General features: G+C 40.3%; 3 protein-coding genes and 1 pseudogene across 9 annotated transcripts in view; 2 read left to right on the top strand and 2 right to left on the bottom strand.

The window, feature by feature from the left end:
• Positions 1 to 1,053, bottom strand: part of LOC136831444 (zinc finger protein 624-like) — a 378,392-nt pseudogene extending 377,339 nt beyond the window's left edge.
• Positions 1,054 to 18,076: 17,023 nt separating this feature from the next.
• LOC136831445 (F-box only protein 5-like) lies at positions 18,077 to 40,876 on the top strand. Of its 3 annotated transcripts, none has more exons than XM_067091923.1 (6): positions 18,097 to 18,251; positions 23,880 to 24,101; positions 26,310 to 26,787; positions 35,379 to 35,543; positions 37,879 to 38,080; positions 39,570 to 40,876. In XM_067091923.1, exons 2-6 carry the CDS (start codon positions 23,890 to 23,892, stop codon positions 39,686 to 39,688), a joined length of 1,176 nt encoding a protein of 391 aa, XP_066948024.1. In that variant the 5' UTR covers positions 18,097 to 18,251; positions 23,880 to 23,889; the 3' UTR covers positions 39,689 to 40,876. The 3 variants fall into 3 exon arrangements, with proteins under 3 accessions (XP_066948026.1, XP_066948024.1, XP_066948025.1); XM_067091924.1 differs by lacking the exon at positions 18,097 to 18,251 and adding an exon at positions 18,301 to 18,418; XM_067091925.1 differs by having other exon boundaries at positions 18,077 to 18,251; positions 37,879 to 40,876.
• A 7,771-nt stretch (positions 40,877 to 48,647) lies between these two features.
• Positions 48,648 to 49,277, bottom strand: LOC136831110 (uncharacterized). Its single transcript, XM_067091062.1, has one exon. It carries the CDS (start codon positions 49,275 to 49,277, stop codon positions 48,648 to 48,650), a length of 630 nt encoding a protein of 209 aa, XP_066947163.1.
• Positions 49,278 to 55,846: 6,569 nt separating this feature from the next.
• The window catches only part of hpo (serine/threonine-protein kinase hippo), a 153,406-nt gene continuing 138,240 nt past the window's right edge, over positions 55,847 to 71,012 (top strand). For 4 of the 5 annotated variants that reach the window (XM_067091908.1, XM_067091912.1, XM_067091916.1 and 1 more), the window contains exon 1: positions 55,847 to 56,044. In XM_067091908.1, the coding sequence (XP_066948009.1) occupies positions 56,001 to 56,044 (44 nt within the window). In that variant the 5' untranslated portion in view covers positions 55,847 to 56,000. The remainder of the gene's footprint in view (positions 56,045 to 71,012) is intronic. The other variant, XM_067091917.1, reaches the window with a different exon arrangement.

Raw genomic sequence — 71,012 nt, 5'->3', positions numbered from 1 at the left:
GCGCATGCGTGACATGGCCTGGAATCAGCAGTAGTAGTGATATGTGAAAAGTGCCTTTGTAACGGCTCGCGCCGTCCATTTATTCCCCCTTATTTTTACGCTTGTTTTTCGTGTTCCAAATGACATATATAACTGGAAATACAACAATAAGTTGCCCAAACCTTTTCCCAAGTTATTTACCCTACCCAGAACCCCGGATTCCCAACGGGTCCCCCTCACCGTGAGCTATTCTCGAAAGTGTTTTACCCACCCAGGACCCAGGTTCCCAACCGGTCCCCACTTACCGTCGGCTACAGTTCTAAGGTAATTTACAGCTTAATTACAGCCGACCGACAAAATATTACTTTAAATTCTTGTTCAGCAAGTAAAGTTCTATAGAAAAATGTCAACTGCCATAACGGAAGACGGGGCTGGTACTAGACATGGAGGAAGTTCAACTGGGAGCCTTGATAGCCTGCCGTATATTTCTTAAATTACTTCCTCTGTATTGCACTGTATACACCCTTTTCCATATGGTGCAGTTAAGAAATTGTATTAATAGACGAGAGCCTAGGCCTAAGAAATTGTGCTAATAGACGAGAGCCTAGGCCTACCTTTGTGCGTCCGCCTCATTCACATTTACAAATTTTACTAATAATAAATGTACTTAGCTATCAAACTACTTCTGGCTATCACAGTTTCAAAAAAGTGTTACGACAAGTGTATACCACAGGTTAGCCTATTCTGGACTTGCCTAGTCTAGGCTACGTAGCCTGACGGCATGGAGCCTAGTTTGCCTAACTTCTTCAGGATAAAACCACGCCATGTCAACTCACCCAGCTTCTTCATCTCTTGGTAATTCCGAAGTATGTTGACATATCGCTTCTTCTCTATTTGAGACATCTCCTCCAGCGCCTCCTTGGAAAAGTATGCATCTAGAGAGTCCACCGTTACTGGGTCATCCGCGTCCATGTCGAATTTTAGCCTTCCGGCGACAGCGGGAAGTTGTCGAGGTGAGAATCAATTGCGTCTTCAAGGAAGGAATCGGGACATCCCGCTCAAATGCTGATGACGTCACCTTGAAGGGATGATTAGTGCAAATTGGGAAGCATTTGTCTTTTTCTTATCTTTCTCGGGGAAATTAATGTAATTTGGGATTTATGAATGATCAGGTATTTAATACCATTGGATAACCATTTTTATTTTTATTTTATTTATTTTTATTTTGAAAGCTTATATTTATTTCAACAAAGATTTATTTTTTTTATTTATTTATCATCCAGCAGATTTATTTATTTTTTACAATTTACCTGAATTTCATCTATTTCTTACTCATTTTTGTATACAAGCAAATCTTCAAATTTCATAAATATTTCCGCTTTTACGTCGTTCCATTTACTTTCGAGCCTGGTGAAGTCTCGCAGGTGCTTTTAACTTATTCACTTGAGATCATTTTGGCAGGCCATGATTGATGCAGTTACAGTAGTTATATTTCATTATTTCGTATTGCAATTGGCATTTCTTAATTGGCGACGTCATCATTCACTGAACTACATAACAGGGCTTTTAATACGACTAGGATTCTCATTGTCTGCTTTACGTCTACTGGAGCATTCATTTTCACTAATTTGATCAATCTTTCTAGTTTTTATCCTGTTGATAGACATTCTGTTTCATCACCTTTAGTCGCAGTCTCTTTTTTACCTATGCAATTGTATATGTGCTTTCTTGTGACATCTCCGTGTTGATACACGATGCTTTCAGTATTATGTATCATTGTCTTAAAATGTGTGTAACATCTCATATATATTATTTTTATATATATATATTTTATATATATATATATATATATATTTATATATATATATATATATATATATATATATATTTATATATATATTTATTTATTATAATTACACGTGTGTGTGTGTGTGTACTCACATATGCGCGTATGTGCATACTCAGACTCAGTGTATTCATTTTTTGGCTGAAAAACCTAAGCGCTACAGGAAGACAAGGCTGTAAAGTCACCAATTCGGCGCCAGGATAGTGTTTCGGCGGCGCCATTAATCAAGTCTCCGCTGAGCTTGTTTTTCTTTGGTGACTTCCGTTTTCTTCAAGCTCAATTAGTCACGCCTAAAACGTGCCAAGTCACGCATTTTAATCATTTTTACTTTATGGTATTTATACGAATGTCACACATTGTGTATCACATGTTTCTTCATTCACAGGCATCAAGACTGTATCTATATTGTAAGCTCTGTATGTTTTGTATTGTAATTTGTACTCGTTCACTGCATATTATTGTTTATTGTTTCGACCTCAGGTCACAGTCAATTCCATTGTCTCTCACGACCCGGCGTCAGTCGGCCGCAATATAAACTGCCTGGATCTGTAATAAAGTAGCAGTAACCTTTACCTGCTCGTTTCTTTGACACCTTACAGTTTATTGACCCCGGAGTATCCCGGAGCCATTAGCGGACTCATTTACACGGCGACTCAGTCTTGGCTCCAGGATTTCTCAAAACGCTCTTAGCGGCCTAAATATTTTTATTTATTTAACCAGCGTTTGAGCGTGCTGACTCGTTTATTTTGCCCCACCAGCGTCACTAGCGGATTTACACGGCGCATTTTAGTTTTTTTTTTTTATTTACCCCACTTCCAAAGGGGTCAAAGGAGCGAGCATGGACGCGGATATCCCCTCCTTCATGCAGTTAAACGCGGACCCCGCGGACTTTTTTTTACCTACCCCAGAAGATGGTGTAGAGCATAAAATCATAGACTATATAAAAGACAAGGAGCCGCGGCTCAAGTATTTGCTGAAAGATGAAATGATGTCTAGAAGGTATCAGCGCTGACGTTGCTTACCAGCAATCTGGACACAAGCTGGAAATATGGACAGAGAAAGTGGAAGCCAAAATATGGAGAAGGCCGTAAGTTAAAAGTCTGTAACTCAGCTGAGATAAACTGTTTATTTAAAAAAAAACAGTCGAGATACAAAGATCAAGTTAGGTTACCAATTCAAGTAGACTATAAACAGTAACTAACAAATAAATGGGGCCCCTTGATGGACCAAATGAAGGCCAAAAGCAACGACTTCCTGGTGATGATGCTTTATAATTCATAAACATTGGGCCTACCTTGTGGGACTCATCTGAAAAGTTTCTTCTGCTAATATTCTTAACTTAAGTTAAATAACCCAAAAGCCATTTCAAGTCTTGCATCATGAAATCATTTGTTTTTATTGCACACGAATGCATGTGAATATTATGTACCGAAGTTGTAAAGTCACCAAATCGGCGCCAGGATAGTGTTTCGGCGGCGCCATTAATTAAGTCTCCGCTGAGCTTGTTTTCTTTGGTGACTTCCCGTTTTCTTCAAGCTCAATTAGTCACGCCTAAAACGTGCCAGGTCACGCATTTTTTAATCATTTTTACTTTATGGTATTTATACGAATGTCACATTGTGTATCACATGTTTCTTCATTCACAGGCATCAAGACTGTATCTATGTTGTAGCTCTGTATGTTTTGTATTGTAATTTATACTCGTTCACTGCATATTATTGTTTATTGTTTCGACCTCAGGTCACAGTCAATTCCATTGTCTCTCACGGCCCGGCGTCAGTCGGCCGCAATATAATTGCCTGGATCTGTAATAAAGTAGCAGTAACTTTTACCTGCTCGTTTCTTTGACACCTTACAGTGGTGATTTTTATTTTATCCCGGAGCCATTAGCGGACTCACTGCGGCGACTCAGTCTTGGCTCCAGGATTTCCCAAAACGCTCTTAGCGGCCTAAACACGGCGCTGTAACCAGCGTTTGAGCGTGCTGACTCGTCGGCGTACCCCACCAGCGTCACTAGCGGAACCACACGCGCATTTAAAAGTTTGTTTATTGATTTAGTACCCCACTCCAGTAAGGGGTCAAAGGAGCGAGCATGGACGCGGATATCCCCTCCTTCATGCAGTTAAACGTGGACCCCGCGGACTCGAGGTTTACCTACCTCCCATCACAGCCGCGCCGCCTTATTTTCGAGGCCCTCCGCAACTCACACCAGCGCCCGAACACACGACGGCGGGCAACATTTATTCGCGGGCCGCCCTCATTTAAAGCTGCCGCCGTTTATTTAGGGGAACCCATCGATGTGGCTGCGCGGGGTGGAGAGCCACTTCAGAATCGCGGACCTCACGGACGAAATCCTACAGGCCGACACAGTGCTCAACGCCCTTCCAGAGGATTTATGTACAGAAAACTCATCTACGGTATTTATTTTTAAACACACACCCTCACATACAGCACCACAAAAAGTTCCTCCTCGAAGCTTGCTCCCATGCCCATTATTTGCCCGTTTTATCGCCCTTGCCAATAATCCACGCCATTTTTCAATCCAAGAGATTTTATTGGGGCATGGTTATTTAGATCTCCTGTCAATACCAGTCTTGGGTGGCACAAACAAGCGGCAGGAGATAAGCTTCATACGGGAAATCTTCCTTCGCCAACTCCTCCCGATTTATTTACGCAACCAGATTTATTCACCCCTACACCATGCCTGTCGAGGACCTCATATTTTATTAACACCTCACAGACTCCGTCAAGGCTTTACAGTTTATTTAAAACCGGCCACACAGCCGGTCAGCTATTTCCAGCCTGAAGAGGACGTATTTTTTTTATTTATTCAACGCCATCGCCAACAGACGTCCACCGAACCACAGCAGACGGAGGTCCCGGGCTTCTGTCGCTACCACAAGTGGTTCGGAAAGGATTCGAAATTTGCCTGCCGCCCTGCTCGTTCAACCGTTCAAAAAACGGGGGTGGCGGCAGCCAGCAGGACAGGCCGCCATGGCAGCCGAAGAACCCAGGGCCTCAAAAACAGTAGGTTTTACGTTTTGCGACACCGTCTCCGGCAGGATGATGCTGGTCGACACAGGAGCCTTTAAGTCGGGTCTTCCCAGCATCCAGAGAGGATTTTTATTTAGACACCAGATTTTATTTATTTATTTGGACGGCCGCCAACGGAACCCCATCCTCTTTACGGCACCAGGCTCCTGTCGATCTCCATCCTTGGCCAGAGTTACTCCTGGGACTTCATCGTTTATTTAGGAACCCCACTCCTGGGGGCCGATTTTCTGGCGCACTTCGGCCTGCTAGTCGACGTGGGCGCAAGCGCCTCCTCGATCCCGACTCCTATTTCTTTATTAACGGCGGGACCCAGACCCACCATCAGCGCCGTCGCCCCACCAGTATGCACACCTTCTGTCGGAGTTCCCTGAGGTGTTTAAGCATTTAGCCGCCAAGTCCCCGGGCCCCAGCCAAGCACGGCATATACCACCATATAGTGACTAAAATTTTTTTACACATGCGAAGTTCCGAGGCTTCCCCTCAGCGCCTTCAGGAGGCGAAAAAAGCATTCGCGGAGATGGAACAGATGGGCATCTGCAGAAAGCCTCCAGTCCATGGGCCTCCCCCTCCACATGGTGCAGAAAACCGGACGGCTCCTGGAGACCCTGCGGCGACTACATTGGCTCAACATTTTTTAGCCCGACCACTACCCTCTACCCATTTATGCAAGATTTTACGGCCTCCTTTCACGGGGGCCAAAATATTTATTTAAATTGGACCTTTTTAAATCTTATTTCCAGGTACCTGTTTTGCCAGAGGACATACCAAAGACAGCCATCATCATTTATTTTCGGGTTTATGTGTTTATTTTCTCCACCTATCGGGCTGAGGATTTATTTTTACCTTCCAGCGGCTCATGGACAGCATCCTAGGGGACCTAAATTTTCGTCTGCTATTACGACATTCTCATATTTTCCAGGTCTCACAGCGAACACCAGAGGCACATCAAAGCAGTCCTCCAGCGCCTCCAAGAAAAACGGCCTTTCGTCCGTTTCGACAAGTGTTTATTCGGCGTCCAGAAAGCAGAATTCCTGTTTACGAGGTGTCTCCGACAGGCGTCCGCCCTCTTACATCGAAAGTGGCAGCCGTAGCCAAGTTCCCGACACCCACCTCCATCAAGGCCGTCCAGGAGTTCCTTGGGATGGTAAACTTCTACAGGCGGTTCATCCCCGGGATTTTAGACACCACGGCCCCTGACGGAAGTCCTAAAAGGTCAACCGAAGTCCCTTTCTTGGGGACCCAGCCAGCAGCAGGCCTTTTCCCTGATTTTAGGCCGCCCTCACCAAGGCAACATTTATTGGCACACCAGGATCCCAAGGCTCCCCTCCAGCTGACGACAGACGCCAGTAACGTTGCCTGCGGTGCTGTTCTGGAGCAAATCATCAATGGCGCCCCAGCCCATCGCCTTCTTCAGCAAGAAGTTCAGTCCCGCAGAGTCCCGCTACAGCACCTTCGACAGGGAACTCTGCGCGATGTACCATTATTTAGTTCGGCACTTCAAGTTCCTCCTGGGAGGGACGCCCTTCACAATCTTCACAGACCACCAGCCACTGGTTCACGCCTTCACGAAGCAGGGGACGCATGGTCTTCCAGACAGCAGCGCCACCTCTCAGCCATAGCCGAATTTACCTGTTCCGTCAGGTACCTCCCGGCAAGAAAAATCCCGTAGCAGACGCCCTCTCCAGAGTTTATTTAGTTGAACAGTGCAGCTTGGTGTAGATTACCAGGACCTTGCCAGAGAACAGGCCGCTGACCCAGAAACCCCAGCATACCGCACCGCCATCACATCCCTCAAGTGGCGGGACGTGACCCTCGCCCCGGAGGCCCCAGCCTGCTCTGTGACATCAGCACAGGCCAGCCCCGCCCTTTGGTTCCAGCCTCACGCCGCCGCCAGGTATTCGACATCATTCACGGCCTCTCACACCCCTCCGGCAGGACCACGGCCAAGCTGCTTTCAAAAAAGTTCGTCTGGCACGGGTGCAAAAGGACGCCACAGCCTGGGCAAAACAGTGCCTGCAGTGCCAGACCAGTAAAGTGGGTCGTCTGCACGCAGTCGGGGGTAGGCGAGTTCCCACAGCCAGGCGCCGCTTTTACCACATCCATTTCGGCGTCGTCGGGCCCTTCCCCATCAGGCAGATCCAGATACCTCCTCACGGTGGTAGACCGTTGATTGAGGTATTTAAGCCACACCCATGCAAGAAGCCACCGCCAGCACGTGCGCGCGCTGAGGCCCTGCTCTCCAGTTGGGTTAGCCGCCGGCGTCCCGACCACATCACAACCGACAGGGGCGCTTTCCTTTTAGTTGTGGTCTGCCTGGCTCAACTGCTGGGAACCACGCACCACACCACCATTTTTCATACAACCCAGCGGCCAACGGCCTGGTTGAACGGTTCCACAGGTTTTAAAGTCATCCTCATGGCCCGCTGCACCGCCGAGGACTGGGAAACATCAGCTGCCGTGGGTCCTCCGTCCGGGTTGAGGACCGCCCCAGAGCCGACGGCACCCCATCCGCAGCTGAACAAATTTATGGGGAACCCCTTTGGTGCCGGGAGAGCTCGTGACGGATGATCGCCACTCCCCATCTCTGCAGAGGCTCCGCGACGTGGCGGCAAGTTCGCCTTGCAGGCGCTCATACATCGACAAAGCAACCACCTTCATGCCGCCACAGCTGTCATATTTTTTTAATTTCGTCAGAGTCGGCGCCGTCCGTCCACCACTAACTGAGCCCTTAGGGGACCCTTCCGGCGTGCTGGAGCGGAACAGCAAGGCGTTCGGCTGGCACTCCCAGGCAAGGACGACTGGGTTTCCATAGACCGGCTAAAGCCCGCCTTCCTGTCAGAGAGTCCCGGCAGCGACGCAGCACCCCTTCCGCCCAATTTACTCCAGCACGCCTCACCCCCGCAGGCGCCGGGCCGCCCCAGGAAGGGACCGCCCAAACAGCAGCCTCACAGGCGGGAGGCCCCTCAGTTATCTTCAAGGAGCCGCGGCACCCTTCAGCGTCCCAGCAGATACAGGGATTAATCAGACGCGTTATGCGTCTTGGGAGTATTTGTAAAGTCACCAAATCGGCGCCAGGATAGTGTTTCGGCGGCGCCATTAATTAAGTCTCCGCTGAGCTTTTTTCTTTGGTGACTTCCCGTTTTCTTCAAGCTCAATTAGTCACGCCTAAAACGTGCCAGGTCACGCATTTTAATCATTTTTACTTTATGGTATTTATACAGAATGTCACACATTGTGTATCACATGTTTCTTCATTCACAGGCATCAAGACTGTATCTATGTTGTAGCTCTGTATGTTTTGTATTGTAATTTGTACTCGTTCACTGCATATTATTGTTTATTGTTTCGACCTCAGGTCACAGTCAATTCCATTGTCTCTCATTTATTTATTTCAGTCGGCCGCAATTATAAGCTGCCTGGATCTGTAATAAAGTAGCAGTAATTTTTTACCTGCTCGTTTCTTTGATTATTTTTTATTACAAAGTAACGAGCGTCTTTTTTTCTTGATTTGGCAATATATTAGGCAGGAAACATAAGATTTATGACTTGAAATTTATTGGCGAGTGAATGAAATACCTTTCATGATACTCTTGTACCATTAGCGTTGGTTCCGGTGTATATTCACTCGCTTGTTTGGTTCTTCCCACAGCCAGTTCCAAGATCTGCCCCCCAAAAGTGGCGAGAAACGCGAGAAAGAGATCCAGTCATGTCCCAACTCTTGCCAACCCAAATGGAATTACAAAGTACTCCAAGAAGTTCACCGACTTCTTGTAGGATTAGAAATCAGATAGTAATACTGAACACGAGAGAATTTTTTTTTTTTTTTGGATAAAATAGTTATCTTGTAGTAGAATTATCAGAGACTTTATAAGCACCACCTCTTTCAACATAACCACAAATACATCAGACAGGTATAAACAAATTATCTTTCGATATAAAAGAGAGAATCGATCCATTTATTAAAGTTTGTAGAGGACTAAGCACACGATTTTTGAAGCATTAAAACAAAGGTTAAGGCTATTTGCAATCCGATCAGCGTCAGCAGATTCATGAACTGGTTGTTAGTTTTTATACAAAGGTAAACACCATGTATAAATCGCGATGAGGTAAGATCAGGACATACATTTTAGTGGAACATTTACAATACGTAAAGCTAGAATTTGCAACGGCACCGTTGTAGGGGATCCAATAAACAGACAACGAATTGAAAACTTTCAAAATGTTGAAAATTCTTATTACCCGAAGAGTGGTGTAGTGTGCCCGCAGGCCGCAACTGTGTTTGTGGAGTGAGCGCTTATGAACCAGAAACTATAATAGTATACTCGGGACTCGGCAGCTGATATGGGATAAACCGTATAAGTCTTCGAATTTCTCTGCTTACATGTATCTGACGAATATCGGTGTCTGTCCTGAATGACAGTTTCTTAAAAAAAATAATTATACAGTATTAAACAGGGTGAAAATAAGACGAAAGTTTTTCTTCCAAACCTCCCATGGACAAACTAAGAAACTTTGGAAAGAATTAATGAGAGGAAATCATTAAACCTGTAAAACCATGCAGATAACACTTGAACATTTTCATGAAGATGTTTTGTTGTGTCAAAATATAACATTTGTAACAAGACAGTGAAAAAAGTAGCACAGGTAAAACAAACCTATGAGTAGATAAGAATGATCTGAAGGATTATTATTATTATTATTATTATTATTATTATTATTATTATTAATTAGTTTAACACAGACCACTGAGGGATTGGTTTTTAATAGGAAAGTCGAGAACTTAGTCAAGGTAAAGTTAAAGAAGTTTGACCGCAAGATGGAAAGAAAGAGAAACAAACAAAAAAATAAATAAGAGGTTGATTAAAAGTAAAGCCTTGGGGCTAAAGGAGATTGCAAAAAATTAATTAAATAATTAATAAGTACACATGGAGCTTTTACAAAAATTAATCAATATTACTATTACTATTACTGCTACTGTGCTGCCTTCAGCACCACAAATACGCATCCCATTCAACTCAGTTTACATATAGACTCGAGTATTGTGATGGATGTCATTTCAGCAAAAGATTGTTGGAACAGCAGTACGCAAGCATCCCGTGAAGCTTCTTGTAAGGAGACCTTACCTGAAACAAATCACTCCAGCCAAACAACATTGGTTCTCTGTTAAGACAAAAGAATCAGGTTATTTATATATATTTTTTCGTGGGCCTAGGCAGACAATGAGCAGTTCTACCTGGTTATAAACATTAATGAATAGCCTACACCGTGTCCAAAGTGAAACCATAATGAAGGCTATAAGGATAAGGAGATGAACGAAGAGAAGTTTGAATCCACACGAGGGCAAAACAGACGGAATTTAATTGAAAGCCTTTTTGGATATAGCTGATCAGCAGTGAAAACAGGAAAGAACCACCTATGGAAATCCTTCAGTATGATGCGTTAAATGCTTGCAGTTGCACAAATAATGTAATGGTTCAACTACTTAGTGAATGACGTCACAAGGCTTAATCATCAAGGCGGCCAAATAAGTAACGACTGTATCCCCGAGTGAATAGGGTCACGCCCATCCCAATTCAACTTAACTAGCAATGTAATAAAGCAGGATCTCAATGTAAAACAAGTATTTCTGTGTAAAGTGACTCGTAGAATCATTTTACAAAACAAAACAAAGTATTCAAGAGGCCCACTAGATAAATATACTACTTTATGTACAGTAATTGTAATTACGCTTCGCAGTGTGGATGACTTAAGCAGTAGCATAAAAAATAAAGTAGCAAAGATATTCGAAGAAGGACTTTTGGGCGTTCAGAACACAAACTGTTCAAGAATTTGCCTTGGCTCTAAAACAACAACGAAGACTTAGTAATAGGAAAAATGCGCCGAAGTTCCTTCGGGGCAATCGAGTTTTCTGTACATATTATAATTAAGGCCACCGAAAATAGATATGTCTTTCGGTGATCTCGGTATAATGGTGTATGAGCCGCGGCCCATGAAACTTTAACCACGGCCCGTGGTGGCCTGTCCTATATGGTTGCCAGATGCATGACCATGGCTAATTTTAGCCTTAAATAAAATAAAAACTACTGAGGCTAGAGGGCTGCAATTTGGTCTTTTTGATGATTGGAGGGGGGATGGTCAACATACCAATTTGCCGCCCTCTAGCCTTAGTAGTTTTTAGGATCTGAGGGCGGACAGAAAAAAGTGCGGACGGACAGACAAATCCGGCACAATAGTTTTCTTTTCAGTAAACTAAAAATGATATTGTCATGTTAAGTGATGGTTTTGCGGGAACTGCTGGTTCCCCGCTCGTTCCCTTTTGTGGATTGCTGCCTCCTTACCTTCAAGTTTTTTTTGTTTTGATGTTTTCGTCGGTGAGCTGCCGTTTTTCTTTCCTTAGTCGGGTCTGGTAGGGCAGCGAAGGTAGCGGCAGTGGCAGCGGCAGCAGGCAGTTTTAGGAGTCGACGTTGGTCGAGTTTTTGAGCAGCAAATTGGAGCACGCATGCGAAATGGAGCACGACCTAGAGGTGGAGTGTGACCATGAGTAGTCGTGTGACCACGAGCTGCTCATCTTTGATGACAGCGTGAGGCTGTCCTGACGTCTCCATCGGGGTATTCTGGTTGGTGGGTTCTTGTCCCTGTCGTGCAGCTGAGGGCTGTCTTGGTGCCCCGATGGAGGACGTATGTTTGGTTTTTTTTCTGCCTGCTGTTGTTTTTTTTTTTGCCTTTTTCTTAAATTTTAAGCTACTTTTTGTTTATGAAGTTAATCGTTTATTTAACTTTATTTTGTTTAGTGCTGCCTTTTGGTTTTTTTTATACTTATGGTTTTATCTTTTTACCAGACCTGACTCACTTGTAAATATTTGTAAAAATAAATTAATATTAAGCTCATTTTATTGTTTTTGTTGTTTTCTCCTCCTTCGTTTGTTGCATCTGCCGTCAGTCATGACAGCCCCATCCTGAGTATGTTAAAGAACCTGCATAACGGCCCACCCGGGTCGTTACAATGGCGACCGTGACAGGATGGCTCTGTTTTTGGCTGGCGGGGTTGTTCTGGCATTGGAGGAGCATGAGTGTAAAAAAATATTTTTTTTTTCTTTTAGGTGGGGAGGTGTCATGTTAAGTGATGGTTTTGCGGGAACTGCTGGTTCCCCGCTCGTTCCCTTTTGTGGATTGCTGCCTCCTTACCTTCAAGTTTTTTTTGTTCTGATGTTTTCGTCGGTGAGCTGCCGTTTTTCTTTCCTCAGTCGGGTCTGGTAGGGCAGCGAAGGTAGCGGCAGTGGCAGCGGCAGCAGGCAGTTTTTGGAGTCGACGTTGGTCGAGTTTTTGAGCAGCAAATTTGAGCACGCATACGAAATGGAGCACGACCTAGAGGTGGAGTGTGACCATGAGTAGTCGTGTGACCACGAGCTGCTCATCTCTGATGACAGCGTGAGGCTGTCCTGACGTCTCCATCGGGGTATTCTGGTTGGTGGGTTCTTGTCCCTGTCGTGCAGCTGAGGGCTGTCTTGGTGCCCCGATGGAGGACGTATGTTTGGTTTTTTTTTCTGCCTGCTGTTTTTTTTTTTTGCCTTTTTCTTAAATTTTAAGCTACTTTTTGTTTATGAAGTTAATCGTTTATTTAACTTTATTTTGTTTAGTGCTGCCTTTTGGTTTTTTTATACTTATGGTTTTATCTTTTACCAGACCTGACTCACTTGTAAATATTTGTAAAAATAAATTAATATTAAGCTCATTTTATTGTTTTGTTGTTTTCTCCTCCCTCGTTTGTTGCATCTGCCGTCAGTCATGACAGCCCCATCCTGAGTATGTTAAAGAACCTGCATAATTGGCCCACCGGGTCGTTACAATGGCGACCGTGACAGGATGGCTCTGTTTTTGGCTGGCGGGTTGTTCTGGCATTTGGAGGAGCATGAGTGTAAAAAAAAATAATTTTTTTTTTTTTTCTTGGCGTATGGTGTCACGTTAAGTGATGGTTTTAGATGGGAACTGCTGGTTCCCCGCTCGTTCCCTTTGTGGATTGCTGCCTCCTTACCTTCAAGTTTTTTTGTTCTGATGTTTTCGTCGGTGAGCTGCCGTTTTTCTTTCCTCAGTCGGGTCTGGTAGGGCAGCGAAGGTAGCGGCAGTGGCAGCGGCAGCAGGCAGTTTTTGAGTCGACGTTGGTCGAGTTTTTTGAGCAGCAAATTGGAGCATGCATACGAAATGGAGCACGACCTAGAGGTGGAGTGTGACCATGAGTAGTCGTGTGACCACGAGCTGCTCATCTTTGATGACAGCGTGAGGCTGTCCTGACGTCTCCATCGGGTATTCTGGTTGGTGGGTTCTTGTCCCTGTCGTTGCAGCTGAGGGCTGTCTTGGTGCCCCGATGGAGGACGTATGTTTGTTTTTTTTTTTCTGCCTGCTGTTGTTTTTTTTTTGCCTTTTCTTAAAATTTTAAGCTACTTTTTGTTTATGAAGTTAATCGTTTATTTAACTTTATTTTGTTTAGTGCTGCCTTTTGGTTTTTTTATACTTATGGTTTTATCTTTTACCAGACCTGACTCACTTGTAAATATTTGTAAAAATAAATTAATATTAAGCTCATTTTATTGTTTTTGTTGTTTTCTCCTCCTTTGTTTGTTGCATCTGCCGTCAGTCATGACAGCCCCATCCTGAGTATGTTAAAGAACCTGCATAACGGCCCACCCGGGTCGTTACAGATATACTCAGGGACCGTTACTACCTAGAGGAAAACATTACAGAGCTGTGCATTTGATCTTGACATTAGAACTAATCAAGGCTCAATGATAATGCAGAAGATAGACTGATAATAAAACTTCCAGTCAAGAAGAGAAAATTACCATTAATACAATTCTTTGCTCAGTCTCTTAAAACATATGAGGCTATAAATATTCCACCTGGAAGAGGACAGAATAGTCAGTGGTACTACACATACCCGTCTCTGGAGAACTTGACTTCGGTACTCACCGAAGGTGTCAGTGAGGTCACGGGTTTGGGAGCGGGATAATAAAAGCCACTCTAAATTCTTGGTGTGATTAAACTGTATGCAAACCACGAGCATCAGTGCTCAAGGGAGCATATGTTAGCTTTCGTGGAACATTTACGTCAGCATGCAAAAGATAGTCTTGTTGTTGCAACAGACCGTGACCATGACTCAGATACCGAATTGGGGCAACTCACAAATTTCTGAACCCGTTTCCATACTCAGGGGATTTTGTCAATCAAATACCCTCCCCTGCCATCTAACACCTAGCGGAGTTCTTCTAAATCACAGAAATACTAACAACTATACACAGCATATTCTATGACTGACTTTACAAAACTCAAACTTTCACTATACAAATTGTACGTTTTATAACTAATTGTCCTCCGGATTTTCTGCAAACTTAAGTCTGCTGTTGCGAGTAGGACAGGAAATTCTACGCAACAGATAAAGTTAAATTTCGCAGGCGTTTGGAAGGTTAATTGTTAAAGAAGAAAATGTAGAAACGGGAAAAAGTGTGGCATAGGTATCGAAATGTCACACATATCAAAGATATTGCATTGGCTATTGGCCATCAGGATACAGGTCGGAAAGATTTCGAAACAAGCTTCTTGCGGCTGTTGACGGACTGTTTGAAAGAAAGAGATGCTGTTGGCAACAAGCCAGCTTAATCTAATAACAACTCGAGATCCTCTGTGTCAAAATATTGAAATCATAGACTAGGAACGTTCACTGTAGTAAATCACGGGCACAGAAAAAAAAAACAGACATAATTTTATGGTATCCCTTTGTGCAAAATGGTACTCAAACATCCCTCATGCATATTTAAGTTCAGTTTTTCTAGTTTCTAAAAATGTTTATCTCTGACGTCATTTCAAGTTCTATTGTCTTCCGGTGATGTTTGGGTCATCTCTGTTGCAAAAACCTTTTGTGTTCCTTTCACTGCCATCCTCCGTACTTTATCTATATCCCCTTATGTGTCTTCATTTCCCTCGATAGATATCTATTGGCACATAGAGGCACACATTCTTTTTTATCATTAAGCTTCTTCCTCTAAAAGCCGGTGGCTCTCGAGAAATCAAGACAAGGATTGATGCCACGTTTGCACTTGAACTGTGGAATCGTGGATGAATTCCTACTCTGAAAACTTCTGCGCAATGCTAACTCTTTCATATATCTATACAAGAGGCTCATTAACAGTATGCAGAAACTCTTCACACACTGCGCCACTTACCTCTGTCTTGCCTGCACACTCTCGCTTTCTGGATGTTGAAGCCACTCCTTTCCAATAGGCTGCCTCTTTTGCACTATCTACATATCTCTATCTCTTTCTCTTTTTCTTGGTCTTTCTCTCCTCCTTCATCTACTAAACTACCTCAAAACACTGGTCCTTCCTTTCACCTGACCTAACACTTTTGCCACTTCTATGAATCTCCACAGTTCGTACAATTCTAGTTCTTATTGTACCATATACACTACATATGAACATTTTACCTCTCCAGCTTCTACATTTCCTCCATTCACATTGTGCATCCTCAATTCATTTCCATAGAGAAGAGTTGGTTCAACAATCCCTTCATACATTCTAACCTTGGTTTCCACTGACATCCAAAGTTTCCTCCTAAATACTTGCACACATCGCACTGCCTTCCTTGCTTCTCCTATTTTGAGACTCACCATCATCAGTTGTTATTGTGCCATCATTCACATTATTTACTTCAGGGGCGTCATTTGTGGAGGGCTGGTGGTGGCAATTGCCCCCCCCCCCTCAAGACACTGATGGCGCCCCAAGACTTGGTTTGCCTCCTAGCCTTTGAAATAATAATAATAATAATAATTTTATATAATAATATATATATATAATAATAATATATATATATATATATATATATATATACATACATATATATATATATATATATATATATATATATATATATATATATATATATATATATATATATATATATATATATATATATATATATATACTTGGGTGAGTGTGGCACACCCGTTTGCTGTTTTATTTATTCAATACAGCTCTTATATGGCTTCAAAATGCTCCAAAAGGCGTACAAATGTCCAAAAATTTCACAGTATCAAAATATCAATTTTTTCTTGTTTTTACAAGATTTGCGCATTGTTAGGTCCCAGTATTTGGATCAAGAAATCTCATACATAAGGAAAATAGGGACAGATTTACGTTATCCTTCACATAAACTAGATATTTGTTATGATAAAGCCCACAAAAAGTTTTATAGTGAAAACAACATAGAGAAAGAAATCCCTGAGAACATTCTTATCTTGCTTTATTTTAGTGGTTTTGAAAACATAAAATCCTTGTTAAAATCTTTTAATGTAAACCTCGTTTTTTCCTATAATAACACACTAAAAGGAGTGTTAATAAAAAATAGCACTAAAGAAAACAACAACATAATATATAAAATTTCATGCTTGGACTGCCCATCATTTTATATTGGCCAATCTAGCAAGGGTTTAGATGTACGTAATAAACAACATAAGTATTCTTCCAAAACTGGGTAAACGTCCAATGCTATATTCATTCAAGTGGAAACTCTCACAGGATATATTGGACTGAAAGTGCAGTGATTGCCAAATCGAAAGATTTCTCTTCACGAAATCATTTAGAATCCGCTATTTTGCAGCTTACTTCTAGTTGTAATTTTAACCTTAGCCCTGGCATGTACTATTTGGACCCCTGTATTTGTAAAATGTTCAAGAATTACCTAAAAGATAAAATCACTAACAATTACAAATTAGTTACCTTATATATATTTTCTATGTATTCGCATGTTTAATAAGTTTTTTGGTAAAAGTGTTCATTTTGCAAAAATTGTCATTGTTTACCAAAAAAAGGAGAAAATTATTGAGTTGTACTTTATAAGTTTTTGGTGGTCAGTCACCTTCTTTGTATAATCTTTTAATTGACCTGTCCCTGCTTCTGAACAGTTGAGCCTCCTCCTTTGTAAAGCCTCTTAAATAATTAACCGTGGTTTGGCAGTTCTACTAATTCTTCAATTATGTTGGATCCCAGGTATACATATTTTTTCCTTTGTAATCCCCATCTGTCATTTACATGAGCTTTCTTTGTAAACTAATTTTTATATTTCTTCAGTCAGCTAAGCAAAGGACTAGAAGTCAAAAGACCTTGCAGCATTCCATTGTTTCTCTTCCTTCGTGGATTGTATATATATATATATATATATATATATATATATATATATATATATATATATATTATATATATATATATATTATACATATGTATATATATACATATATATAAATATATATACATATATATATGAAGATAAAAGGCCCATAAAACACTATTTGAATGTTTGCAACCATATATTTCGGGCACTTCCTTCTGTGCCCCTGTTCACAGAAGAAGTGGAAGTTGCAACGTTCAAATATGTTTTATGGTTTTTATCTTCATATTATGCTGTAGTATTATAGTAAAGACATTTTATATATATATATTATGCTATATATATTACAGTAAATATATATATATATATATATATATATATATATATATATATATATATATATATATATATATATATATATATATATATATATATATATATATATATATATATATATATATATATATATATATATATACATACATATGTGGGTGGGTATTGTGAAATACCAGACAGCGTTGCGCCGTTGTTCCACGCCTGCTGTTGCATCATTGCTTAGCTAGAACATCGCCTTGCTTTCCAACAAGAAACTAGCTTCAACATAAATAAGCAGGGCAATGCATGGTTTTAAATATACTGGCAGTTTGCTGCATTTACTGAAACTCTCGATAACTACTAATAATACATCATAAAATGATAATTTGGCCACGATATCTTACCAATATTTTAAAATCAAATTTCAAAATTAAAACCTCAAGGCTGGTAGCTGTCTCAGCACAGATGATCGCACGGGGCAGCTGGCGTAAACGCTCGCCGCTCGGGCTCTCTGGTAATTGTACTTTTGGTCATGAGATTTAGTTTTTCTATATCCTTGCTACCATAATGCGCTGTCTAACATTCGCAAACTGGATTTCAACCTTAAAGGATACAATAAATAAGTAACTGAAAATGAGAAATATTTTTGTATTCCATTTAAAGTTTAAAGAGTAAAATGAATCATTATTTGCGCGGGCTCTGTAATGTCACAGGATTTGTTTACGTTGTGACGTCACGAACACCGCGAAGGGTTCAAATCGGAATCGGTTGGAGGCGGTGACGGCCGTTCTTGATCTCACGACTGGGAAAGACATGGGTCTTTAGTATACGTTTTCCTCGTGTGGATGGTCTTTCGTCTGCTAAAGTTAAACAAACTTTTGCCGTAACGATCTGCCGTGAAAAAGTGAGTGAATCTGAGTACAATTTGTATGAGTGGAAATAGGTAGGAGATGATCTTGCAAGGCGGTCTTCCGTTATTGATGTTCCAGTTTGATCTTCTCCACGGCGTTATTAAGCTCTTTTCATTGGTGATCTTTGACGCCGCGCTGGCATGATTTGTACGCATATTAGGTTGGTTTAGTTTCATATGCGTCATTTGCGATGTTTTCTCTTAGATATGATGTAAAGGGGTCCTAAAACTTTGTCATTAGCTAACGGTAATGTAGGATAAAGCTCAAGTCAGGAATACCGTCTTTCGCCAGTCAGTGTCGAAGATTTAAATCCTTTTATCCGTTTCTCGTCCAACTTTCGATCAGTTTAGTCCTCAGCCACAATATGGGAGATGGCAGGTTAAGCTTACTATACTGTAGACGATTAGGCCAGTGCTGTGTATGGTGAGTGACAGGCAGGCAGGTTTTGCTAAAGTAGCTTAGTCTAAGCAATTGCAATTACGGAATTGATTAGCAGCTTCGAGGTGGTTAGTGTAGAGAGGCTAAAGTTGTTTCTAGCTATCCTGTGTGTGTATCCTAAGCCTACCAATAGGCTACCTGATAAATTAATCTAGTCAAAGCTTTGCTGTGGTTGGCCTCTACAGAATGCAATTGGTAGAAAAGTTAAGTATATCTTAGTTTAACTAGACCACTGAGCTGATTAACAGCTCTCCTAGGGCTGGCCCGAAGGATTAGATTTACTCTTGCGTGGCTAAGAACCAATTGGTTACCTAGCAACAGGACCTACAGCTTATTGTGGAATCCAAACCACATTATAACGAGAAATGAATTTCTATCACCAGAAACAAATTCCTCTGGTAGAACCCTGAAATAGGCTTTAACTAACTTTGTTCATGAAAGTACTTTGTCAAGTTATTTTCATAAACTTTACAAATGCTTTATTCAATCTGTGCCCGTAACAACACATTATCCGCTTAATTTTTTGCCATAGGCTATGCTTGAGTAGCCTATGTATAGGCTATGAGGCTATTTGAGTTTTGCTTGTCTTGTACATTCAGTCTAGAGTCCATCTCCATACAGCCAACATTATCTGTGTAGGCTATGGGATGTCTTTTTGCTTTAGCCTAGTGTACCAAAATCATCATAGGGCAGACATGGTTAAACAGACTGAATATTTCAATATTTCTCCATACTTGTCAATACATAATTAATTAGAGTATTAAATTAGATATCTTAACCTACCCAATGATGAACTGTATTTGGTGTACCCCGGAGGCGGGTAGTGGCGTCAGTGTACCTCATGCGGTGCACTGTAGGCATTACTTAAGGTTCTTTGTAGCATCCCTTTGGCCCTTTAGCTGCAACCCCTTTCATTCCTTTTCTGGTACCTCCTTTAATATTCTCTTTCTTCCATCTTACTTTTCACCTCTCCTAACAATTGTTTCATAGTACAGCTGCAAGGTTTTCCTTCTGTTATACTTCTCAAACTATTTTACTGTTAATTTCTGTTTCAGGGCTGAATGACCTCATAGGTCCCAGCGCTTGGCCTTTGGTTTAAATTCTGTATTCAGTTCTTTGTTCTGTATTTGTGTGGTTGACCATAGTTGTGACATAAATTAATCAGGCAGTTTGTACTATTTCGTTGTTTCATTTTGACAAAAATAGCCTCTACATAATTAGGCTAAGTAACCTACTGAAAACAACCTAGTTGAAGAATAAAAGTACTTCAATAGGGTGGTATTTAATGCACAGCTACTTCAAGATCTCTTGCGGGTGTTTCCATTAGACTTTGTATTCTTTTGTTGGACATTCTGACAACAAACAACTGATTATTAATATTCAGAAGATGAACCCTATTCATAAGGAACAAGCCCACAGGGGCCATTGACTTGAAAGTGAAGCTTCCAAAGAATATGGTGTTCATTTGCAGGAAGTAACAGAAGGTAAAGGGAAGTACAGAAGGAAAAGATCACTTATTAAAAGAGAAAAAATAAAATAACAGCTGCTGTGAATGGAAACAAGTCCTGCCATCTCTTCCTCTTTCAATTTTGGAGGTGAGCCTTCTTCCTTTCTAGTTGTAGACCTAGTGTGGACTACTGTGGGTTCATCCAAACCTTTTCGAAATGCCCAGAAGTCTGATGATTGAACATCTCTCTTGTTCAATAGATCAGAGGTATGGTCTACTTCATTTGCTCTTTCTTGACCAAGAGGAGTACCCAGGTGAGCTGAACTACCAGTCAGTTCAGAGATTTACACGGAATCCTCCCTCCAAAAGTAGTCTCCCATATGTAAAGACCGAGGGTTTGTATTCGTATGGGAACAAATGACAAATTTTTTAGGTAATTTGTATTTTTCCTAACATACAAACCTAAGGTCTTTACATAAAGGACCCACCTCTTACCACCCCTCAATCTCTTACCTGGGCCAAAAGGTGAATTGTGTAGAATTGAATGCTCACAGACTTGGTGGGTGGTACTTCCGCCCCTACCATCAATTACCATAATCACCTTGCAAAAGTTTATTGGCCAGATTTCCAGCTCGCTAAAAGTTAATCCCATATGTAAAGACCTCAGGTTTGTATGATAAGAAAAACACAAATTACTTGAAAAATTTCTCATATTTGATTATGTAATAGTAACACCTTGACTAGTGGACTTCCATGCTTATCAGCTACATTATCATGATTAATTTTTGCTATATTATTACCATTATAGGTGAAATTAAAAAATAAAATCTTGAATTGAATGCCGAGTCTTAAGTACAGATTAGTTTAGGTTAGGAACTATATGGAATAGTTGTTAGGGTAAGATATCCAGAAAATAAGTGCAGTCCATAATTTAGAGACTTTGTTACTTAACAGAAAGCCAGATCCCACTTTAAAGGAATTTATTTTTACTCACTGCTGTAATTAGGAGAGGACTGGTACTAAATAGTATTAGATTACCTAAAACTATCCTATTTTCAGTTATTACTTTACTTAAGAAAATGGGATGAGAAAGTTACCAATTCAGTATGCACATTGTAAATGATATATATATATGAAGTTTTTATCACATCACCGTGATTCATATACAAGCATTAAGCTACAAACGTCCTTTAATATCCAATTCGCTCTACCTCGGAAATAATATATTTTCATATATGTTACCAAGGGGAATTTTTAGTTGATAATAAGTACGCCGTCCCGTGGGCTCGAACCAACGAAGGACAGAAACTCAGGACTACAGGGCACTCCAAGGCCACAAGAAAGGTGGATATATTATTTCCGAGGTAGATTGATTGGATAATTAAAGAATTTATAGTGTAATGCTTTTTATATATATATATATATAATATATATATATATATATATATGTATATATATTATCAAACAATATATATATATATATATATATATATATATATATATATATATATATATATATCCAGCTGATAGTCAACTGCCAATTTACAACACCTCTTCCCTCTCAGGGTTGCTGCTAAACAAAAGATGTAATCTAAGCGAAGATAAAGCTGTCCATTTAAGGTTAAAAGAAACTGTTAATCGATATTAACACTAAAAAGGTTGGTTGCATATATTAAAAACAATGAAGAACTTGAAAGTGGTAAATGATTGACATCTAAGTAAAACATGTCAGACCAATATTGTAGTTAAAATAAGACTATCAGCTAAGAAATAGACCAATCATGTTTTTAGTTTTTATGGATATGTGCACAGCTATATAATGATAATGATTTACCAAATGATCTGCTGAAGACACAACAGCCACACAAAAAAAAAAAAAATGACAAGCCTAGTGAGGTTTAATGTGTTCTCAATACATATATATCTATTATATATATATATATATTTATATTATATATATATATATATATACACATATACACACACAGGCAGTCCCCGGTTAATGGGTGGGGGTTCCATCCCCTCCCAAGTGCCGCTAACCAAAAATAGGCATTTAACTCCTAAAACTCCCCTTAATGGTGCCATTGGTGGATATCAGTGCTTGTAAACTGCTTACAGATGCCAATAAACTGCTTAACGGCACCAAAAATCTGGTTAACAACGTTGCTAGCCAAGTGCCATAACAACAAAAACTGTTGACCGATACCGCCGTTAAGCGGGGACTTCCTATATATATATAAATATTTTTTTTCCCTCAATTTATGAAGAATAGATGTCTTGCTGTGCTCTGTCATCCTCCTGTTTAATGTAGATTAGTAACTGGATTAATTTCTTTTACTTTATTAAGATTTTGGCTAACACTCTTTATCCTTTGCAGTGGAGAAAAACAGAAGCCGTGCCATTGTGCTGGGCATTTGTGTCATTGTGGGCACTTTGTGTCTCCCATTTTGCTTTTCTTGACCCTGAACACTATTTCAGTTTCTGTCCACTTCCTATCTTTTAAGACTTCCACCTGCCCAGTAAACACATATGCTCATTGATCTTTCATTTCCCACACATGCACCCACTGCCTATTACTTTTGTTCCACTAACTGCCAAGGCATCCTGATTTTTATCCTTAAAAAATCCATTAGTTTACATTTCTCTTTAGCAACACATTCATGCACATTCAGAGCCCCATATTATTTTATTCTTTGTCTCTCAGCATATATATATATATATATATATATATATATATATATATATATATATATTATATATATATATACATATATATATATATATATATATATATATATATATATATATATATATATATATATATATATATATATATATATATATATATATATATATATATATATATATATATATATATATATATATATATATATATATATAGTCGTCCCCAGTGTACCACAACCCCCCATGAATACCTAAAATCCACAAATACTTAACACCCCTTTAAAAATGCTTATAACTGCCCATTTTGATAGCTCAAACACCAAAAAATAAAAAATAATGCTTATACCTGAGTATTTTAGTAGTTTGATCACAAGAAATGCATTTAGTCACAAAAATGACATGAAAATACAGTAAGCAGATATTTCTCTATAAAAATACTGCGAATATTCCGTGAATAATGTGTATACATTATACGTTCCACAGTAGAATCCACAAATCCGGAACCGCATATAGGCAGGGTCCACTGTATATATATATTTGTGTGTGTAGCACAGTTTTCAAGCCTGTCACTGACTGACTTAAATTAAGGACAAAGAAACTATGAGTGTCTTAACAGAGAGGACTGTTCCCGCAGGTATTCTTGTCCATGTGTTTTCATGGATATGCATTTGACATTACACTTTATAATTTTAAATGAAATTTAAAAGCCTGTGACTGAAAGAATGTCTGTCTAACTGCAGGTTGTTGTTAATATGCCATATGTTAAAATGTAGAATAGAATGACAAGACCAAAGGTATAACGTTGGAATTCACCGAATGAAACTTAAAAATTATCTATCTGAAATAGTGTTTTCACAGAAATTAATTGGTTCAGATTCGTATTACTTGTTGAAAGCAGTCTTGTTGAGCTCTGATAGGAGTGTACAATTGTAAAAACATTTTGTCAAGACTGATTTTCAATAGTATTTGTAGTTACATAAAGAACTTTGGAAATAATTGAAGAACTATACAGGTTATCTTATAAAGTCATGTACAGTATTTTATTTTTCAGGTGATCAAATATGGAATCTGTTAAAGGTCCTTGTAGTAGGCCTGAGGGCAGGAGAAGCCAGCGGTTGAAATCGGTTTCAGAGAGTTCAACAAATGACTCAGGATACAGTTCAGAGGTGTTTACATCTCCTGAGTCTTCAAGGGGTTCATCGAATCTTGGTGTCCCTGCTGACACCTCTGTTAAAGGGCCTTTATCATTTGATGGCCCTGCAACAAGAGCGAGGTAAGTGACACTCACAGAAGTTTTAGGATATGGTAATTGAATGCTGTTGATCGGTTACAGGTCTTTAATCATGTATTTATTTTTTTAATGTTTATTTGGTATCTTGGGTTTAAAGACTATAATTACTTGATTTTGGAATTTACCATAAGACCTTGAATTGCTCTGCTGATGTGCATGAGTGTATGCAGTGTTGAAATTATGTACTTTTTTATCATTTAGGTTCATTTTATAAAATGGTGGTTCTAGATATTGAGACAGTGTCTTGTAATGTCAAGCATTTAAGGACTTAGGGATACTTAACAGGATCTAAATTCTTTTGCTACTGATTTTCCTTGTTGATCATTCTTGTAAGGGGTTTAGTTTTGTCAGTGCACCTCATGCAGCGCACTGTAGGCTTTACTTGAGGTTCTATGCAGCATCCCTTTGGCCTCTGGCTGCAACCCCTTTCATTCCAATTTACTACATTGCTATTCATATTCTCTTCCTTCCATCTTTTCCCAATCTCTCCTAACAGTTTTTTCATAGTGAAACTGCAAGGGTTTCCTCCTGTTATACCTTTTAAACCTTTTTACTCACAATTTTCCTTTCAGTGCTGAATAACCTCATAGGTCCCAATGCTTGACCTTGGGGCTAATTTTTTTTTTATTTCATTCCATACCATGTTGATCATATAGATTTTGCTAGGAATATAGACATTGTGAAAATTGCTATTCAAATCTTGAAGCAACCTATGGAAGTGAATACAAAATTAATTATAGCTGTGATTCTACTGTTATAAAGTTTCAAGACAAAACCGTCAAGTTAGTGGTCAATGAATGAGGGAAAATTTGTTTTTATGAGTTTGTTTTTCAGTAGTGGTATACTTTGCCTTTGTTCCTAGTAATTTAATATATCTGAGCATGTTGAAGGATGTCTGGCCTTCCTGATGCCAAGTGGCAGAAAAAATCTTGTATAGTTAAAGTTTATAATCAGTTGAGTATCTTTCCAAATATGCTAGAATACAATCACTTTGGTAAGCTTTGTGAACGAGGCTGGAATAATGAACATAAATTTCAGGCACATGAGTTGCTTCCAAAATGCTTGCACAACATAGATGTGTCAGTAGGTGAACAGGTCTTGAGAAATATCCCAATGGCCTGAAAGAAGACCCTGACCCACATTATGAATGGTTTTCACTGTCAAAGGGATAGGGGAAAGAACAGAAAAGTTCAAGATAAATGTACTGTATTCAGAATTATGCTCTCTTTGTGCTGGAATATGTGAAACTTCATAAAGTTGCAAGCATTGCAATGATTTATTGTTTGTTGAAGTTTTTTCTTGATATTCCCTTGACACCTTATAGGTTGTGAATGGCTGGGTCCAGTCTAACTCAACTGCTGGTGGAGTTAAGATTGTTGCTAGGTGTGTTATTAAGCTGTTTTAAATCTTCCCCATTACCAGCATGCACATTAAATATTTGTGAATCAAAGGAAGAGGTTGTAAGAAGGCAGTAGAGATATGAATTTGATCATTAGAGGAGGTACATAGTCCTTGCCTTGGGGGATGCCACACTTTGGCCAGACCAATCTCATGTGTAATGTACTTTAGGCTTCCTCAGAAGTTGCATAAAGTGCTAAAAGTAGGAGAGGGTAATGGGTCATCGTCTAAGAGTGGGTGATTCTCAGCCTTCTTCATGGCATCACAGGAATAATAGAAGTTCATAATTTCTAAATACACTACCAGCCATTCTGTAGGGGATACCTGAACTGATCTCTGTTTTGGGTGCTGGTCTGTAGTGTTTCTCTCCTCCGTTGTCGTTGTGGTCTTGCAAATTTATCATTTATTATCAACACCCACTGTATTTGGTGATATTTTGTTGCAAAGAAGGGATATACAGTACCATTTTGGAAAACTGAAAGTGTAAAGGCTAATGGTTATTAACTGTTTATGGACTAAGTTGTTTGCCTATTTGAGTCAGCCCTATTTAACTAGTGCAGTTAAGTGTTTAGAGTAAGAGGACTTGTAATAAATTGCAGTATTTTACTGCTCTAGCTGAAAGGAAGCATTTCAGCAAGGGGCTACAACATTAACATCAAAGCGTTTTGCTGCTGTAATTATAAGCTGATTTTTGTCATTTGTCCAGTAATCCTACAGTGCAGCTAAGTGTTCGTTGTTTGCGCAGTTACTGTGGTTGGGATAAGTTTTATATCTCAATTCATTCATTTCCAGATTGGCCAGTACCCCCTGTGAGAGCAGCATTAGGAAGAAGAGCCAAAACATATTTCCCTCACCCAGTTTAGATGCCATAAAGAAATCATGTTTATCTATGGACTCATTAGTGAGTGCAACCTCCACAGCTGAGAGTGAAGTTGAGATAACCTCTACAAAGATTACTGACAGTTCACTGAATGCTGTTAAGGGTCAGCAGTCACTTAAATCTCAAAGAACAAAATTTAGTCCTAAGGCTAGTGTCACAGAACTGCCATTGTTGAAGCCAATATTGCGAGCAAAGAAACCTGTGAATATATTGTTAAGGATTCTCAAAGAAGCTGATTATCTTCTGTATGAAGTGCTAAAACACCTCTGCCCCCAAGATCTCATTAGTGTTAGCCATGTCAATCGTCAACTGAGGAATTTTATTCTTGGTCACAAGGAATTGAGTATCATTATTACAAAAAGAAGAAAGGAATGTGAGCGCATTGGAAAGGTAAGGCTTTTTCTATTTGTAAAATTCATACTATTTATTATTTTCCAATTTTAGATGTTTCATCACCTGAAAGTTAATGTTTTTAGGCTGTGGTACTTTGTATCTTTAAGATTGTTATATATTAAAGAATATATAACTACAGTATTGTCTAAATAGATTTTTGATTTTGCGTTTTTAGGCAGTTGTCTCATTCAAGAGTTTAGATTACCAGACTAAATTTTGATTTTTATTTATGAAGTGGAATGATCATTGAATATTAATAAATGTTACTTAAGTAGCTTACCCAGTAATTACATAGCTATTAGTTTCTTTTAACCGCCAGCTCAAAATTTTGAAATTGCGGGTCACACTACAGTAGTTTGTTTTGGTTATGGCGACTTGCCCCACCCACTTTTGGGTGTAAGAGAAGGTACAACATGGCAAAGAGCTTCAATTTGTTTCTGCCAGCTGTGGTTGGCAGCAGCTTGAATTTTGGAATTTATACTTTGCTGGTTGTTTGCCTTATCTTCAATTGGTGAAGTATTTATTTTCGTAGCCTTTTGGCATAATTCAGATAGTGTTAGGCGAGGTTTGATCATTGGTTGATGACTCTTTGCCTGTTTTTTGGACTTGTATTAGACTTTTCTAGGATGTCTGACACTAGTAGTTCTAGTATTAGGTATTGCAGCAAAGGCTGCAATACTACACTAACTAAAGAATCTTATGACTCGCAATCTGTTTGTATTCCATGTAGGGGACAAACAAGTTCAGTAGATTTATGTAGTGAGGAGTGTAATGACTGGGATATTGAGAAGTGGAAGACTTTGGATGCACATCTCAAGAAACTAGCTAGAGGTAGGAAGAGGAAAGCTATGGCTAGGGAATCTAGTAAAGCTTTAGCTAGTCAGGATTCATCCACTGAGTCGGATGCAATTGCTCCTGTAATTTCTTCCGTTCCCATTCCATCTCCTCCACCTGTGCAACCCTCTCCTTTACCTGGCTCTCATGTTTCCGACCCCAACACTATCACCAGTCTGGAGTCGAAAATCGACACTTGTTTTGAGTTGATTGTTCAATCGATCGCTAAATTAGCGTCGTCACTGAGAGTGCTAATGGACAAAAGTGAGTCAGAGTGCCCCGTGGTGCCAAGTGCAAGTGCAGTGATAGTGGAGGAGGTGGCTGTTCGGCCCACTGATTCTCCTAGGCCAAGGTCCCTGACATACTCCCCAATACCTGGGAGGAGCCAAACTGGCAGCCTAAGGGAGGTCGGTGGGGTCTGCCCCCAAGCAGTCACCCCCTCAGTTCAGTCTTGACGAATCCCAGACTGCAACCAAAGGCTGTTGGAAAGGCCTTCAAGTGAGCGCTCATTGTATGTCCTTCAGCTCCAAAGATTTTAGTCCCAGGCGCTATGTGGACAAGTCACGCCCACTGAAAAGGCATGCAGTGGAGTTTGAGATTTCTTCCCTGTTCCTTGTAAGAAGAGCAAGGATTCAGCGCGCCCATCGTGTAGTCATTGGGACACCCCGAAACAATTCTCTTCATCTTCTTCGAATGACAATCATAATCTGGCACCGAAGCGCCTTGTAGCGCAGGGATGTTCTTTGTTGAATAAAGAAGTGACTACTTCAGGAGTTGCACACCCAGTGCCTTCATCTCTACAATCAGCGCCCAAGCTCCTGTTTACGGTTGAGCACCTGCTGGCGCCTGTTCTCCAACAGGTTTCGTCTCTGACTCCTGTCTCGACAGCGCCCCCCGAGTGCCCATTGGCGCCCGCTCCTCCACCACTTCCTAGTAGTGTCATCTCTGACGCTGTTCCTCCGCTAGTTGACCCGATTCAGAGCAAACTGGATAATATTCTCAGTTTGCTTTAGAAGGCACCTCCTACAGCTCAGATGACAGCGGACTTATCACTTTCTCCTGTCTCTTCTGAGGAAAAAGTTGTTCCAGAACAAGATATTCCTTTGTCGGCGTACTCTGTGCTGTTGAGATTCCTGCTAGCAAATTATCCTAGCTTCTTTTCACCAGCTACTCCCTCAGTTCCTGCTTCAACCTTCTTTATGGAAGCCCCCTCAGTCGGCCCTTCGAAATTACTGAAATAAGTTCTTTCCTCTACAGCAAGAAGGCACTGGATGAAGTAGAAGGGTGGTTTTCTGAGAAGAGGGAACAAGTCAAAGCAGTTTTTTGTTTCCCTCCTTCCAAATTGTCCAGATTGAGCTACAGGTTTTATGCGACTGGAGAAGCTCCTTCCCTTGGAGTCTCTGCCTCCTCTCAGGGAGACTTCTCCGGCCTTATCGACTTGGCTAGGAGATCAGCTTTCTCCTCAGCCAAAATTATGTTGTGGCCTCGGAACTTGCGCACCTTCTTAAAAATATTTTTAAGGTGTTTGAAGTGATGAGCTTCCTTGACTGGGCGGTGGGCACTCTGGTGCGCAAACTTAGAGAGTGCTCTTTGCTACTTCAAGAAATCTCGTCGGATCTCTTGGGAGTACTTTCCTGTATTGACAGGGGCGATAGTACGCAGGAGTTAGCCAGTCTGTACACCATGGGTATTCTTAAGAAGAGGGAGCTTTGGTGCTCCGTCTCAGAGATCGGCCCTCCTATTCTCCCCCTTGGACAAGACGTATCTTTTTCCACAGGCTACAGTACTGAACATCGCCTCTGACCTGCAGAAAAAAACACTCAGGACCTGCTCTCCCAGTCTACGAGACGCCCCAAGGATTCTTCAACTCTTCCTCCCAGATCTTCATCTCTGCTGCAACCTACTCCCTTTCGGAGCTCCCGTTTTAGATCCCAGACTAGAACAAGAACTTATACCAGTTTCCCACAGCGTTCCATGAAGAAGTCCTCTTCCAAATGTAGTCCTCCTTAGTCAGGTAGGAGCGCGGCTCCTTCACTTTTGGGAACGGTAGGAACAAAAGGGAACGGAATCTTGGATAGTATCTGTCTTGAAGGAGGGCTGCACTGCTACACTATCCCCTTTTTGAACAGATTGCCTCTAATCTGCAAGCCTGTCGAATTGACAGCTTACTCTCCAGGCTCAGAGAGATTTGCTGCTCTCTTGCTAGAGGTGGGAGTCCTTGTTCGGAAAGAGGCTATAGAGCTAGTAGAGGACATTCATTCTCCGGGATTCCACAACCGTCTCTTTTTGGTCTCTTTGTGGTGCCCAAGTCATCGGGGAGGCTGGAGACCCGATTTGGACATAAGTTCCCTATGTTTTTGTCAAAAAGACAACATTCAAGATGGAAACAAACCATTTGGTCCTTGCATCCATTCGCCAGGGAGAATGGATGGCGTCCATCGACATGCAGGACGCGTACTTTCACATTCCAGTACATCCGACTTCGAGAAAGTACCTCAGGTTTGTGTTTCAGGGCAAGGTGTTCCAATTTCAGGCTCTTTGCTTCGGCCCCTCAGCAGCGCCGCAATTGTTCACCAGGGTATTGGCTCCCGTAGTGAAATGGCTTCATTTGATGGGGATAAAGATCTCCCTATATCTAGATGTTTGGCTACTACGTTCCTGCTTGGAAGCTCAATGTATGGAGGACATTCACACAACTCTTCTCTTGGCTCAAGAATTGGGCCTTCTCATCAATCGGGACAAGTCTTTCCTGACTCCTTCTCAGGAGATTCCTTATTTAGGGATGACGATCAACTCTCGGGATTTTTGGGTTTTTCCAGTCCCGAAGAGAATAGAAAAGTGTGTCCAGACAGTGGAAGAATTTCTGAATCTAAACTTTTGCTTGGCCAATCAGTGGATGAGTCTCTAGGTACCCTCTTATCCTTGGAACAATTCATCACTGGGAAGACTTCACCTGAGACCTCTCCAGTTTCTCCTCAGAGCCAGCTGGAACAGGAAAAAGTTTCAGGACTCGTTTGTGTTCCTGATAACGATGGAAATCAAGGAGGATCTTCGTTGGTGGAATTCCAGGAAGAGACTATCAGAAGGGAAATCTCTTCATCCTCTGAACCCCAGCCTAGAGTTCTTTTCAGATGCATCAAACCTAGGTTGGGGAGCTCTTTTGGGATTAAAGGAAGTATCAGGGACCTGGTCTTAGGAACAGCAAAACTGGCACATCAACATAAAAGAATTACAGGCAATATTTCTGGGCCTACAGTGCTTCGCTTCAGAAATTCGGGGAGGACAGTAGCAGTGCATTCAGACAACATGACGGCACTGGCGCACATCAAGAAACGAGGAAGCCAATCTTTCTCCTTGTATGAAGTGGCAAGGGACCTTCTTTGGTTACATCAGAATGACACTCAAGTGACAACATATTTTATCCAGGGGAAACTCAACATTCTCGTGGACGAATTGAGCTGTCAAAGACAGATCCTTCCCACAGAATGGACATTTGACCCGTGGTTTGTCTGGGTCTGTGAAAGCTCTGTGGGAAACCCATGATAGATTTCTTCATGTCCTACAGAAATCACCGACTTCTTCTCTTCTGCTCACCAGTTCCAGATCCCTTGGCATGGGCAACTGATGCAATGTTACAGGATTGGTCCAACAAAGATCTGTATGCCTTTCCCCCATTCAGTTTAGTGAGGCAAGTCATCAACAAATTCTGGTCTCATCAAAACCTATCCATGATCTTGATAGACCCCTTCTGGTCAGCAAAAGAGTGGTTCCCGGATCTACTAGAACTTCTTGCGGACTTCCCGAGACCGCTACCACAGAAGCAACAACTTCTCAGGCAACCTCACTTCTGTTGGTTCCACCAAAACCTTCTTCTCTGGCCCTAACAGGATTCAAACTGCTAGACGACTGCTCCGAAAGGAGGGCTTTTCAAGAGCGACTGCAGATGCAATTGTGAAGTGTAGAAAACAGTGACGCAATTGCAAAGTGTAGAAAACAGTCTTCAGATAATGTCTACCAGGCAAAATAGTACATCTTCAGGTCCTGGTGCAGACAAAATAACGTGTCCTCTTCTGATACCTCTGTAGCAGAAATAGTGGACTTTCTTTTCCTACGCTCCGCTAAAAGACTTTCCACCTCTACCATTAAAGGATAGAGCTATGCTTAGCTCAGTTTTCCACCATAAAGGAATGGACTTATCGTCGAATCAGGATTTGTCCAACCTTATTAAGTCCTTTGACACCGCAAAGCTTAAAGAAAAACCTTTGCTGTCCTGAAACTTAGACGTGGTCCTTAAGAGGCTTTCCAGTTCACGTTTTGAGCCCATGCAATCTATCTCCTTAAGGGATCTAACCAGGAAAATTTTTTCTGGTCGCCTTGACCACCGCTAAGAGGTGCAGTGAAATCCATGCTTTAGTCAGAAACAGGATTTTCTCAGGGAAATGCAGTTTGCTCCTTTTCCCTAGACTTTCTGGCTAAGAACGAATCGCCATCGAATCCATGGCCTCGTTCTTTTACGATCAAGAACTTGTCCGAGATAGTGGGGCCATCTGAAGAAGAAAGAACTCTCTGTCCAGTAAGGACCCTTAAGTTTTATCTTTACAGAACGAAGGACATTCGTGGTACTTCAAGAAACCTTTGGTGTTCTGTGAAATATCCCTCTAGACCCTTGTCTAAGAATGCCCTGGCATTTTTTCTAAGGAATCTGATTTCCGAAGCACATTCCATGGTGAACGAAGACTCGCTCTCCTCTTTCAAGGTAAAACCCTATGAGATAAGAGCAGTCGCTACGTCTTTGGCGTTTAAGCGCAATTTATCCCTCACGTCAGTTGTGCAAGCGATGTTTTGGAAGTGCAAGTCTGCATTTGCATCGCATTATTTAAGGGATATCGAGACTACTTACGATCAATGCAGTACCTTGGGTCCGTTCTATGCAGCTGGCATGGTGTTGGGGAAGGAAATGTAGAAAGCAATGTCCTTTCTTTTATCTCTTCGCCTTGCTTAGGGTGTTGAGTTTTGCGGAGCATGGGAGTAATATGTACTTTGAGTACCCTCAGTCTTTTGGTTTTACGGTTGGGTATTGGTGTTTTTTAATTTGGTGGTTATGGTGACTATTTACTCTGGTTATTTTGTGTGATACTGCGCCCTGGGCAGGGGCATCGTGTTGTACTTTGCTAGCCCTCGGAAATTAGTCCATCGCTACAAAGCCCCCACTGTAGTAGTAGGCCCTCAAGGCTTTACTGCCTCGCCTCTACTGGATAAGATGAGCGCCAACCAGAGGCAGTATCTACCTGTAGCAGCTCTCTTATCAGGTAAGGTTCAACAACATTGATTCAATGTTAGCAAATTTTTATTCTCAAAATCGTTACTATTAATAATGATTTGGGGTAGATATGTCCAACATTCCCACCTCCATTTAATGTGGGAATCAGCTATGTATTTACTGGGTAAGTTACTTATATAAAAATGACATTTTTATAATAAAATAAAGTTTTATACTCGTATATACTTACTCAGTAATTCAGTAATTACATAATCGGAGCCCACCCACCTCCCATCACTTGGACATAAGGGCATAAACAAATTGAAGCTCTTTGCTATGTTGTACCTTCTCTTACACCCGAAAGTGGGTGGGGCATGTCGCCATAACCAAAACAAACTAGTGTGACCTGCAATTTCAAAATTTTGAGCTGCTGGTTAAAAGAAATTAATAGCTATGTAATTAATGGGTAAGTATATATAAAACTATTTTATTATAGAAATGTCATATTTTCAATTCCTTTACTCTAAACCTGTAAAGCTGATCATTTTATTAACATCCTATTTAACTGATAGATAATCAAAGAATTAGCACACACATTTACAAACACAGAAGTTCTCTCTCTCTCTCTCTCTCTCTCTCTCTCTCTCTCTCTGGTATATGTGCAAAGACTTTAATCTGATGTCATTTAAGTTTTAATGTGGTTTGTTACTTGTTATAAAATCCTTTGTGTGTGAATATTCTGCAGTCCTATTTTTGCCCATTAGTTCCAATTCCTTGTCAGAGGATATACAAATAACTTTTTTTTTTTTAAGGATTGTTTCCCATTTTATGCTCCTATAACCTGTACCTTTTAATGGAAGACACTATGTCAAATAATTTTGAATATGATAGCATTATTAGTTGTATGTCAAAAACCCTGGCAGATTGTTAAGGACGACAGAGCTCACTAATCGTGTTTTATCTCCATCCCACACTCACAGCACTTCCTTATCTATACAGTAACCCTGTAAGACATTATCATATGTTTACCCATGATCAAATCTTAACACCAAACAAAAATAAAATCCTCATGCTTTACAGTGTCCAGGGGTTCCCAACCTGGTGCCTGCAAGTACCTCAGTGCTCTCTGATGGTCTGGCAGTGCTCTTTTGAAGTTGTTAAAATCGTGCTCGCGAGCATCAACTCTTCGTAGGCCTAACTGCCAAATTTAAAATACCCTTCCGCCTTTGCGATTTTATATATATAACACTGCTTGCGAGTTGCTTTGGCAAACACTGATGAGGCAAATATAGAAAAGCTAGCCAAAGCAGTTCAGCATGAGGGTTCTCACTGAATCCACAAGCTAGTGGAGAGGAGGACTTGTTTTATTATCATTATTTTTTTTTCTAATGTCCAAGATTTGAAATATTAGCTTATGTATTAATATTCAGGAAATAATGCTTCCAATGAATTTTATTTGTTCTTTTTTTTTTTCTTTGTAGTTTTTCACGTATGTAATTGATAATAAGCAAACGTATGTTTTAGTTTGTTATTGAACAATAAAACTTTGTTACATTTTTAGATATCAGTATAATCTGGCATTGTTTGTCGCTGAAGTACTATAATATACTGTATATGACAATTAGGCTATGTAAAGTATACCTGGTTAGTGAATGTCAATAACTATGAATAAACATCCAAACAGTAAAAATTCATTTTTGAATCTTCAATGCAAGTAATTTAAAATTTTTGTTACCTTTAAGTAATTGAAGACTAAGTGTTTCACTTACTAATTGGACTGCTGCTTAATTCCCAAACTATAAAATGATTTATCTTGTGGTTTCCACATTTAAATTGTACACAATGATGCTGAGATGCAATGAAAACCACAGTCCATTCCGTAAAGCATAGCAGACCCCTGCAGTCATAGTCATACACACGCTAACAACCTTCTACATTCACTACCTAACAATTACCCAACAGTTCTACCATCCAGAGATGGTACTTAGAAATTACTGTATGTTGACAGTTATTTATTATGACTGTTAACATTATTTTTCATATAATAGCTTCATAGTCACATGTTACTAAAAATGGGAAAGATATCAGATTAGTATTTTGTAAAGAATTTGATTCATTTACACTATATATAAGAGTGAATAGGCATCAAAACTGATTGTCTTTTATTTCCCTAATGGTTGTGCAGTAGGTGTAGGGTAAAATAACTAACTATATTTTCACGAATTAAGAAAAAATACCACAAAATGCTAGACGCCATACTCTACCATCCTGCAGAATATTGTAAATTATGAGAATTTTTTAGAAAATGGTGTTATTCCATAGCAGCCTTCATAAGGAAAGCTATTCCACAGTCGTTAATTGATGTCTTTATTTTCTTTTTAGCATTGAGAAATTTAGAACAGGTTTTATTTCCTGCAAAGCCACATTTCTAACTTAAACTAATTTACACTTGTGTCTTAAAAATGTGCTTTATAATGTATTCCTCTGCTTGCAGGAAAATCTCAAGCTAAAGAGACTTGGTGAAGGAGCTGGGACATCCTTTGTCAAGTTGTCTCCTCGTAAACAACTGGGAGAAATTCAGAACCAACCAGCTTGTGAAAAGAAACCACCTGCAACAGTTAGCTGTCTGTCTCCACCTCTGTCAGATAGATTTATTGAAGTTAGTTCCTGTTCTACTTTGTCTTGTATTAATTCAGTTGATTAGTCTGTGTTCATCAATCTGTAGACAAAGTTTTCTACCTTTATTCCTCAACTCCTCCTTGCTGATGGTTTTATTGTTCCAAGGTTGACTTGGTTGCACCCCATCTGTGTGTTGTGTTGATATATGTTTACAAAAACTTTTCAGTAGTTATTAGCTATATGAATGAGTCCCACTTATATATGGTTGCTTGCTAAGCAATAGGCATTTCTATGCTTATTTTGATAGTACTTGCAAGAATAAATCATCATTGCAAAGTTGAGATTGCTAAATTCAAAAGGATGATTCTCTCACGTGGGTCAACTTTGTCATCCCACAATAAAGCATTACCCCCTGTAGTCGGGTAGTTGCATTGTAGGCATTACCTAAGGTTCTTTGCAGCATCCTTTCAGCCCCTTGCTGCAACTCCTTTCATTCCTTTTACTATAATTCGGTTCATATTCTCTTCCATCTTACTTTCCACCCTCTCCTAACAATTGTTTCAAAATTATTTTCGGCACTGAATGACCTCATAAGTCCCTGCACTTTGCCTTTGGCCTCAATTTTATATTCTAATTCCAGTTAAGCATTGCCAATCCCTGGGTGCTCCTCAGTAAATTTTTTTTAATGCCATATCATTAGATTAACTTTTCATTGACCTCTTGAATACAAGAAAGTTAATGTTTTCTTACCAACATTCCTGTATACCAGGTTTTCAATTTTTATGGTCAGACATCCAATGAGTCTGTGGAACACCATACTCTCAGCCAAGTCCTTACAGTACAATCATCATAAAAATTGATGTGTTAAGGGCACTGGGTGAAAAGTGATGGAAGACTGACTATTGTGAAGTCCTTGAAGATCATGAGCCATGTGAGAATTCATGTAGAAAGTGCACAGAAGAGAACAGGTGTTTGACCATACAAGTTAAAAACTTAATTTAAAACATTATAATGTTGCTGATAAACAATACACTTGTATTCAAGAGATCGATAAAGTCAATCTAGACTGATGAATCAATACTAAGCATTAATCTGAGGAGCACCCAGGGATTGGTAATGATGTTTTGTGGGATGATAAAGATGACACCATGTGAGAGAATTAGCCTCCTGAATTTGGCAAAACTTGGTCTTGGTGAAAGTTATTCCTGCAAATGAGGTCAAAGTAAGCCTAAATATTCCTACTGCCTGAACAAGCAACCCTGTGATTATGTATATAGGACTGGGGCTCAAAAAGGCCTTACCCATAATTAATTCCAGGTAAATATCCAATTGGGGTTTTTTCAGGAACATTCATTATATTTTTCAGTAGTGCAATGTGATGTATGGTCAATTTCATAGTGAAATTATTATTATTCTTTTTCTGTCTCCTCAACGTTCTTCTGTCTTTATTTCAAAAGTGTACATAAAGTTGACTATAGTTTGCCTTGGCTCGTACTGTCACAAATGATGTCAAATTTCACCCTTTTCCAACTTGGATTCTTTACTCTTCATTTAGGAATAAATTTTCCCTGCCATCATGAGTAGTTTTGAAATTCATTCTTGGTGGTATAAAAACTACTGAAGAAAATAATTTTTCTTGAGTTTATTATGAGGCACATGACCACTGAGTCACTTGAGACTTGTAGGTCTTGATTTAAATATTTATACATGTACTTAAGTGAGAGGTGAAATTGGAGCAAGATAACGCTAATAAAATTTGCAGCTAAATGGGAAGGGGCCAAACAAAACATTATTATTACTGTATTATCATCATCATCACTAATCAGAACGTGAGCCCTATTCATATGGAACAAGCCCACAGGGGCCATTGAATTGAAATTCAACCTTCCAAAGAGTATGGTATATGTTTGAAAGAAGAGGACAGTTTTTAGAAAAGAAAAAAGAAATATGTAAATTATTAAATAGATAAAAATGTAGGTAAATTATTAAAATACAAGGGTAGTAATGGTAGGGCAGTAAGTCACAAAACAATTGTAGGGTTGTTGTAAAGAACTGGAAGTACCATTTGGTGGTTGGATTAAGTTAAGCTGATTTATGTCTGCATAGGCCTTTGCCCTAAAGCTACCATTAAGGTGGTAAGGTGTGAAAGGGAGTTGGAGGCTTAGTGTTGATTTCCTGACTGCCCAACCAACAGAAATAGTTACCATCTACAGTGTGCTACCTAAAGCCACGTTGTAGTTCGTACCCTTTATGTGGTTTACCATACAAGAAGTGACGTGTTCATTTCAGTTTCTCTGTGCACTCTACAGTAGTATGTTGTGTAATTTGACTTTCCATGATATATGTAGCTCATGTTTTATAATTTTATTTATTAGGAAGGGAAAAAGCTGCCACAAGGAGAAGAGCTTCAGAAATGTGTGAAGTGCAAGGCCCCTGCAAAAGTCTACAAGGCTGTTTTGCGAGCTGTGTGTTCCAGCAAGAATTGCCTTTATGAGTATTGCATGAGATGTTTTCTCCCTGTCCATCGAAAACCCCAGGAATGCTCCGTACTTAAGCCAAGGGCAAGGAATGGTGCTGGTATGTTCTCCAAAAAGTGTAAAAAAAACCTGCGGAGATTATGATGCTCTTTCTTGTGTATTTTAGAGAAAAAAAATATATGTAGTGCAATTTGTAATTACTGTAGTATCTATATGTGCATAGATTTCTAAAGATAGATTATATTTAGATGTGGCTCATTTGTATATAGTTGCTGTCTATATATACTATATTTGGTATTCCATTTACTCTATTGTACAGGTTTTAAAGTATAAAAAAAATACTGCGGTGCTTACTGTACAGTAGAGTACTTTATTTTTAAGCAGTTTTAAGTCTTGGCAGGAATATTATGTAATGTTAATTTATATACCCAAGACCTTAAAGAAAAGGTACAAGTGTGTGTATGTATTGCATTAGCTTTTTAATCCTCAGTATAGTTTATCTGGATGTAATCCTAAGTGTGTTTTGCATGGTATGAATATGTTTCTCTTCCTCTTGAACCTGCATGGAAAATTTTACAAATCCCTGTTCTGTGCTTGGGAAAGTGTAATTTCATAGTATGAGTTAAGTATGAAGAGACTGAGAGTGTAATTAATTGAATGTGTTTGGAAATGAATCATTTAATTTCAAAAATGTTCACACTCCATATCTTGTCATTTTCTGCATTAAGCTATTACCAATTTTCCTTGAAAATACATATAAAAAGAAAGAAGGCCTGAAAATACAAATGTTTCAAAGCAGTCATTTTCATGAGTGGTTTAGCTTGAAATTTTAAATGTAAATATTTTCTTAAAAAAAAAAATTCACTTAGGAAACAAATGAAAAATAGATTGTGAAAATTCTATTTTATTTCAATAGCATTTGTGAGCTTACTACATTGAAGTAGAAATATTCTAAAGCAGGACACCACATATTACATAACTAACTATCTTTTGGTGTATGCTCATCCCTTCATAGAAAATTTGAATGCTAAATTAGTGTAAATGAAGCCTGGTCTCTGCAAACAAATGAAGTTGATATTTTTCAGTGTTACTAGAATGAAATCTTTATTTTTGCTATGGTCAAGGAATGAAAAGTTAAATGTGAATAGGTGTCTTATATTTTTACATCCTTATCTTTTATTATTAGTCAAGTTATGTTTTGTGCCTTGATGGTAAGGTGAACAAAAGATGTTCAAAGTTTACTACTACTACTTTTTTTTTTTTTTTTTTTTTTTTTTTTTTCAGTGTAAGTTCTTTGGGACAAATTCCATTGTTAGTTGAATGAATGATTTTGAGGTCAGTAGAGTGCATGTGCATTTTTTGTGAGGGTCCTCATGGTATTGTGTTCATTTATTTTGTAAGGCTTATATTTATTTACAGTAAATCCGTTATTTATAATTAGCCCAATTTCATGCCAAGCAAAATTGTGATGATTAAAAGTAATGGATTTGTTTTAAACATTTTTTTTTTGTTTTTGTTTTTTTAAAAATAACAGTCAGTGACTTAGCAGAGAAAAGGACATTAATATTATATTTTTTCATTAACATTAGGTTGTACTTCATGGAGATGCCTAAAGGGTGCCATGACATGGCAGCATACCACAGACATAGTAATTTACAGGTTCTTTAGGTCCCAGCTGCACTGCTGTCTGCCTTTTACTTCTCTGTAATTCCTTTTGGTCTCAAGTTCCTACAGCACTTTCCAACTTCTTCAAGTTCACCTTACTCTGATTTTTCACCTATTTTAGCACAGATTTGACTTGTTTGATTAAACTTTTTTATGTGTTCTCTCTCACACTGTGAATGAACTTTATGCATGAAATCATCATTATTGTACAATACTCTGAAGTGTTTTACCAATGTTGTACTTTATTACTGACATTTAAATTTTTATATTGAACAAAACTGAACAAAGGATCTTATGGAACAAATGTTTTCTTGAGAAAAGAGGAGAGGTCTCAGCCAGTAGTTATTTTGTACTTTGCTCTTGAACTCATAATAGTTTTATATGATTTATTTTTATGTTGGTATAATATTCTTCACTCCAAAAATTGACTTGGTTCCGTAGTGCCTTTCTGTTTTCCAGCCTGTTTGGATTCTAGAGACATGAACTGGATTATCTAGTATCATATGAAGACAAACTATATTATGTGCCAAGAATATTGTATTGGAATAAGCATTATCCCTGATTTCTTCAGTTTGCTAAGATATCTTCAACATGGTATTCAAACTGCAAAGTACATAACGGTGAAACCAGGGATGAAAAGTATCTTTTCAGAAGTCACTAGCATTTAGTCTATACAAATACCACTTGCAAACAGAAGAGATTACAATAAAAGAACATAAAAATATTGGAAAATTATCAAAGAATACAAAAAGTAGCACATGATGTATACTTTGAGTGTGCTTTTTTTAGCTGAGAAAAAAAAATTAAATTTAGAAATTTTATATACTTCTAACTGTTCATTAAAAATCAACTGTTAAAGTTTGTCAGCCAGTGAAAGGTTACATTTCATTACTTGGGTGTGATTGATCTGTACAGCTTTTTTATTTGACCTCTATTTATTTTAAGAAAAATTTAGGCTTAGGATCAGCAGAGATTCTGTCAGAAGACTAAGTGGTATTAGTTTGTTAGACAATTTTATTTTATTTATTTTTTAAACACAGTATTAAGGAAAATTTCTGCACATTACTTAGTATTTAAATGACAAGCTGTGATAACTTGTATTATTTTGATTCTTAAAGGTGTACCATAATTTTCATAAAAATGGAAAATTGCCATGCTAGTAAATGAATCTGGTTATGTAAATTTTATTAAACTGAAGGTATTTTTTTAATTTTAATAATAAACATAAAAATATTCTGGGTTTTAAATGTCCCAATATGATCATGAAACTTATTTTGAATTTTTTTATTTATATTTAGACTATGCTATATGTATGGTGTTGGTGACCATAGTTGGTGTGATGCCAGTTTACATAAATCGGTAAATCACTAAGTTGAACAAGCCCCATTAGACTAGAAATGTGACTCAATTGTGTGTGTAAACTAGTTTATATTGTGTACATGAAACTACTGAACAGTGTAGGCTGTATCCCTGAACTATTTGGTTTGCATATTACTTTTCGTTGCTCCATTTCATGGGAACTGATAGACTGTAAATTTTGGAGACTAGTGCATACAAAGAATGCTATATAACCATTGCAGGTGATCATGTATTCAGTTTTTGCTGGCTACTTCAGCAGACCTTCAATTTGGCTGATGAAACACAGCACTTGTAAAATAACTGGGGGATGTTTTGTAAAGATATGACTAGAATGGATGAGGTTTGTGGCTTGAATGCACTATGAAATTCATTTTACACAACAGGGAACAGCAGCAGGGGTAGAGTATTCAGAGGCTAGGAAATAGATTGAGATGGTTTGAACCGGTGAGTGGAAGGCGAGATGAGTAATCATTTAAAGTAATTGTATATCGTGCATAGAAGTGGATTAGGACCAGATTGAAATTTAGACAATACATGCAAGATAGATGATGAAAATAATTTGTCAGACATCAAACCCTACAAAGGGAAAGTCAGACAAAAAAGTGGATGTTGATATTGAATTTCCTGCAAATGCATCGATGCATACCGCTATCTTTATGGATGCACTTAATCAGGCTGCTGATTTATAAATGTTTGAAGAGCTTTCATCACTGAAATGAAAAAGACAACTTATGAAATGAATATTTTATTTGTTTAGAAGTTTGGTCATTCCACCTGAATCACTAAAATGGATGTGTGAAAACTATTCTTATTGGTTGTTAACAGGACTTAGTAAGCCTATCAAGTAAAGCATTTAGTCATTAAGATTTTTTGTGTAAAGTAAATATAGGTAGTATTTGCATGTGAAATCTGTTGGTGTGGATAATAACTACTGTAGATAAACCCACTAAACCTAAGCAGTAGAGGGAGAAGAAAAATAGTTTCAAGAATATGAAGGGTTAAGCCCCAAGAGAAACTAGTTATATTTTAAAGAAGAAATGCTAATACAAGCAACATGAATTATAAACTGGGAGAAGGAATTACAGTAGTCATTAAATTACCCAGTCTCAGTACTTATTTTACACCTGCATAGTTTGTTCCTATGGAAACAGGATTATTGCCTTACATGGAGTATCCCTCACTGTGAGCTAGAAACTTATGGCCTGTCCACACTAGCGGGCATGCCCGTTGGGCACTTCTGGCTGTTTATATTTTCTCTCGCTTCTGAAGGAGTGTTACCAGACAATCACATCACTAGCTCCGTACTACGTTGGTCAATTTAGTGGAACGGGTTATGGGAACAGTGCCCGCTAGTGTGGACAGGGCTTTAGGGAAGGTGGTTAATTGAAGATGGGAGGTGAACCAGTGCTTTTTCTTATCATCATTGGATATGGGTGTGTGTGTGTGTGTGTGCTGTGCATGACTTGAAGCTATTCTTTCTCTGTGGTGTTTGTTCTGCAGTGGGTAAAAAAGTGTGCCCAACAAAGTATGAAGAAAGTGAGTAGGTGTGTGCTGCTTTATGTCCTTTTGTGTTGGTGTAACCACTGTGTTCATTCTGCGGGGTTAGGTCCTGCAGCCCTGAATTCCTGTGAGGAGAGTACTGGTTGGTCCCCTTAGCAGTGGAAGAAATGAAGGAAAGCTAATGCCGTTGTCTTCAGGGGTGTCAGGAGTACCCAACCTTTAATACCACAACCTTTTGGCTTCTTCCTTCCAAGTTGCCCATCCTTCTTCCTTACCCTTTCTCATTCTTCTCTGGCTGGGCTCATAGGGGTACATGCTTGAACATAGACAAGCAACACATGTCCTTTGACAATGGCGATCTGGGTATGCACTAGTTCTTCCCATGTGAGACAACAGCTGTGCTAATGAATTCAATTAAGCCTTGGCTGTGAAGTCCACTGTTCCTACTGCTGCTCTGTTCTTGTTCCTGCCAAGGTGCTCAAGGATGTTGAGCCTCCTGTAGCAGTCATCTTGCCCGTAGATATCCCCATAGTATCGAGTACCGTCCATGTTGCTCCAGTGCTGCTCCCTGCCATATCTTCTACTGTACTGAGGATAGTAAGATTCTTGGACGGAGTAAAGTGAAGAAACAAGAACATATCTTCCTCTTCAGTCTTGTCTTAAGAAGAGGTCTCAGAAGCCCCATCAGCCTTTGGGTTCTCAGTGTGCTCATGGCCCAGTGCTTTCCTGTTTCTTCCAAGACACAAGAACTGCCTGTACTCCTTTGTTGTACCCCAGCCAAGGTACATGGAGAAGAACTGATACTGCCTTTTGCTTTGTGCATGTATGATCACAGGGAACATGCTCATGCTGACAGAGGGTTATGTTCACAAGTCAACCTCAACTTGTGGTTCAGCAGCCAGCACCACCAGGTCTGACTTTGTGTTCACATCTCTGATAGTGCTTATCAGGGCAGATTAGTGTGTCAGCCTCTCTTGGGAATTTATTAAGACCTGAGGGTCCTCCTTTTGAGACCCCTTCAAGCTGACTAGAAATGGCACTTTCAAGAGACCACTGGGATCCTTTGTGAGCATTACGATCACAGAGGTGAAACTATTTTTCTGATTGCCATAGTTGCAGTGTGCTCGTGGTATTCTAGATTAAGTTCATGGTCTGATTTGGAGCTCAAAGGCTCCCTGTTGTCTAAGAGATTGAGCAAGCTACTTCCCTCACTGTTGACATGCCAGAGGATGTAGAAATTACTCCCCTTTAGTTTAACTCATCAATCTGCAGACTGACAGCTGACCTGATGGAGAGACTCTGGCAAGAAGGTACTTCCTTCTAATCAGCAGAGTCAGGAGCCATTAACTCCTTTTCAATGGTCTCCTTCCATGCAACATCCCTGATCAATTCTTGGTTGAACATGCTTTACTATCACAGGAGTCTCATCTGATGGAAGGGCAAAGGTCTGGAGATGTTTGGTGGGAAAGGTACTGAATTTCCTCTCCCACCGAAGTGTAAAACTAATTGGCAAACTGTCTTCAGAAGACCACGACCACATGTCTAAGCTCTTCCTGACAAGTTTCAGCTGATAATAGTCTTGATCAGCTACTCAGGGGAGTGGATGTCTTTCTTAGTTGTTCAGGAGAATGGATATCTTAGGTTCCTCTTGACTTTTTGTGAGGTGGTAATGAAAAAAAGGTGTTCCAGTAGCCTGGACTCTATGATTCACAATGTGGCTTCCTTCAAGCCCTGCATTGCGTCAAAGTTCGCTGTGGCTTCTTTATCATCAAGTATGTGCTGGGTGGGCTAAGATGCACATAGACTTCACAATCGAGCATCCTGTCTCAAAGCTTCAGTTCAAAAGATGTGACTTCCTCCATTCTTCTTTTTTGACAAGGGGGTATGGGACAGCTGGAAGTGAAGCTGTCTGATGAACCCACTTTCTTGATTGACCCAGATGTTAGTTGTCTTTCCATTTTGTGCTTTCCTTTCTGTTCGGGTAACACTTGCCCTCTGAAGTTTTCCTTGAGATAGTACAGGTGCATCTCTCTTGTGAAGCACTATCAATCATATCCCTATGCCAGAATGCATGTCACTGGTCTCCTGCAGATTATCATGACCACGACCATGACATTCTGAGTGGCTATCTAGCCTGCCAGACAGTTGAGAGACTATCCTTTCACCTAAGAAGTGAGTTTCTTACATAAAAGGCAATGGTTTGAATTTCTGTAGACACCAATATCAAATTTAAAGTAATCTGTACTTTACTTAGTTGTACAGACCAGAGCCTTTTAATCATAATCCCACCTCATACAGTCCCCTGTGCCAAAAGAAAAGGGGCTGTCTTAAGGCAGGTTGGTGGGGGGACTCCCCCACTCACCCATCTATACCACCAGTTGACCACCCCTTTACCAAGCTTCAACGACTTTCCAACTCACACTGAGGAATACTCTTATTTAAAGGCTCCGATTTGTATATTTAAGAAAAATACAAATTGTTTAAAACTTTCAGTATTCAGAGACTGAATCTCTGCCAAGGCTGAGCAACTCCTAATGGTTCCTTCTTTCCAATGGTTACAGTCTTATCTCCTATTCACAAGGTCCATCTTTGGTATAATTGTAAAAATTAACAGAAAAATCTTTGTGCAATCCTGTTAACAGAAAAACCAAACCAACAAAACCTTCTTGTGGAAGGTAATAAAGGTATTCCAGATTTTCTATACAAGACTGAATAAGGCCAGTATTAAGAAAGATTATTTACAGTTTTCAAGTTAAAAGGCTACTATATAGGGAAAGATTTGGTAATCTGACAATTTTTACAGTGGCAGGTCTGTCGTTTTTGTTAATTTGTAGTTTGTTTGGTTCAGTGGCGTAGCTAATTTATCTGATAAGAAGAGTGTAAGTTCACATGTATGATGTCTTTGAAGTCTCCTATATCTGTTAAGTCTCCTACTATATTGAGAGAACTATAACATGTTGAGCAAATAGGTAACATCAAATTATGGTAAAAATATTGAAAGAAATCAACAGATGAAGTGCATTTTGGAAATTTTTACTAAAAGTAAAAGTTACAGAAAAAATTTCCTACCAAATGGTAACAATAAGTGCTAAGATCTATGTGCAGGTGAGCTGAGGTTGCATCAAGCATTAAACTCTTGATGTAAATGAAAGGGCAAAACAGAATCTGATGATTTTGGAATAGGTAAGTGGGCACAGGAAGTTAGAGAGGCAGAAATAAGGAAGATGGCTAAACATGGTTTGTCACTCAAATTCCAGATTCCTTACAGAGTTGGTCAGCTATCACCGAGGAAACTTTTGGATCTTAGAATTGTCTTTTGGAGATAAAAAAAAAAAACTAGCATAATGGTACCATAGATCAAAACATGGCATAAGATCCTTCAGTCAGGTACCCTTTAAAAGCTTAATCCACTACCAGATCTGCACGCAGTTGTTATCTCCCCGACACATACGGTCTCCAAGCCCAAAACACCTTACACAGAAAGGTTAGCATCACTGACCAATGTAGTTAAGGTTTTTTCCCTTACTAAGTATTTATTTGTTTTCATTTTCAGTTGGTAATACTTTGGTCTTAATCTCTTGACAGATCCCTGCAACACAATCCTCCATTATAACCATATTTAGTTGCTTGCTGTGTCCTGTGAATTGCATCTATTTGACAGGTGACCTTCCACTATGCACAAGCCTTATGGTCACATGCTTGAAATTTTATGGATAAAGACTGGTTCTTGGTGAATGAATAAGGAAGATAGAAAGGAAAAAATTAGGAAAATCTGGTCCTCCTTGGACATGAAGCTAAAACCCTAATGCTGGTCTACTTCCTCTGAACCAGCAGACAAACAGAGCCCAAAGCCCCTTTGCTCAAAGAGGTTGGTGAAGTAATGAAAAAAGGAGCTGACTTTCATTCATCAGGTTACAATAGAAAATGGAGACACAGGCCCCTTTTTAGACGAGACAAGAACTCACTCATTAGTCATTTGGTTAGATACTTTTTCATTTGGTGTTCCTGTAATATATATATATATATATATATATATATATATATATATATATATATATATATATATATATATATATATATATATATATATATATTATTATTGATGAGTCAAAGTGCCCGGCCTTCGATTGCCGTGACCCGTACGCTGAGTGAGAGCAATTTGTGTTTGTTGACAGTCAATCGAACAGCAATAATAAGAGACAAAATGTACATACAGTGATAAAATATATATTGGCGAAAAGGCTCGGAAATTTTACATACAAATGTATACATGAAATTCTCGCTGTGTTAATAGATGCGATACATGATCGTCATTGATGGGAAAGGGAAGAGATGTCTGATGTCTTTACAATATATATATATATATATATATATATATATATATATATATATATATATATATATATATATATATATATATATATATATATATATATATATATATATATATATATATATATATATATATATATATATATATATATATATATATATATATATATATATATATATATATATATATATATATGTATATATATATACTGTATATATATATAGATGTAAAAGATAAAATCCACGAAGGAAGGAAACACTGGAGTGCTGCAAGGCCTTTCAACTCTGTCATCCTTTACTTAGCAGACTGAAGAAATATAAAAGTCTGCTGAGTAAAGGAGACAACAAAATCGAAGGCCTCGCAGCCTCAGTGTTTCCCACTTTCTAAATGAATTTATTTTATGTATTCATTACGTTCCATATTTTCATGATTCAGTTATACATATATAGATGTGTGTGTGTGTGTGCGTATATGTGTAGAAAGCAACCAATTGCTATAAAACCTAATTATAAGATGCAGAAGATTTACAATAATATCTGAATATTAATAAAAACAGCAATAATAATGAAAATAACAGTAGATGATTAATATCAAGCAGGAGAAGAATAGGGCAATATTGAATAAATTCTTTTAATAACAAATACTTGAGATTTTAAGAGGTGCAAAATAATGAGCATGAGAACAGGTACTGCTAGTTTATTCAGAACGCAGGCCGCTTATAAAGCATCTGCACGCCGCTTTATAAGCGGCCTGCGTTCTGAATAAACTAGCAGTACCTGTTCTCATGCTCATTATTTTGCACCTCTTAAAATCTCAAGTATTTGTTATTAAAAGAATTTATTCAATATTGCCCTATTCTTCTCCTGCTTGATATTAATCATCTACTGTTATTTTCATTATTATTGCTGTTTTTATTAATATTCAGATATTATTGTAAATCTTCTGCATCTTATAATTAGGTTTTATAGCAATTGGTTGCTTTCTACACATACACACACACATCTATATATGTATAACTGAATCATGAAAATATGGAACGTAATGAATACATAAAAATAAAATCCACGAAGGAAAGGGAAACACTGGAGTGCTGCGAGGCCTTTCGATTCTGTTGTCCTTTACTCAGCAGACTTTTATATTTCTTCAGTCTGCTAAGTAAAGGATGACAGAGTTGAAAGGCCTTGCAGCACTTCAGTGCACTTCCTTGTGGGTTTTATCTTTACATCTTATATATAATATATATATATATATATATATATATATATATATATATATATATATATATACATATATATATATATATATATATATATATATATATATATATATATATATATATATATATATATATATATATATATATATATATATATATATATATATATATATATATATATATATATATATATATATATATATATATATATATATATATATATATATATATATATATATATATATATATATATATATATATATATATATATATATATATATATATATTGTAAAGACATCAGACGTCTCTTCCTTTCCCATCAATGACGATCATGTATCGCATCTATTAACACAGCGAGAATCTCATGTAAGTCCACAAGAATTGACACAACAACATCCTAGCACATGTGCAAAGAAAACAGATACAAATGAATTAGCAATAGATACATAATTACACAGGAAAAATATGGCTAATTTTGCTTGACCCGATCTTGAAAGAGCGATATCGAAGAAAATGAGTGGTGCACCATAGAAAACCCGCTCAGCGGGGACTTTACAAATACTCCCCCCCGCCAAAGACGTGGATAACATCTGATTAAACTAGGTATCTGCTGGGCCGTTGTAGAGTGACGCGGCTCCGCAAAGTCAGCTGGGGGGTGTGGTGTGAGTGGGAGCAGCCGGCTGTGGCACTGTCTGGTTGCTTTTGGGGGCGGCCACGCGACCTCCTTTTGGGGTGGCTCGGCTGTGGAGGCAACGGTTCTTGCAGAGGGCGCTGCATGGTATCGTCTGCTGCTTCCTCTAACAGGGTGGGCTTGAGACGGTCGACCGACACCCAGTCGTCCTTCCCGTGCAGGGCGAGGCGAAATGCTTTCTCGTTCCTCTTGAGCACGCAGAAGGGCCCCTTGTAGGGCCTGGTTAGTAGAGGGAAGACAGAGTCGTTCCTGACAAAGACGTGGGTGGTGGAGGACAGGCCAGGAGGCGTGAAGGTTGCTGACTTATCGGTATACTTCCGCTGGCAGGGGGCGAACTTCCTGACTATGTCGCGGAGCCTCTGGACTGACGGGTTGTGACGATCTCCCATGACGAGTTCGCCTGGGACTATGAGGGCCTCCCCATAGACTTTCTCTGCTGCAGATGGGTCGCCATTGGCTCTGGGGGCAGTTCTCAGTCCACTGAGGACCCAAGGCAGTTGGTACTTCCAATCCTCGGCAGTGCAGCGGGCCATGAGGGACGCCTTCAGGGACCTGTGGAATCTTTCCACCAATCCGTTGGCTGCGGGGTTGTAGGCGGTGATGGTGTGGTGAGAGGTCCCCAGCAGGTGTGCCAGGGCGGACCAGAGCTCGGACAGGAAGGCCGGGCCCCTGTTGGTGGTTATGTGGTCCGGGACACCGAACCGGCTGATCCAGGTGGAGAGGAAGACCTCGGCGCATGCACTGGGGGTGGCTTCCTGCATGGGCGTTGCTTCAGGCCACCTGGTTGAGCGGTCGACAATCGTCAGGAGGTATCTGGCCCCGCCTGATGGGGGAAGAGGGCCCACCATGTCTACATGTATGTGTCCAAACTGCCTCCCCGGCTGGGGAAACTCGCCTACCCCTGTCTCAGTGTGACGCCCTATCTTGCTGGTTTAGCACCGGATGCACTGTCTCGCCCAGGCTGTCGCGTCCTTCTGCATAACGTGCCAGATGAACTTCTCTGCCAGCAGCTTGGCAGTCGTCCTGCTGGAGGGGTGGGACAGCCCGTGGATGACATCGAACACCAGAAGGCGAGGCTGGCCGATGCTTACGTCGCATGGCAGTTTTGGCCCCCCAAGGGGAAGGGGCACATCCTTACACTTGAGGGACGTGATGGCAGTGCGGTAGGCTGGAGTCTCTGGGTCGGTGGTCTGCTCCCGGGCGAGGTCCTCATAGTCAATCCCGAGCTGCACAGCATTGAGCTCGATCCTGGAGAGGGCGTCTGCTACAGGGTTCTTCCTGCCGGGGAGGTACTTGGTTGTGCAGGTGAACTCCGCGATGGCAGTGAGATGCCGCTGCTGCCTGGAAGACCATGCGTCTCCCTGGTTTGTGAAGGAGTGGACCAGCGGCTGGTGGTCTGTCCAGATTGTGAAGGGCGTACCCTCCAGGAGGAACTTGAAGTGACGTACCGCCCAATACACTGCACAGAGTTCCCTGTCAAAGGTGCTGTAGCGGGACTCCGCTGGGCTGAACTTCTTGCTGAGAAGGCGATGGGCTGGGGGGCTCCGGCGACAATCTGCTCCAGGGCAGCCCCACAGGCGACGTTGCTGGCATCTGTTGTCAACTGGAGGGGGATGTTGGGGTCCTGGTGGGCCAAGGCGGTTGCCTCGGCGAGGGCGGCCTTCGTCAGGGAGAAGGCCTGCTGCTGGTCGGGTCCCCAAACTAAGGACTTCGGTTGGCCCTTCAGGATCTCCGTCAGGGGGGCCATGGTGTGTGCAACCCCGGGGATGAACCTTCTGTAGTAGTTGACCATCCCGAGGAACTCTTGTATGGCCATGACGGAGGTAGGGGTGGGGAACCTGGTGACGGCTGCGACCTTTGATGTGAGTGGACAGACGCCTAGGAAGTCAGCTTTTTCAACGCTGAAGGTGCATTTATCGAGCCTGACGATGAGGACATTTTCCTGCAGGTGCTGCAGGACTGTCCAGATGTGTCGCAGGTGCTCTTTGGGGGATCTGGAAAAAATTAGAATTAGAATATGTCCACATAACAGACGCTGTCCATCAGCCTCTGGAAGGTTGCCCCCACGTTCCTCAGGCCGAAGATGGAGAAAGCGAAGATGTAGGACCCGAAGGGGGTGATGATGGCGGTTTTCGGGATATCCTCTGGAGCAACTGGTACCTGGAAGTAAGATTTTAAAAGGTATAATTTAGAGAATATTTTGGCCCCGTGAAAGGAGGCCATGAGATCTTGTATGTTTGGTAGGGGGTAGTGATCTGGTTCAGTTGCGAGGTTGAGCCACCTGTAGTCGCCGCAGGGCCTCCAGGAGCCATCCGGTTTCTGCACCATGTGGAGGGGAGAGGCCCACGGGCTGGAGGCCTTCTTGCATATGCCCATTCACTCCATCTCGGTGAAAGCGTCCTTGGCCTCCTGAAGGCACCGAGGGGGAAACCTCCAGAACTTTGCGTGTATTGGGGGGGCCTTTGTCTTAATGTGGTGGTAGATTCTGTGCTTTGCTGGGGCCCCTGGTACCTGGCGCAGTTCGGGCTTGAAAACGTTGGGGAACTCCTTCAGCAGCTGGGCGTACTGGTGCGGGGCGATGGAGCAGATGGTAGGCATGCAGGGGCCCGGCGCTAGGGGGAGGGACTGGCAGGAGTCGGTGTCCAAAAGACGCTTGCGACTGACGTCGACTGCCAGCCCGAAATGGGCAAGGAAATCCGTGCCCAGGAGTGGGGTCCTCACGTCTGCGACCATGAAGTTCCACGTATATCTCCAGCCAAGGATGGAGATCGACAGGAGTCTGGTGCTGTAGGAGAGGATGGGGGACCCGTTGGCAGCTGTCAGGAAGGCAGCCGGGTCCGGTGGGCGTTTTCGGTCCTCTCTGGATGGCGGGAACACTGATCAAACAGCCCCGGTGTCGACCAACATCATCCTGCCGGAGACGGTGTCGCGGATGTAGAAGCCTAATGGTTTTGGGCTCCTGGGTTCCTCTGCTGCCATGGTGGCCTGTTCTGTTGGCTGCCGCCCCCTCCGTTTTTTGGATGGGCGAAAGAGCAGTGGGGTTGGCAGTTCCGGGCATCCTTGCCATACTGCTGGTGGTAGTAGCAAGGCCCAGGTGGGCTTTTCTTGTGGTGGTATGCTGGCTGTCTCCCGGTGATGGCGCTTATCTCCTCCTCCGCACTATCCTCCAGCTGGAGGGAACTGATGGGGTGTGCGGGCATGGATGCCCGCTTCACTGCCCTTGTGGAGTCCGTCAGCTGTTGTGCCATCCTGATCAGGTCCTTGAGCAGCATTGTGTAAGGGTCGAGGATCTAGGTTCAGACCTCCGGGAGGAGCTGGGGGAGGAAGATCTCCCTTGATAGGCTAATCTCCGACTGCCTACCGCTGCTGTCCGTCTCGGGAAGGGTGATGAGGTCCTGGATCACGCCCCAAGTCTCCAGGAGGTTCTGGTCATGCCACGGGTTGTTGACGAGGTCAAGGGCGCGGGTGGCCCTCTTGGAGACCGGCAGGGGGCAGGTCTCGACGAGAGAGGTTTTTAGATGCTGGTAGGTGACAGGGCGTGCGGCAGCCACCCACGGGACGAGCTTCCTGTAGACCTCCTCCGGGAGGGCGTTGATCACGGCGTTGGCTTGCAACACCCCATCAGTAAGTCCCGCCAGTCTGAACTGCCCCTCGACCCTGTAGAGCCATGATGCTGGGCTGCTGTGTGTGAAGGGCGGCAGCTTTATAGCGAGGGTGGATTTAGTCTGTTCTGTCAGGATGGGCAGCACGCAGGGAGTGGGTAGTGGCATGGAGGAGCGTGTGAGCCTTGGCGCAGGGGAGGGCGCGGGCGGGTCGTGTGCAAGGGAGATATCCGAGTCCACGAAGTTCGCGGTTAACTGTAGGTGGGAGGGAATGTCCGCATCCATACTCACTATTGCACTCTTACTTGCAGTGGGTTACTCGTGTCAATACGCACTTGGGAGCGAGCCATGTGGGTCCGCTAATGACGCTGGTGATTTGCCAGAGTCAGCATGCCCGAATGCTGGTTAAAGCTCCATGTTTAGTCCGTTAGGGGTGTGGGGTAGTTCATGGAGCCAAGACTAGGTCACCGTATGGGTCCGCTAATGGCTCCGGCAACCACTCCGGGGCCACCACTTTAAGAGGTGCAAAATAATGAGCATGAGGACAGGTACTGCTAGTTTATCCAGAATGCAGACCGCTTATAAAGCGGCGTGCGGACGTCACACAGAGGAATACAATAGAATTTAGGTGACCTGAGGTCAATTATTCTCAGTAATAATTATAATGGATACATACAAGTAATGTAAAAAAGTAAGTTCACAAGAACTGACATAACAACATCCCAACACATGTGCAAAGAAAACAGATACAAATGAATTGGTAATAGATACATAACTACACAGGAAAAATATGGCTAATTTTGCTTGACCCGATCTTGAAGGAGCAATATCGAAGAAAACGGGTGGTGCACCATAGAAAACCCACTCAGTGAGGACTTTACAAGATCATTTCAACACAACCTAAGGGCAAGGTAACTCATTCCATCTCTCTGACTTTAACTTTAGCTCACTTTTCATCCATTTCCTCTTTATATAGTCTTTTTGCTTCCATATTAAACTCCCTTGTCATAATTACATTTACAGCCACATAATCTAGCAAACTCTTTTCCCACCGGTTTCGCTTTCCCAAGTGTACTTATGAATATTCTGTTTTGCAAACCATGTATGCATTTCCAGCAATCTAGGTCCTTTCCCATACACATTTTCACAAGACTCTCATTCTCATTTACTTCTGGAACTCCTAGCCTATCAACAACATCATTTGTTTGTCTGTCACCCAGCTTTGCATTCAGATCCCCAAGCAAGAATGCCTTTCATACTCACCCAAAATATTCCCTTTTATCCTTATTCATTCTCCATCCTGGACCATATGCACTCACTAATATATATATTTTTTTTATCTCTCTACATTGGGTCTTTCACAACCAGTTCTTGAAAAAAACAGAATTGTTGTCTTTCACCTCCTGACGATACCCCTTCCCTATGACCACACCTTCCAGGTACCCAAGTCACAGTCACCACAATCACTCTTTCCTCTTCCTCTTCCTGCACACACTGCTCTTTTGCCTTTGGCCATTCGTGACAAAACATCCAGTTTTGACTCCTTAAACAAACCAGCTACCACATTTTTCTTGAATTTTCTCTCTTCACTTCTACCATCTCTCATACAATCAGAAACCAAGGACATGGTATTCTATTCCTTTTTATATATATATATATATATATATATATATATATATATATATATATATATATATATATATATATATATATATATATGTATGTATGTATAGGCTACACACACACACACATATACATATATAAATATATATATATATATATATATATATATATATATATATATATATATATATATATATATATATATATATATATATATATATATATATATATATATATATATAATGTGTAACTGAATCATGAAGATATAGAACGTGATGAATGTATATAAATAAAGGCTAATGCCACGAAGGAAAATTGAAACAACGGAGTTTCAATTCTCCTTCGTGGTATGAGCCTTTTTATATATATATATATATATATATATATATATATATATATATATATATATATATATATATATATATATATATAGAACAATATTAAAACAAAAAGGAATAAATTTCAAGTCTTTTAAAAGTCCGTGGGCGTGGTGAAGAGAGAAAATTCAAAAAGCATGTGGAAGTTGGTTTGTTTACCGAGTCAAAGCTGAAAGTTTTGACAACTTCCAAAGGCGAAAAGAGCTGTGTGTACAGGAAGGGGAAGAGCGAAGAGAGATTATGGTAATTGTGTCTTGGGTACCGGGAAGGAGTAGAGCCTGTAACGTCAGGCAGACAGGTGAAAGACAACAATTCTGTTATTTCAAGAACTTTATGGGAATAAAGACCAAGCGTAGCCAGAGAAAAATGCAATAGTGAGCGTATATTGTCCTGGAAGCAGAACGAACGTGGAAAAATGGGATTATTTTTGGGCGAATAAGAATCTTGGCCTGGCTGGGCTATGAAAAAATGAAAGAGAATCCTTGTTTGGGAATTATTTCTAACTTTGAGCCAAAGCGCCGACATTTATAAATCAGAATTTATGCAGCCTCAAGTAATAATCTGCAGTTCCTTACGGTGCTACTGACACATGAATAGCTCAATATCCTTATTCAAAACACAATACGCAACTTTGATATTCAGATTTCAATAGAGAGAGAGAGACGTCGTTTGAGTGGTTTATTCGATTTGTCGGCGTTCATAACAATTTAAGCGAGATTGAAAGTGATTACTGTACTGTATCAGGTGCTGCAGCATTTGAAAAAATCAAATATTTGTTCACTAAAACTTTCACTACTGTTGATCGTCATGTAATCGACGTACTCATTATTTTTATCTATATTGCCCTTCCTTAGACTAACAATTCACTTTGAACTTTAGTTATCAACACCACTTGAGACAGTGATACCTTTTTTAAAATTCAAATGTCAGGATCCCTTCCCATGCGAGGCAATTGTATTTCGTTTTTTAGGGGTGCTTAATTGATTTTAGTCATCGACTTGAATTCTGCTTAGTTGTTGAATCTGTTTTGGTGATAATGGCACCTTTTTTCATGATGTTCTAATCAAACGTAATATATATATATATATATATATATATATATATATATATATATATATATATATATATATATATATATATATATATATATATATATTGATTTCAGGCTATCTAATTATAAAGCCTTCGTGTTACCTCATCAAACAGTGTAAATGAGTTAAGCATTTAAAAAAAATCAGGAATCTAATGTCCCAGTTGTTGTTCAATGATGCTTAATATTATACTAATAATAAATAATGCTCCACATTGGTGTCAATTTACTGGCCACTGAAATTTCGGTAACTGATAATCATAAGCAATATAAGAAATGCCGTTCTCTTTGGCGAGGCCCCGTCTCGGCGAAAATGTCCAGCAATCATAATGGCAAGACTTAAACAATTAAAAGGGCGAACTCCATATCAAGACCGGATGAAGAAGAGCGGCGCAGGGCGATTCTCATTTGTCGCAGATCAGTGTCTTGTGGGTATGACTGCAGTTGATGTTTGTGTGTTTATGTTGTTATGATAAGCGTTGAATATTGCCTCTGCACCTATGGGTTTGATAGAAAGGTGACTTCCAGGGTTAAATAAGGACAGTAGAACCCTCAACCGCCAAGATGACGAGTGTGGAGAACAAGGAGGAGGCGTCGGAGAGCAAAAGGTGAGAGAGATGCTGCCACCCCGATGGCGATTGTTTTGGCTTTTCAATTCCAGCTGATCGGACCATTCGCTCTTGTTTTGGTTTAGGATAACGGGGGGAACTCCGTCCGTTGTAACACTGGTTTCATGATTTCGGCGTTTGAGGCGATGGTTGTACGTGCTTCGTCTGTATGCTAATCACTTATCGCTGCTGTAGCTGTGGTCTTGAGAGGAAATCAAGTGAACGTCTCAAGCCAGAAAAAGGTTGTTCGAGTCTTAGCCGAGGGGATGAAGGATAGGTACTGTGACAGTTCGAGGCCTGTGCCCCTCGCTCAAGATTAACCGTATGAGGGTATGGGACTTGAACAGGTGGGATTCGGTCTTGCCAAGGCTAGGCTACCCTGTTGAGAGTGTGGGGTAGGCTAGTAAAGGTTTATCCAGGATATCCATTGATTGTCAGTGGCTGATATTTGGAATCTGGCCTAGGCATTCATTTGCCTGATATCCCAGGCTGTTTTTAATGTGAATCTGCGGCATTTGCCTTTTTCCCCTTTGGAAATGCTTGGTTAACCCAGTACAACCTCTGCAGTATCTTGATGATTATGGTGTCAAATTTGTTGGAGTCATAAGCCTCAAAAACTATAAAGAAACCCATATTCCTCCAGTTTTGGATTGAGTGTTGTTGCCTAAAATGATTGAATCCCTTCCTTCATGACTTGCTTCTTAGCTTCAGGGACAGTAAATTATGGGAAGCTGTTCATTCATATGACTAAAGAATTACAGTAGATCCAAACGGGAGTGGAAGTATTATAATGCTATCACTACTCATGCATACCAAGCTACAGTTGAAAACACAAAAAGAATGAATGATATTACATGTTGAACAGAGAAATTATTTGACACTGCACATACACAATTGTGCAGTGGCATCACAAGTTGCACAAAACAGTACAAATGACAAAAAGTGCAATTACTGAATGTGACATCACAATGTAAACAAAGTAGGAATAGTTTTAAAATGTTGATTCACATCTGTGTTATTAAAAATTTCTACAGGTTTTTTCTTGGAATGGAAATTTTTAAACTGTAAAGAAAACTCAATAAAATATATGCCATTTCTGTAAATATGAATGGATGCACTGTGTCAATATTGTTCAGTGTATCCTTGTGGCTTAAGCCATGATTCACTTAGTCAACAATCCTGTGGTTTGTTTGTATGTTGCTGGCCCCCCTAATCAACCTCTTCATTTTTCGTTAATAGGACTAGGCTATGCTTATTTCTGTCTAGTTGACATTCTTGATTATATTATTAGTAGATCAATAGAGCATAGAGTAGTTCTATATTAAACATAGAATGCCATCTGATATACTCAGATTTCATGGTTTCCCCCTGCGAATGATGATTGAGCGTGTTGAACTAAAGGATCATTGTTAGGATACCAAGACTTTAGTAACAATATTTTAATTCGGTAATAAAGTACACTTTTAATAAAGTCGCCTTACATTTATTCAAAGTCATTGTGAGCTGTAATAAATCTAATGCCTTGAAAGGTTTTCATTTTATGTTAATAGATTCTTCTATATCTGTACAGGTATATAGTTATATATTGTCAAGTGAATATGATTTGAAAAACATGAGATTTCATGTACTTATGTGGAGTTGATCCACTTTTACTTGGCTAAGGACAACTCTACAGATGATACGACCAAGAGTTGGTTAAAAAAAAATAAAAAAAGTGGAACTAAATTTAAGATAAAACACCATCTTTCTTGTGGCATTCCCACGCTTTCATTATTTGCAGCTTTCGAGCAAAATGAAGAACTACTTTTGCTGGTTATAAAACTGTTTTGCTGTATAGTGCAATTCCAGGCTGTGTTTAATGTAACAGCAGTCTTCCTTCATAAATGTAACCTGGCTATTTTTGGGGGCTTGACCTGCACTGTGATGGACATTTTATTATTATTATTATTATTATTATTATTACAGGCTATATAGAGTAATATTGTGTGTGTATGTCGGCAAATTCACTTTGTCTTTCTACAGTGTGACTGGTTATGGACCTTTAGCATATGGGCTTTGAGGTCACTTTGCAACAGTAATACCAGCCTTTTTTGTTGCTGGAGCCTGATGTATATTGCTGTAATTTTATAATTTTCTCATTGTTTTTAATAGTTTAAGATATTTCCTCAAATGGAGGGTGAACAATTTATTGACATTATTGCTGACCATTTTGCCTTTTTGGCTATTTATGCTTCCTTTTTACTGTGGAATAGCTTTGCAGAGCCTGAGTTAATGTGTAGTAACCCAGAGGGGTCTGTATAGAAATAAACACCCAAAGGTGAAATGCATGGTTTAAATTATTGATCTGGAAGAAGTTATATATTTAGTTTTTAGTGAAATGTTACTCTGTGTAACTTACAGTACTAGTAGTTAGAGCTAGGATATTTATTTAGGTTGTTTAGGTACATAGCTTCAGAGTGGTAAATCTACATTTTCATGCATGAGAAATTGTGCACATTTTCACCTTAATACCTATACTTTAGATATTTACAGAACCACAAGTATTATACTAGCATTTAATCCTGCTACATAATGGAGGTTCTGTAAGTGTAATACATAAAGTGTTGCAAAATCAGTATGTAATTCGTAACCAATATTGAACAAAGTGTGAAAAACTAATATTTTACTGACCAAAGCTTAAAACTGAATTATTCATACCGTTTAGTGGTTCCAGCATGTTTACCCAAAGTGTCTAGATAACTAAAGATGGGAGGAAGTTTTCTATATTTTGGTCACAAACTTGGAACACATGAAAGACCACTACACTCAAGTTCTGACTTGAAAATGTATGGTCATCTAAATGTCTTGTAGATGCTAACGCTACTGTATTAAAAACAGTCTTGAAAGTTACTAGTTCCTTTAGTGAGGCCTCTTTATACTTTGAGGGTCATATTGGTCTTCAGTACTGGAGACCAAGTCCCAGAGATGGAGGTTTTAGAGCTTTGGGAATGCCCTCTCCTTCAAAGCTCCGACAACCTACGTAGCATGTAGGAAGTGCTTACTTAGATCAGTGCCCTTGCTCTTAAAAATTTGTGTTAATTTGGACCTGTGTTTTTTAACCACAGAAACAGGCAGTTTCCATTCACGTCACCAGAAATAGACCTAAGGGAGATAAAAACATCACTGAAACTGTAGGAAATAGGCTACTCATTGAAAAGTGGCATGGAGTGGCTCAGGGCCTTTCCTAGTACACTAACTGTTAAGATACTCCACTTGGATTTGTTTAGTTTCACTATAAACAGCCTGCCTGGGCTGAAGATGAGCTGGTAGGGAGGCTTGTAAAGCTTCATCTCTCAAAACACTATATCCTCCTTATTTGTAAGCAGAGTGAACCAGTGTTCTGTTGGAATCATCAGCAGTGAGGCTGGTAGAGCAGATTCTTCCAAATTGGAAGGGCTCTCAGGTCCTTATGAAGCTGAAGATGGTCCTGAGAACTGGGTTTGCTAAAGCCATATGGGAGATGTCAGTTTCCTCAGCATATTGTTGAACTGATGTAGCTTCTCCAACTCTTGTCTTACCAGGGAAAGCAACAGGAAAGTGTAGACCAGTGGATCTTCCTAGGGAACCATAAAAGCATTGTGTGGTGTGGCAGAGCAGAACAATAATTTAGGAACTTTTGGTTGAGTTCTCATAGCTTAGTGCCTGGTCACGTATGCTTAATATTAACCCTTTTGTTTATGACCCTTTTAAACAGTTACATCTGTGGGAAGTGGCAGTTACTCAAGAGGTAGGATTAAAAATGTTTATACCTTTTTTTGTTCAAAGGTATATCTCCGAGAATATTCAAGGTAGACTGCTCAATTTTGTTTCATTTTGCAGCTGAATGATTTTCAGATAAGTAACGTACCAAGTAATTACATAGCTATAGTTTTAACTCAGCGTGACAGCCATTATTTAAAAAACTGAAGTAGCACTTTGATAGTTTAGTGTAGGTGATAATCCTGCCCACTAACAGGAGTATACTGGAAACAACTTAGCAGAAAACCTCATTCTGTTTCTACCAGTTCTCGAGTAACCATTGAGGGTTTGCAGCAGCCTTGTTCATTGGTTTTCGGTTGAATAACTGGATTTCGGTAAAGTATTATCACGTATTTTGAGTAGCCTGCACCCACTCCCGTGCCAGGCTCCCTTGCTTCTGACCCTTGCCATTACCAGTCTTGAGTCTAGGTTTAACAAGAATTTAATCTAGTATTGAATATAGGAAAATGAAGGAGGTGGCTACTCGTCCCATCAGTTCTCCTAGACCATGGTCACTGTCATACTTCCCTGAGCGTGGGAGAAGACATACTGAAAGTCCAATGGAGACCGAGATGGTTGGTCCATGGGTAGTTGCCCCCTCAGTCGAACCTGTTGCGCCTTTCCAGGTTTCAGTAGTCAGCCACTGGAAAGGTGTCTTGACAGAAGAAAGTGTTATGCAAGTGGAGGAGGTGGCTACTCGTCCTGTCGGTTCTCCTAGATGAAGGTCCTAGTCATACTCCCCTAAACCTGGGAGAAGACATACCGGAGATCCAAGGGAGGCCAGCGGGGTTTGCCCACAGGTAGTTGCCCCCCCTCAGTCGAGCCTGTTGATTGCTCCCAGGCTTCAACAGACAGCTGTTGGAAGAGTGTCTCCATGGATGTGCGTCGGTTGTCGTCCAACTCTCAAGGCTCCAGCCTGGGCATGGAAGTGCCGCAAGCGCTTTCTAGATTCGTCTCATCCATTGAAGAGGCACGCAGGCAATGCTGGCTACCCTTCTCCAGTGCCCAGTTAGCGGTTTAAGGAGCTAGGTGCAGTCCTCAACCTTCCTGCAACACATGGACAGTCTGGAGTATTTCCCTCTTGAGTGTACTTCTGTTGGATGCCAGTATTTGGCTTCCAAGTGCCCAGTGATCCCTCTCAGGCCCCTTTGTCTTCCTTCGAGTGCCCGACGCCAGTTTCTGAGTGCCCAGCGCCAGCTCTCAAGCACATTGACACCAGTTGCCAAGTGCCTGGCACCTTCATCTGAGTGCTTGGTGCCAGCTCCCAAGTGCCTGGCGTCATTTCCCGAGTGCCCAACGCCAACTCTTCAGTATCAGTCTCCTGCTCGGAATGCCAAGCACCTGTTTTTGACCGCGGGTCTCCTAGCATATGCAGACCTGTTTTTGACCGCGGGTCTCCTAGCATATGCAGCTCTCCTTCAGTGTTTGCAGGCTAGCTTTCCTACCCTTTTTTGGCTCCATCTAGCCCCGGTCTCGCCTACCTTGATCTTCCTGATGAGGAGCCATCCAGATGACTGACCTAGGCTCCCCACAGTGGTGCTTTCCCAGTTTTAGAGGAAGGCACTCAAGGACATTGAAGTTTGGTGTTCTGCCAAGAGGGAGCAAGGTAAGGTTTCCTTTGTCTTTCCTCCCCTGCGTTTAATTCATTGGAGTTTTCTTTCGTGCGCCACCAGGGAAGCTCCTTCCCGATGTCGCCATTTTTGTTTGCGAAAATTGTTTTTCATCAGCAGAACTTGACCTCCTTGTCAAAGACCTCTTTTGAGTTGTTTGAAGCTTTCAGTTTCTTGGACTGGATGGGGAGAGTGCTAGCCAAGAAAATTAAAAATTGCATGATTTAATTGGAGACTTCGCCTCGGACTGGCTAGGAGTCCTTTCTCGTGCAGACAAGACCATCATGGATGGCTCTCGTGAACTTGCATTTCTTTTCTCCTTGGGGGTTTTGAAGAAAAGAGTTTTTTTGTGCTGCCGTTCCACTAAAGGAGTCACTCAGGCCCAGAAATCGGACCTCCAGTAGAAGTCGACTTGGATCTTGTGGTGCATTCTTCCAAACACCACAAGGATTCATCCACTTTTGTTCGTAAGACGGTCTCTCCTCTCCAGCAACTTCCCTTCCATAGGAGTAATCCCAAGTCCAGTCTAGGACCCGCTCCAATGTCCACTTCTTGGCCAGAACTTTCAAGAGGAGCTCAAGTCCTTGCCCAAGAAATGAGGAAGAGGTCCTCCATGCACAAGTGGGAGCCAGTCTTCCGAGTTTTGGCAGAAGAGGAGTATCAGAGGGACAGGACACTGTGGAAAAGATTGGCCTTTTTGGAGGAGGTCTCCTCTCTCTTTCGAGAGTCATAGAAGAAGTTGAGGACATCAACTCAGAGGGCTTCTACTACTGTCTGTTTGTGGTCCCCAAATCATTGGGGTTTGGAGACCAGTCCTCAACATAAGCACCCTCAATCTCTTCGTCTGGCAGATGAAGTTCAGATGGAGACAAACAGTCAGTCCCTTCATCCATTCACCAGGGCGATTGGATGATAACCTTGGATATGCAGGATGCATGCTTCCACTTCTCCAGCCATCCAGACTCCAGGAAGTATCTAAGGTTCGTCTTCCAGGACACTCTCAGGCGCCCCATGTCACCACCTAAATGCCTGTCTCCTGTTGGAGCACCTGGCATCAGCAAAATCTTACAGTTTCGGGCTCTTTGCTTCGGCCTCTCTACAGAACCTCAAGTGTCCACTCGAGTCCTCACTCCTCTAGCAAATGACTTCATCAAATAGGCATAAACCTCAGTCTATATCTGGATGACTTGCCTCTTTTAAGAGACACCAAAGGGTTGCCCGCTCTTGCCCTGACAGGCTTCAGGCTGTCCGGAAGCTTGTCAGAGCGTAAGGGTTTTTCAAGATGTGCTGCAAAGGCTATTGCAAGATGCAGGCTTCAATTTCTTAGCTGCATCTTCCAGGCTAAGTGGGCAATTTTCTGAAGCTGGTGTCTCAGACTCAACGTCTCTTCTTCTGAGATGTCTATGACCCAAATTGTGAATTTCCTTCTTTATCCGAGGAGATCTAGGAATCTCTCGTCCTCCACCATTAAGGGTATCAAGCTGTGTTTAGCTCAGTGTTTAAACTTGGGTACTGAATCTGCATCAATCCCAGATCTTAATGATCTCATCAAGTCCTTTGATATGTCTAAGCAAAGAAAGGAAGATCCAGTCTCCTGGAACCTGGACGTAGTGTTGAAGTGGCTGACATGTCCCTCTTTTGAACCCCTTCGTTCTTCTTCTCGTAGAATCCCTACATGGAAGACTCTTCTTCATGACCTTGGCTACTGCTAACATAGCCTATTAGTGAGTTCCAAGCCATTGATAAAGGGTAGGTTTTTTCACGAGATGCAGTTTGCTACCTGACCCTTGGATTTTTATCCAAGAACGAGGACTCATCAAGCCCTGGCCCTGTTCTTTATCCATTAAGTTTAATGGATACCTTGGCTCTGAAGAAGAAGAGAGTTTTTTGTCCTGCTAGGGCTTTAAGGTATTACCTGAGTGGGACCGAGAAGATCAGAGGACCATCCAATAACTTCTAGTGCTCTGTCAAGAACACGGCTCGCCCTCTGACCAAGAACTCATTGTCCTTCTTTGTCAAAGACATAAATTCTGAGGCCCATTCTCAGATTCAGGAGGACATTTTGCCTACTTTTAACGTGAAAGCTCATAACGTCAGGGCAGTCTCTGCCTTATTAGCTTTCAGACACATATGTCCCTCACTTCCATTCTGCAGTTGGCCTTCTGGAAGTGTGAACAGATCTTCGCGTCTCACTAATTTGAAAGAAGTTGGAACAGTGTTTGAAAATTGCAATACCTTGCAGCCATTATCAGTGGCTGGCATATTATTGGGGGAGGAAGCATAGGAATTTCTTTTTCTCCTACTATCTCTTCGCCTTGAAGTAGGGTGTCGATTTTTTGGGTGCCAGGGAGTACAGTGTACCTGGAGTACCCACCAGTCTCAGTGGATGGGTTGTGGTGTTTTCAGTGTAGGTGAAAGCGTTGTCTAATTGTTTTTTATATTGATACTGTGTCCTGGGCAAGGGCACTTATGCTTTGCTGGCCATCGGTCCTATCCTTCGTGGCAAAGCTCCCACTTGAGTAGAGCTGCCCCATGTCTTTACCACCACGCCACTACAGGTTAAGATGGGCACCAACCAGAGTGAGTATTCACCTGCAGTAGCTCTCTTACCACATAAGGAAACAACAAGCATTATTTCAATGCTAGCAATTTTTCTGCTTCAGAATCATTATCATGCCTTAATGTTTTGGAATAGGATATGTCCTGGTGGGGATTCAGCTATTTAATTACTTGGTAAGTTACTTACATGAAAATGATATTTTTCATAATAAAATTAAGTTTCAAGTACACTTACCAAGTAATTACAGAATCGGAGCCCACCCTCCTCCCTTCTCATGGACATAAGGGCGCAAACAGAATGAGGTTTTTTACCAAGGTGTTTCCAGTGGAAGGGGCTTGTCACCTACATTAAACTGTTGAAGGGTTACCGCCATTTTTTAAATAAAGGCTGCCGCATGGAGTTGAAAATCTAGCTATGTAATTACTTGGTAAGTATATATACAGTATATGAAACTTAATTTTATTATGAAAATATAATTTTTTAATGCAATTGCATAAAAAAATCCCTCCAAAATAACTTTTATTTAGGTGGGACAATGAGTAGAAACTACAAGAGATGAGAAAATTTTTAACTTAGCCCCAAAAATGTGCAATAAGGTAGTAATTTTTTACCCATAGCACAACCAGATTAATTATTTGTTATTGCATTGCAAAAGTTTTTAATTGTAACAAGGAAAATATAAAAAAATGAATGACAAAGTAGCATCACATATCCTTAAGAAAAGTAGCAGTCAACCATATGATACATATAAACACAAAATCTCTCTATATACCTTTTTTGTTCAAAGATGCGTACCTCTGATAATTTTCAAGGTAGACTGCTCAATTTTATTTCATTTGGCAGCTGAAAGACTGCTCTATACAATGACATAAAAAAGTCCCCAAAAGCACATCCGTTGAAAACACATCTAAAATTGTACAAAACAAATAAACATACGTGTTACATATGCATGAAAAATATTGATGGTTTGTGCATTTTTTTTTTTTTTTTTGACATTTGTGTATAGCATCAAAATGTGAAGGGCTTAAATTTGGATGACGACTTTCAGTCATTGATAAGCAAAAGGCTTAATAGGTTTTTTAGCGTATGCTGCCCATGGATGAATCTTGGTATTAGAGAGACACTGAATTCCTTGGCCTGCATCAAGAGTCCACTAAAAGATGACAGGTTGGTTATTTGGTACCCTGCTTGTTTCACAGATATGTGACCATTGTGTAATTGCCCAACTGCACAGGCCAAAGCTATCAACCCCAGCATGTTGTGGTTCAACCATCCTTGCAAGTGTTGGTAAGAGTAAGAGATCTAATTGATACATTGAAGGGGGATTCCTTTTCGAAGGTTGTAATAGCCTTGCCACTAGGCTAGGACCTGTTTAGAAAGATGTAATGTGAAGTCCTCTGGCTGATTTGTGGTGAGTCAGTGATGGGTCTATTGGAAAGATATTTTTCTGAACTGGCTGTGAGAAACTACTGTAGCTTCGCCAGTGAATTGTGATGGCCAAGAAGTTTTTGCCAAAATCTTGTGGGAATGGGACAGAAGACAATGAAAATCCTGCAAGGGTGATATAAATCTCAGTCTCACTGTGAGGCAGGCAATGAACATTGATGTATCTAGCTCTATACATAGTTTACTGTCGTCTTTACAGAGGTCTGGTTAAACAAATCATTTATAACTAACTAACTAACTGTCGTCTTTGCTGTTACCTCCTCCCAGCTGATGACTGTGCCTAGATACTGGCACAAACTGATGATGAGGTTGAGACCATCTCTGAAAGTCTTGGGGTGAAAATGTCACAGCTAACCAGTCACCAAAGTACTTGATAAACTTGATACCCCTACATGGACCCTGTACCCCAACTGGGGCTATGGTTCATAAAGACCTCTGGGGCTGTCGTCAGCCTGAAACATAGGGACACGAACTAGAAGGTCCTGCTTTGCTAAGGAAATCAGAGATATATTATTAAACACCTGTCATTGGGATCTGAAAATATGTCATTCAGATCCAGAGATGCAAGAAAGTCACCTTTCCAAATGGAATGACAGACTGAGGCAATGGTCTCTATCTGAAAGATAAGAGCTGAAGGGTAGCAATTTAGAGGACTTGAGGTTGATGATGACCTCCTGAGGCTTTGGGGACCACAAATTTTCAGCTGTAGAATCCACTGAGGTTGCCAGTTACTTCTTCCGATGGCCTCCCATGGCTGCATTAACTGTACCTCACTGTCCTCACTGAGATGAAATGAGGGCATTTCTCAAAAATGGATAGGGAAAAACTTTGTTTCAAGGTTTGAATCAGCCTTGAGTCCACCCTTATTCGCCACTGGCTATGGTCTTTTCTGGAGACGACCCCTCATTGGGCATGGATAGGGTTGTGGATAAGTCAGACCTCATTTTTGATGTCACTGATTTCCAAGAGGGGACTTCTGGAAATTTATTCTGCCCATGGTAGCTGGATATTTCTTCTGCCCATCTCTGCTATGAAAGGGAGACTGTGATTTAGGAGTCACCACTATGTTTGGAGTTGCATGGTAAGACCTCCTGGCTAGGGTCCCAGGAGACATGCTACCGTCTGTTCTTGGGGACCTAGAAAAGCCCTTCTTCCACATGCACTTGGGAGCATTATTGACACTTTGAGTGTTGCTGATCTCCTTTCTTAAAGTCTGGAAACGGACATTGAGGATGAAAGATTGACAGCCAACTTATAATGAAACCCTTGTCTATTGAATATTATTAGTGATGAAGTAGGCAACATTCAAATTTTTAAGTGTTTTGTTAACCCAAGGAAGCACAGTCTCGTGCCTTTGGAGTGATTGTGAGTGTTCACTGCCTTACCATCAAGACGCCTTAAGGATGTAGTGTTGTTAGTGCACCTCATGCTGTGCACTGTAAGCATCATTTACGGTTCTTTGCAATGTCCCTTCGGCCCCTAGCTGCAACCCCTTTCGTTCCTTTTATTGTACCTCCTTTCATATTCTCTTCGATCTGACTTTCCACCCTCTCCTTACACTTGATTCATAGTGCAGCTGCAAGGTTTTCCTCCTGTTACACCTTTCAAACCTTTTACTGTCAATTTCTGTGTAAGCGCTGAATGACCTCATAGGTCCCAGTGCTTGGCCTTTGGCCTAAATTCTATATTCAATTCAATTCAATTCTTACCATCAAGCACCTTGCTTGTGGCTCCTTTTACCCAATCTTACCCATTGGGATCTGGGAGCAGCTCCCTCAGGAGCCTCTCTTTAAAGGGAGGGAAGTACTGTAGATACACATCTAATCAACCCATTAATATCTGGAGGTGCATGATGGGTGTAAGTAGAGTAACAAGCACCAAGGGGAAAATCTGCAGTGTAACCAAGGGCTTCTCACATCCTGTACAAGAACTTAAGCCCTGCATTTAATCAGTTTTCAAAAATAGCCTCCATCACTAATGTAGTGTGCAGCTCAGAGCACAAAGCTGAATCCTCACTAACTTGTTAATGGATAAAAGAGACTTCATATTACTGAGGTGTTCAAAGTCATTGACATTATGACATAAACTTGCAATCTCCTCGAGATTCTCACTAACATGTACCTTTTCAGGAGAGAATGTTAGTGGATCTTAAAGAAGTACAAACATGGTGTCTCTTCCCAGGAACCAGTATAGCTACCTCCACTGGGGATGGTGAGCAGGCTGTCTTCAGAGCAAAACAAATTCTTCCGTGGCACCATTAGCAGAAGTTTTGGTGAGAAATGACTGTGTCCAATGCTGAAGAGGTAACCAGAGCTGTCAGTTTATGAGCACTACTCTTAGTATGATTTGCACAATCTGGAAGAGATTAGAGCAGTACCATGTAATGCTGATGTAACAAGATACAGCAAGAGACTCAATGCAGATGAGCTGCCTCCATGCAGATTTCTATGCACATCACCCAAAAGTAATTTAGCCAAAGAACAGGTGAACAAAAATTGCATGAAACTTGAGGGAGGAGGCTTGCATTGTTGAGAGCAGCCCACATAACTGATAAATGAGCTAGTCTTACACTCAAGAAACAGAAACATTTTGATCAGTCATAACAAGAGAAACACTGGACTGCATAATAATGTTGAACTCAACAGGAGGCTGGCCAGTGAAGTGCGTGTCACGGGAAACAAACAGGTGGATGAACTAAAGTGCCTGTACCTCATCCAATGAGCCAAGTTGTGATCACAAACTTGAGGATTTGAGATATTGCTGTGGGCTCAATACAGCAGTACACCCACGGGCTAAGAAAGTGTCATGTCTACAGGCAGTAGAAATAAGTGAACACGGAACAGTTGGAAATCCACCAAGCACAGTTGAGTCGTAGCTATACTTATCCGGAGTCCTGTTTTGCATCGCAAGAAGATGCTAGCATGATTCCTCTCTCGTTAAGAAAAAAATTTTCCCTTATAAAGCACCAGCACTTCACTCTGGCAACTACAAGAATTGTTTTGCTCTTTAAAGAGCTAGTCAAGCTGTGTAAATGGTAATCCTTAGAAGAATGTCTGGATGAAGAAGGTTACTGGGAACATCTGCTATGGTGACAGATGCATTCCTGGAGCACAGACATCTGATGTAAAAAATTGTCTTGGTAGATAAAATGTGTGGTGGGGCCTCACTGCAGCCAGCAGGAGGTAAGTATATAAGTGCTACTGGTACCCACAATAAAGATGGCTACTGCTGTTACCAGCTGGTAAAGAAGAGTATATGTTTGATGCACCTCAGCATGCTGTATATGGGGATATATCATGACAATGGAGAAAACAACTGTGATTCTTTGATTCTTAGGATTCAAAGGAGGGGCTACATACTTTGGAAGATCCTCTAAATGTTTAGTAAGCTTTTTTCGATCTGCAGTGTATGGAGAGTTGAAAAACAATAGCTTTACAGTCTTCCCATCATGGTCTTCTTCAAGGCATACATGACCCCAGAAGACAAAGGCCTGGGCAAATCCATTGATGAGGCCAGAGTAGAGGAGGTCCTTGATGATTCTAGTAAAAGACATTTGCCCCTCATCATAAGCATTGGAGCACTTATAATGCTTCATTCTGTTATATAAGCATCACTTAGATGCAGAGTAATCTCAGCATACAACAATTTAGCCCTGGTGTATATTTGCCCTCCTACAAAATTTACACAGCAGATGGAGGTATTTCTCATGTTAGAGTTCCTGTACACTTCCATCATCCCATTGCAGTCACAAATAAGTATGTAATGTCATGCTCTGAGCTGGAGTGTATAGAATGATAAAATTGAGAAAATACTGCCCAAAAAAGCTACCATATGAACATGCAATATAAGCAAAAGTCAGTTAAGCAGTGCATTACTGTATATAAAAATAATGATGAAAACTATTCCCAAGTGCAAGTTCATACAGCTTAACCAAAAACTCCAAGAAAAAAATTTATACACAAAAGCAGGAACAAAATAATAAAGAAGAAACTTAATGCAAGCAAAACCACCAAAGAGTGTATTACTGAAACTTAATGCAAGCAAAACCACCAAAGAGTGTATTACCTGGTGAACCAAAATTAGTACTGTATATATAGTGATAAAAACCCATTCATTCCTAAATTAAGTACTGTGCAAACAGTAAACAGTGCAACAGTTTAAAGGGAAAGGTGTAACTTATAGTGAAGTTGCTTCAAGACTTCAAAGTTCCCAACCATCTTAGTTTAAAACACATCACACTTAATTTAGACCAAAAAATGAAAAAATGTACCCAATACCAAAAAAGTTATGATATAATAAGCAGATGACATCTGGGCAGTTGAATTTTGGAAGAATATTTTTTTTAACCCTTTTGGAAGGATATAGTACATGTTAGTATGCCTCATAAGAGATATACAGTATTATTTTACTGTGTATTGGATTCCTTTCCGCCGTAAGGTTAGATCAGTTTGCTTAGAGTTTTGAAGAAGCCACTCATATTTCTGTCTTTTAGACAAGGTTTCTCATTGCAGTAGTTTTCTATTCCCTGATAGTGGAAGCTGTGATTTAGGCTTGTCTTTGTAGTCATCTTACAAAAATTGTTGTCTTTTATGTTGTTTGAATGTCTAATTTTTGCATGCTTCTTGTCTTCCAGTTCATCTTCATCCTGCTTCTGTTTGGATGTCATTTTCTCAAGTGAAAGATTTTTTCACTTAGTATTACCATTTTTATGCTGAGAGCAATTAGATTTGTATTACCATTTTCATGCTGAGAGCAACTAGATTTGCTGAACAGAAGTACCAATATGCAGTAAATATGCCTCACTGTTGAACTTAGTCTCCTTCAGGATGTTGTGCTATTGAACTTCAAAAGTTCAAGTTAAGGTGCAGTGCTTTACTACCATAATACAATTGTTCTTAATTACAGTTTATCTATTTATTTATTAATTTGTTAACTTATTTGCTGTTTTTTAATAAATGATCTTTCTGTATTTCCCATTACCATCTGTGTTATTTCTTTCTAATGAACACCATATTCTTTGGAAGCATGCATTTCAAGTCAACGGCCCCTGTGGCTTATTTCAAATGAATATGGTTGGTCTTCTGAATAATAATAATACTGTAATGATAAGGAACTGCCTTAGCCTATCTGTATTTTGAGGTATATATTTATTGGTGCTCATGAGTGTACCAGACTGCTGATATTTATGTCAGTGGTCATTCATTTCACATCCTCTGTGAAAATTATATGCACATTAAAAAAATTAACATCAGAATTGAACTTGTTGCTTTTAAGTAAGGTAGGGAAGTTGTAACAGGAAATGATTGTGTGGTATTGAATAGCATCATACAAAGTAATATGTCCAATATTTATCTATGTTAAATTTTAAGAAAAGCAAAGTTCCACAGTATCTAGTGACAAATAGGCTATGTAAAAGGAATGGCATTCAGTACTGTATATCATCGTGTAATGCGCTGGTATTAGAGTGTTAAAGAGTCCTTTTCTTATAGTTATACAGTATACAGTATTTTTTTCACTGTGTGAGATGTGAAATATTTTTAATACTTTGACCTTGCTTTGCTGTGAGTATGGTATA

This window comes from Macrobrachium rosenbergii, chromosome 48 (assembly GCF_040412425.1).
Source record: "Macrobrachium rosenbergii isolate ZJJX-2024 chromosome 48, ASM4041242v1, whole genome shotgun sequence".
NCBI lineage: Eukaryota > Metazoa > Arthropoda > Malacostraca > Decapoda > Palaemonidae > Macrobrachium > Macrobrachium rosenbergii.
This window is presented reverse-complemented; position numbering and strand designations above follow the sequence as displayed.

Coding starts and splice junctions, on each gene's coding strand:
- LOC136831445 (XM_067091923.1), top strand. CDS start 23,890: ATGGAATCTGTTAAAGGTCCTTGTAGTAGGCCTGAGGGCAGGAGAAGC. Junction 24,102..26,309: donor GGCCCTGCAACAAGAGCGAG/GTAAGTGACACT, acceptor ATTCATTTCCAG/ATTGGCCAGTACCCCCTGTG. Junction 26,788..35,378: donor AATGTGAGCGCATTGGAAAG/GTAAGGCTTTTT, acceptor CTCTGCTTGCAG/GAAAATCTCAAGCTAAAGAG.
- LOC136831110 (XM_067091062.1), bottom strand. CDS start 49,277: ATGGCCCGCTGCACTGCCGAGGATTGGAAGTACCAACTGCCTTGGGTC.